The sequence below is a fragment of the Mobula birostris genome, chromosome 7 (genome assembly GCF_030028105.1).
Source record: "Mobula birostris isolate sMobBir1 chromosome 7, sMobBir1.hap1, whole genome shotgun sequence".
Taxonomy (NCBI): Eukaryota; Metazoa; Chordata; class Chondrichthyes; order Myliobatiformes; family Myliobatidae; genus Mobula; species Mobula birostris.
In genome coordinates this window covers 34214285-34286373 of record NC_092376.1, presented here as the reverse complement: position 1 = coordinate 34286373, position 72089 = coordinate 34214285, and the positions used below count along the sequence as shown (strand labels likewise).

General features: G+C 38.9%; 1 protein-coding gene across 1 annotated transcript; it reads right to left on the bottom strand.

The window, feature by feature from the left end:
* Positions 1–15284: 15284 nt before the first annotated feature.
* On the bottom strand, positions 15285–53599 carry trpc4b (transient receptor potential cation channel, subfamily C, member 4b). Its single transcript, XM_072264274.1, has 10 exons — positions 53222–53599; positions 33843–34361; positions 30915–31251; positions 24399–24538; positions 22191–22513; positions 20894–21089; positions 19321–19527; positions 19150–19191; positions 17576–17665; positions 15285–16037 (listed from the first exon to the last, which is right to left on the bottom strand). The coding sequence occupies exons 1-10, from the start codon at positions 53597–53599 to the stop codon at positions 15285–15287; spliced, it is 2985 nt and encodes a 994-aa protein (XP_072120375.1).
* Positions 53600–72089: the final 18490 nt, after the last annotated feature.

Here is a 72089-nt window from a genome sequence, read left to right as displayed (position 1 = left end):
TATTCAGGAAAAAAACAATGCATTGTTATTAACGATGGTTTCTTCATAGAATTTCATGACAGCATGTGCTTATTTTTGAGTTATTAGCTTAAATGTATGCCAGCCTAGACTTTTCTCTTTTAAACATTTCTCTGACTATCACGTTGATAAAAGACTAAACAGAAGAATGCCATCTTGATATTTATCATTCATTGAGTATATTAAACATAGCAAAGATCTAAGCCCTTAACATGATTTTATATCTCAGTATAGCTGCCATAATCCTTGTAACAGAACTGAATAGACTGTATTTCTTGTTAAATTTGCATTTATTAAAATATTTCATGGTATTTACTTTCCAGTGCAATGCTTCTTTACTGCCATCCAGTGCAGGTTTACACATCAGAATGTGAATCTAAGTGACTTTGACCATGGAATGATTGTTGGTGCCAGATGGGGTGGCTAGTTTATCTCAGAAACTGCTGATCTCCTGGGATTTTCATGCATAGCAGTCTCTAGCGTTTACAGAGAATGGTGCAAAAAGCTGAAGACACTCAGTGAGTGGCAGTTCTATGGGCAAAAAAGCCTAGTTAGTGAGAGAGGGCAGAGAATAACCAGACTGGTTCAAGATGACAGGAAGGCGACAGTAACTTAGATAACCACACGTTCCAACAGTGGTGTGCAGAAGAGCATCTCTGAATGCACAACATGTCGAATCTTGAAGTGGATATGCTACAGCAACAGAAGACCACAAATAAACACTCACTCGTCACTTTATTATTTACAGTAGGTACCTAATAAAGTGGAATCCACAGATGCTGCCTGACCCATTGAGTTCCTCCAGCATTTTGTATGTTGCTTTGCATTTTCAGCACTTGCAGACTTTCTCATGTTTATTAATATTTTGATGACTTTTATTTCAGGTAGTTCCAACTTAGTTGCTGTTAGTTTTTAAGCTTCCAAGATTATTGCTCAACATGGAAAGCCACTCAGTGATGGGAAACATTAAAGAATCATGACTATGGTGTACACTTTTCCTTTTTGGTGGTTTTCTAGAAAAGGAAAAATATGCAACACGTTAAGGGTTGAAAGTGAGCAGAAACACAATAAAAGATAGAATGTTAATTATAGGAACAAACGTAGCAGAAGAACTAACAAAAGATATTAGTTCATTTAAATTTCTTTCCTTTTGTCTTAATGAGAGCACTGATGTTATTTCATCAGCTAGGCTAGTCATTATTGCTCAGTTTGCAGGGTTGGTGAAATACGTGAAGAACTGTTTAACTTGGTAATGTTACCTGAATATATCACAGGGGTCGAAATGTGAAAGGCAATAGTAAAAGAATTGTCTGGTCGAGAAGTTAATCTTGTAATAGTTTCCATGACAACTGACCGTGCACCTAGTATGATTGGTAAAGGGGCAGGTTTTGTCAATTTGTTTGATAAATATGTTGGATATTTATTGATAGGCTTTCATTATATAGTGCATGAAGAGGATTTGTGTGCAAAAGCTGGCCTTAAGGAACTTGAGGAAATGATGAAAATTGTAACTAAGGTAAGTAATTTTATTTCTGGATTTACTTTGAAAAAAAAAACATTTCAGTATTTAATGATTGAGGTGTATTCAGTGTACCTATGTAAAATGATGTTCACTGTCTTAGTAGAGGCTCTATCTTTAAAAGATTTATTCTGTTGATTAATTCTGTTTAGATTAGTTTTTTTTGGGGGGGTATTATTTTTTTTCCTTTTTCATGATTTTTGTTTAGATATTTTTCTTTGTTCTATATTATTCATTGGTATCCTATATGATTGGGAGTTTTATCATTTAGGTATTATTTGGCTTTATAATCACTCATGTTAATTATAACAATGTATTCCCAATAACTTTGTACTACTACTATGTCATGTTTATATCTTTATGAAACTAATAAAAAGATTGAAAAAGAAAGAAAGAAAAAAGATTTATTGAATGGATAAAATTCATCTGTTTTGATGAATGAAAAAATTCTTGTCAAGAATTATATGATGTTGTGTGGATATGTAGATTGATGTTTTTTCCAGATGTCTCCTTACATTGAAATGATTTGAACACCAAATCACAGGGATCTGGCAAAATACTTGATACTATGTTTCATAATATAACTAAAACTTTGGAAACAAACTGGAGGTATTTAAATGTAATACCAAAACTGGCACTTATAACTACTTCCCAATCCTAAGAATAAACACATAGCAGATTTTGAAATTCCTGAAAGGATCACCATTAAGAGCCTTCCAATGCACTATTTGAACATCATTGGTTCAAATACTGAACAATTTTCTGTAAGATTCACTAAGTTCAGGTCATTTGAAGAAACTGCAAACTTCATAAAGTATGCAGATAGTGTAACATTGGACAAATTTAAAAAGGAATTATTACAGTGGATTGATTTGGATAATTTTGAAATACAATCGTTTTATTCACAAAATAGCTCAATTTTGAGGCAAAAAGTTGTTGACTTAAGATCTGAAATAGAAAATATTGAAAGATATCGAATTGTGTCTGGGTCAAAGCATAAAAATCTAGACATTGAGGTTCAGAAACTTTGGAATTTCTTTTCAGAAACTTTTAATTGTCTGAAAACACTTGCAATGGAAATCCTAACAGTATTTTTATCACATATTTATTTGAGTCACTGTTTTCGGTGATAAACTTTGTCAAGTTTAAGTAAAGGAGTAGACTTATTGATTAAACTAGTGCTATGTGCATAGTTCTCAAACCAGCAAAATACAAGTTGGATATAAGATATTTGTCATCATTAGTGCAGCAATAAAAGTCTTATTGAGAGCAAAGTGTGTTTATTTTCCTTTCCTTGATCTCTTATGAATATGCTCCAAAGCTTATCATTTCACATTCACATTTTATCTTAACTATGAAGTACAATATCAGTACTATTTAGAAATGTTATTTTTCAATTGGCTTTTTAAAAGATTAATATTACTAATTTTAACAGGTTTTCTAAAATGCTTAATTTATTTCAATTTGCCATTATTATACTTTTATTAATAATGAAACAATGAACATAAGCAACAAGACTCTTTTTTTGTGAACAAAGTCCATAATTATTGTTGCTTTTTCATTAATCAATAATAAATCTCTGCTCAAAACTATCACGGCACACAAGAGAATTTTTTAGATTACCACCGATTTAGGGCACATGCTCTCATATAGGTTCATTACCCCTGCCCTGTACACTCATGATTATATGACCAGATTCTGCTTTAACTCCATCTATAAGTTTCCAGATGATACCACACATCTCAAATAATAATGATCCAGAGTACACAGAGGTGATAAGAGAGTCAAACTTGATGGTATCATGACAACTTCTCCCCCATGTCAGGAAAAGAAAAAAAGCCGGTCATTGACCTTAGGATGGAGGGTGGTACACATGCTCCTGTTTACACCAATGATGCTGAGGTTGAGAGGGTGGAGAGTTTCAAAGTCCGAGGAGTGAACATCACCAACAGCTTGTCCTGATCCAACTACATTGATGCCACGACCAAGGAAGCTCACCAGTGCCTCTACTTCTGCAGGAGGCCAAAGAAATTTAACATGTCCTCTTTGACCCTCACCAGTTTTTATTGATGAACCACAGAAACCATCTTAAGTGGATGCATCACAACTTAGAATGGCAGTTGCTTTGTCCATGATCACAAAGTAACTGCTGAAAGTTGTGAACAACTTCGTGCTGGCTTGGTAAAGTAGCTAGCCTAATCAAAAATCTTACTTACCCTGGTCTTTGTCCTTCACCTTTCACCCCACCAAATCAGGCAGAAGATACAAAGTGCATACCTCAAGGCTCACTGACTGTTATATGACTATTGAATGGTTCCTTTGTACAATAAGGTGTATCCTTGACCTCACAATGTACAGTACCTCTGTAACGTAACACCTTATTGTCTTTCTCTGTACTGTACCACCTTATTCTACATTCTGTTATTGTTTTACAAAGGTCTACTTAAATGCACTTTAATGAATCGATCTGCTATTACATTATGCAAGACATGTTTTTCACTATACCTTGGTATATGTGACAAAAATGATAATAAACCAGTTTAATTTTTGATGTAATACATAGTAGTATTATAAACTAGTGAGTCTAAAGGGAGCAACATATGCATAAGTACTCTGGAACCTGGCTTTCACACAAACCTACCCAATTTCCTGACCTCTGGCCTTCTGGACCCCAAATCTCATTCTGTGTGGATGCCTGGCTAAGTCTGGGTCCTGGCTCCAACTGCACTCTGGCCCCTTTGGCTCTGGCCACGCACCTGGCTTCCACTTTGAGCCCTTGTCTCATTTTCTGGATTAATGAATGAACCAACTGCTGGACCATCAGGATTTTAGACCAATTGGATGTCTGATTATTGGAGTATTGTTGCATTCAGCTTGTTACAATGATGCATCATATCTGGATCATGTGAATGATGTGAAAATCTTGCTGAAAGCACATAGAAATTGTTTTGTTATCTGAAAATTTGTGAATGAAACAATACTAATAATTCCATCGTTAGTGAACACTTCTGTCTGTATAAAATCAAGTTTAATTATCATTCAAATCATACATAGATACAGCTGAACAAGAGCGTTATCATAGATGATTGAACTTTAAGATTACTGAGCTTAGGACACTGTCGAAAAGAACAAATGAAGTGATATTGTGGATTTGAGGTGATTGGTGTCTAACAACTGCAATCATTTTCTCCCATGGAGATACAACCTAGACATTAGGGAGTTTTCATCTTTTCCCATTAGTATCTATTCTATTTAGGAGTTTTGAAGTGACACTCAATGAAACAGTGCCTTGATCTCCATAACAGTTAGCCTCTCCTCCACCACCGGAATTTTACTTTAGCTTAAGTTTGGATGGTATAAAGTTGAGTGCCCTAGTAGACACAACTGAGAGTTATTAAGCAGAATATTGAATATTGTCATTTGACAGTAATGTCAATGATCTCAGTTACTGATGTTTGAGACCAGACTGATGAAGAATAATTGGGTGGATTGGATTTGTCATCTTAAAAATGTAATCACAGCGTGTTTTCAGATTGGTAGTATGCAGATGATCAAAACTTTTCATGGTCTGCTATTGTAAAATTATATAGTGCACGAAGCCCCAAGCCACTTAAAGTTTGACCAATGAATACTTTTATTTTTGAACACTGTATGATGAACTGACTTTGCTTCACCCTTGTGTGAGTTGGGGCATGAGGAATGGGGGAATGGTTGGGAATTAGTGGTGGCAGCTATGGGGTTATAACAACCCTGTGGGTATTGGAATTTGGACATTGGTTGCAATCAATAGCTTGTGGAGGTGGGGATTGGCACATGTGTAATCATTGGCAGACAAGGGCCTGGCTTACAATCAAGACGTGGAGAGGACCTACTTGTGCTAGTAGGTTTAGTTACCTGATGGACAGTTGATGGAAAGGGTTCTATTTCTCAAGACTAGGCCCTATAGTGACTCGTAGGTTACTTTTAACTAATTTTTTAAAAGTATGTTCATTTTGGCCATAATTCTTCTGCATAAGTGGTGTGCAGCATCAAAATTTGTTTAAGTGGCGAGTCAAAACCTATCATAGCCAATATCTGGGTGCTTTTAAGCATAGGTTTGTCATATTTCGGGAGGGCTTAAATCACCCTCAGTCTATGATTTTATCAGTGATTATTTCATAGCACCTGCTGAGTTAAGTATCTTGATATTATCAAAATTGGATAGCTATTTCCTCATGTGGGGTCTCTTACATATAATGTTCTAGTTATGCTGCCTTCATGACTCATTTTAGTTCATATTGGTGTACTGAATTATATTTGGTGATAAGACACCAAAGTGCTTCACTCAGAGTATGGTCTTGCTTCCTTTTGTTCCTTCCAAATGATGTTCAACATGGAGGAATACTGATTCATAAACTGAAAAAAAAAACCTCAGATGCCAAACTTAGATTTTAGATAATATCTTTAACCATCTTTGAGGTCACTTATGAATGAGATGTGTTATCAAAGAGAATCTTATAGAGTTGAAAGGTTGGTTGAATGTTTGTTATATCAAATTCTAAAGCAAGTCATTTATAAACAGAAGTGATTCTGGAAATCTTGAGTAACACGCACAAAATGCTGGAGGAACTCAGCATGTCAGGCACCATCTGCGGAGAGGAACAAACAGTCCATTCCTCTCCAATGAATCCATGAACACTACCTATTTTTCCTTCTCTTTTTGCACTACTATTTAATTTAGATATTGTAATTTATAGTTTTTAAAATTATGTATTGCAATGTACTGCTGCCATGAAACATAAACATTTCATAACACATGCCGGTGGTATTAAACCTGATTTTGATTCTGAGTCGACACTTCAGCCCAACACTGAAGCATCGACTATTTATTCCTCTCCATCCATGCTGCTTGACCTGCTGAGTTCCTCCAATACTTTGTGCAAGTCTTCTCATTGTGGCACGTTGGTACGAAAGAATCACTTAAATGTCCTCTGAAATGACCAATTAAATGTTATTTTTCTGGGACTTATGTCAATTGTAGGTCAAAGAAACTAATTTGCTTTCTCCAAAGGAACATGAAGTGCTTTTGGAATTGCACTGTTTTGTCAACACCATTATTAACAGCAGTTTCTGTAGTAATATTTTAACAAATATTTAGGGTCCTAGATTACTACACCAGCATAATTTATATGCTAACAAACCACTGAATTTATTAAGTTTGACCATAAAGAACTTAAAAATTGCATCAGTTGATCTTTCAGCTCTTTATGGTAACTCCACTATTCAGTAAGGTTATGCCTAATTTTTCATCTGAGTGCCACCTTCCTAAATGAAGCTCATGTGCTTGATGCCCTTTAAGTCTAATAATTTGAAAACAAAATGATGTTACATATTGACCAATTTTCATGGTTCACAAATTGGCATAACATAATGTGGGAAGATCTGTGTATATTCAGATATACACAGAATGAAGAGAATTATTTAAACACATTGAAACCACAAAATATTGAATGCAAATAGATTTTGGGTTCTTAGTGCCTGAAACATAGATAACTATTAAGTAGGTAGTAATTATGAAGGCTAATGAAATGTTGGCCTTGGTCTGGAGTATGGATTAAGATGCTAAGTTTGTAACAAACTTTACCACCTACTGATGACACCACACCTGAAATTCTACTTTTGGTCTTCAAATTTAAGGAAGGATAAACTTGTGTTGGGAGCAGTGCGGACAAAATTCACTGTTGTTACTTAGGAAGTTGACACTTGAAGAGGTTGAGCAGGATAGGCCAAAATCATTGGTATTTGAGAGGTGCTGTTATTGAATTATTCAAGATTCTGAGGTGGACTGACATAGTGGATGCTTAAAGAGTGTTTCCCTATACCTGTATCCGGTTAACTAAAGCCAGGACATACCTTCAGAACAATGGTCTGCTTACTTAGGAAGAAATGAGAACAAACTTCTTCTCACAGAAGTTAATGAATCTTTGGAATCCTCTTTTCCAGTGAGCTGTGGAGGCGGAGTTATTGAATACATTAAAGGTGGACCCTGAAAAATGATGAAGTAAAAGCAACAAGTGGTTAAGGCGTTCGTTTAGTGATTTGAAGGTCGCTAGTTCGAACCTTGGCTGAGGCAGTGTGTGTGCCCTTGAGTAAGGCACTTAACCACACATTGCTCTGCGACGACACTGGTGTCAAGTTGTATGGCTCCTAATGCCCTTCCCTTGGACAACATCAGTGGTGTGGAGAGGGGAGGCTTGCAGCATGGGCAACTGCTGGTCTTCCATACAACCTTGTCCAGGCCTGCACCCTGGAAACTTTCCAAGGCACAATTCCATGGTCTCATGAGACTAACGGATGCCTATAAAAAAAAGCAACACACACAAAATGCTGGAAGAACTCAGCAGGTCAGGCAGCATCTATGGTAATGAATGGGTGGTCAAGGTTTTGGGCCAAGAGGTAGGAAAAGGGAGTAGGAAATAGTAACATTCAGACTGGTTCAGCCATGAACTTATTGAATGCCATAAGAAACTCAAAGGAGTTACTGACCAAGTCCTCTTCATGTTACATATTCTTATATTCCTAATGCTATGATTCAGATTTTGATATGGAACTTTGGATAATAAAATGTAACGAAGAACATGAAGCAAAGGGAAAAGTCAGGATTCATAACTATTTTGGTGTTATGCATTAGCATTGAGCATTAATAATTTTCAAAACTTTTTCTTTGATTCAAGACAAAAGTTTCCAAGCCCGTATTAAATGGCAAGATAGAAAACACATTAAATTTGATTTTTTGTATTACTTGTTTAACACAATATTGTTTTCAAGCTATATACATTTGTTCACATAACAAGAGTCTCTGCACTTCAAAATAATTTATTATAAATGAAGCACAGAGGATATTTTTAAGGGAGTGCTATATAAATCCTTGTTTTTCTTTTATGATATACAAAATGTTCACAGCATGCCTGAATTCATTAAAACCTTCTGAATGGATAAAAGTCTTGATTTGGATAACATCTGAAAGAAAGTCTTGTATATCATTGATCTGATAAGTGAATACTCACAAACAATATGTTTAAACGGTAGCAAACAGCATTAGCAACTTGGGGATGTAAATCTAAACCCTGTAATCAATAACTAGCCAACATGATCATTACAAGTTACATTTAAAAAAACTTCATTGTTTACAGTAAATTTGAACTTAGAATCTCACAACAAGGTTAACAACAGAGCGTCGATTTAAGGCACTTGATAATATTGATTAAAGAAAGAATGCAGAATTTTGCAAGCAGTTCCAAAGGGTAAACAACCATTACCATTTACAGTATTTGCAAGATTTCTGAGTGCTGAATACATTTAAATTTCAGGAAGGCATGCTTTTATGTCTACTTCTGATGTAACTTAATAATCAAGCATTAAACATGTATATGAACTTTTTTCTCATGACTAACATGTGTTTTATTGTCTTTAACAAGAAGTAAAAAAGTAAAGTGACTTTTTATATCCAAAAAAATAAATAAATTAAAGTGTAAGAATTAAAGCAAATAAACCATGGTATACTTGTAGATGAACTCTTAACACAGAAACTCTTCTATATGTGTTAAACCATTTATTTTTAAGTGGTTAACATCCAGGAGACTGAGATATTGAAGATAAGTGCATCTGTTCATTGTATACCCAATATACCCAATAATGAAACTACAGACTCAAGATATTGCTGCAAATACTATTTTAACTCTAGGCAAGTACATTCCAGCATTCTTTAATTATTCAGATTTAAATGTAAAGTATGAAGTCAAAAAGTTATAAGATTGTCACTGTTAGTTATATTAGGGTGTATCAATATAGGACAATAAATTATAATATTCAAACTGAATAGAAAATGTGCTCCTGTTCAGCTGTAGTGCAATATTTATCTTAAAGCTCTGATTTCTCTTTAAATTACAGGTCTTTGTACTTTGACAATTTTTTTCCTAAATTGTGATTAAGACAAGGAATTACCATATACCTACAAATACGCTGAAATACCAGTGAGTATTATGTTTTAGGTATAATATAAATTGATAACGTGGAAAGCCTCTCTGTTCTGGAATATAACTCATATTATATTCCCTTAGTGGTTTTTGAGAACTAACACACACACATATATATATATATTAACCAAAGCAATCATTTTAAATAAAAACCAGTGGGAACTAAGTTTACAAACTTGGAACCTGCCAATTACTTTACCAATAGATAATATTTATATTTGGTGGATGTTTTGCAGTTATCCTTTAGACATTTAGAAAAGTTTAGACATTCTGAGAAAACTTCAACAGAAATTACAGGTGATAGTTCTTGATATGATTGATTTGCGTCAGTTGATGAAATGCTTTGAGATAATTGAGTTTTCTAGTTTCTTGACCACTATTCAAATTTTCAATTTCTACAATCTTTGGATCAGTTTAAACAATACACTAAAGCAGATGCATTTTGTAAAATTATTGTATACACCAATATCCAAAAGCAGAGATAATCAATTAAATTGTATTTCTACTTTACAGCACATGAACTTTTAAATAGTCATTGATGCTACTATTTCCTATGGAATAAACATTAGATAGTTCAACAACTGCAGCATAACTGTACTGGACTCAAACTGAGATGCCCAACTTTGCGCTGCACTCCATTTTGGATATTCCTTTCTATGTCTGGATTCTCATGATTCTTGGTTAATTTTCAAAATGAAGTTCTTCACGATGGCAGAACTTTCATTTCACTTTCAAAGTAAGACACAAAAAGGCCTACCTGTAGGGTAAAGGGAATCTTTGAATTGGGAAACAACTTTGATTGTGGTCCAAGTTATTTTGCTGATTGGGAAAGCTGAATGAAGGTTCAACTGATGAAAATGAAAGGGTAGCTGAGGAAATAAATGCTTTATTAAGGTCTTAAATTTGTTGACATAGTTTCAACCAATCAAACTATTTAGGCTGTGGTTATACTTCCTGATATTGCTGTAAGACTGCTTTCTACTAAGTGAGACTGCAGTTAATGCAAAATCAAAATACTGCATATAATTCCAGGATTATCCACATAGAATACAGAAAAGCATTTTCCTTTAGCTCTGAATCAGAAAATAGTCACACAGGTTTATATTTTTTGTTTACTCCGATATTTCAGACGGAATTGCAATAGGATAACAAAGAATGCTGTATGACTGTGACATTAACTGCTCCATTTACAAGAATATTTTAAAGTAATAAATGATACCAGTAGCAATACACCTGAAGCATCCACCCCAGAGATGCTACAAGATTTCACAGCAGTATCCTTTTGCATCTTTGGCTGAAATCAGTCAAGTTTGCACCCTTACAGATCTGCCTCTTAACATGCTTTGTTTACACAGACATTCTGGCTTGGTCTAGACTTGTAAGCTTTATTAATGCCACACTAAGGTTAGCTGAGAGAACACTTCATTGATAAATATCACTTGAAATCTACTTTAATGCTTTTAGTGATGCCTGTGGTCTTTTTGGCTCTGCATTATGTTGCTTAGCCCTTAAGTTAAATGCAGTGAAAATTGAACCTACAAGAGCCACCACAGGGTTCAATGCAGCAGTAATACATCACTGAGCTACATCATGAAAACTATATATGTGTATTTCATTCAACCCTTTTGAGCCTATCCACTATTAACTAAAATTGCAGCTGATCTTCTACGTCAATGCACATTCAACTCGCGTAATGTCCAGAAATCTATCAATTTCAGTTTCAAATGCAATCAGCGACAAAGACTTCACACTATTCCAGGGTAGAAAATTCCAAAGATCCATCATGCTTTAGTGTAGAAATTTCAATCCTAAAAATGTAGCCTTTATTTTGTGATTTCAAAACCCCTTAGCTAGAAAAAACATCCTCTCTGTATCAAATCTAAATTCTGAAGCATAAAGACCTAACTTACTCAATCTCTTCAACACACAAAAAATGCTGGAGGAACTCAACAGATCAAGCAGCATCTAAAGAAATGAATAAGCGATCAATATTCAGGCCAAGAGCCTTCATTAGTGTGGTAAACCATGTATATATGTTGTAACTCGGTTACCTGTCTGGACACACCCATAGAACCATAGAAACTACAGCACAGAAACAGGCTCTTTGGCCCTTCTTGGCTGTGCCAAACCATTTTCTGCCTCGTCCCACTGACCTGCACATGGACCATATCCCTCTATACACCTCCCATCCATGTATCTGTCCAATTTATTCTTAAATGTTAAAAAAGAACCCGCATTTACCACCTCGTCTGGCAGCTCATTCCATACTCCCACCACTCTCTGTGTGAAGAAGCCCCCACTAATGTTCCCTTTAAACTTTTCCCCCCTCACCCTTAACCCATGTCCTCTGGTTTTTTTCTCCCCTTGCCTCAGTGGAAAAAGCCTGTTTGCATTCACTCTATCTATACCCATCATAATTTTATATACCTCTATCAAATATCCCCTCATTCTTCTACGCTCCAGGGAATAAAGTCCTAACCTATTCAACCTTTCTCTGTAACTGAGTTTCTCAAGTCCCGGCAACATCCTTGTAAACCTTCTCTGCACTCTTTCAACCTTATTTATATCCTTCCTGTAATTTGGTGACCAAAACTGAACACAATACTCCAGATTCGGCCTCACCAATGCCTTATACAACCTCATCATAACATTCCAGCTCTTATACTCAATACTTCAATTAATAAAGGCCAATGTACCAAAAGCTCTCTTTACGACCCTATCTACCTGTGACGACACTCTTAGGGAATTTTGTATCTGTATTCCCAGATCCCTCTGTTCCACTGCACTCCTCAGTGCCTTACCATTAACCCTGTATGTTCTACATTGGTTTGTCCTTCCAACGTGTAATACCTCACACTTGTCAGTATTAAACTCCATCTGCCATTTTTCAGCCCATTTTTCCAGCTGGTCCAAGTCCCTCTGCAGGCTCTGAAAACCTTCCTCACTGTCTACTACACCTCCAATCTTTGTATCATCAGCAAACTTGCTGATCCAATTTACCACATTATCATCAAGATCATTGATATAGATGACAAATAACAATGGACCCAGCACTGATCCCTGTGGCACACCACTAGTCACAGGCCTCCACTCAGAGAAGCAATTTTCTACCACCACTCTCTGGCTTCTTCCATCGAGCCAATGTCCAATCCAATTTACCACCTCTCCATGTATACCTAGCGACTGAATTTTCCTAACTAACCTCCCATGCGGGACTTTGTCAAAGGCCTTACTGAAGTCCATGTAGACAATATCCACTGCCTTCCCTTCATCCACTTTCCTGGTAACCTCCTCGAAAAACTCCAACAGAGTGGTCAAACATGACCTACCATGCACAAAGCCATGTTGACTCTGCTGACTGCCCCTGTGGCTCCTCCCACAGAATTCTGTATAAAGGTGTTCGCCTTGCCCCTCCCCCTCAGTCCGGGGGCAGACACTCACTGTGGAGGTCGTATTGTACAGCGAATAAAAGCCTTTCAGTATTTTACCAAACCTCAGTCTTTTGGAGTAATTGAAGGTGCTTCAATTAGGACTGGAAAGGAAAGGGGGACACTTCTTCCTTTCTGGTCCTGATGAAGGGTCTCAGGTAGAAACGTCAACTGTTCATTCAATTCCATTGATGAGTTCCTCCAGCATTTTGTATGTGTTGCTCTGGATTTCCAGCATCTGCAGAATTTCTTGTGTTCAGTGTCTCTTCATATGTCAAACCATCATCATTGCAATATAGGCATTTTAAGTAAGACTAAAATAGTACGCAACTTCTCCAGATGTCGTTTTATCAAGGCCCTACATAATTGCAGTATGATATCTTTACTTAGTATTCAGTGCCCATATAATTAAGGCTAATATATCATTTTCCTTCCTAATTACCCATTGCACCAGGCACCTTTGAAGATCAACATCACTGATGATGATCATTAAAATATAGTTTCTGCTTTTTCTTTCAAAATGGATACATTTTCATTATTGTAGACTACCTGCCATGCTGTTGCCCTTTCACTCATCGTGTCTATATCCTGTTTAAGCTGTGTTGCATCTTCATCACTACACACAATCCCACTTGGTTGCATGAAAACTTAGAAGTAATACATTCAGTCCCCTCTGCCATTATGATATTTGCTGTGAATAGTCAGGCCCAAGCACCAGTTTCTGTGGCACCCCACTAGTCATAGTATCTCAACCTGAGAAAGACTAATTTATTTTTACCATTTGCTTTCTCTGTATTAACCAAACCACAATCCATATTGGTATATTACCTCCAACTGTATGTGCTCTATCTAACCTTATTCAGCAATCTCCTATGTGGGACCTGACTGCAAGTTTTTTGACAGCCCACATATTTCTAATCCACTGATTCCATCTCATCTATTTTACTAGAAACATAGACAAAGAACTCCAGTTGATTAGCTAAATATGGCTTTCATTTGAAAATCCCATGCTGTTTCTGCTCAAACATATTATTTTCTTACTTGATATGATATCCTTCATTGATTCCAAGCCTTTACCAACAACCAATGTCATGCTAACAGATTGTTAGTTTTGTTTTTCCTCCCTCCTCTCCTAAATAGTGGGGTCATATTTGTTACCTTGAACTTGTAGGAACTATTACAGAACTTATCAAACCCCACTTTGCAAAACTCTGGAATTCAGGTCATCAGATTCTTGAGACTCATCAGTTTTCTTGTTCATTAATTTTTCTCAGCATTACATTTTAAATAATAATGATTTATTTTAGTTCCTTATTTGCACATGATGTTTAGTTCTCTGGTATATCTGTTTTTTAATGTTATTCTTCATAAAGACAGTATCTGTTTAATCCCATATATTTCTCCCCACATTTGCCTCATCAATCTCCTTTTTATAGAAGCTCCTTTTTAAGAATATCATCAGCAGCTTGCACTATCAGGACACTGCAAAAACTTAGTTTGCACATACAAGGAGACTGAGGTACAGATAATGCAAAAAGGATTTAAAAATCTAATTCCCATTCTGCAATCTAGAAGAAGAAAGCATATTATTCATATGAGAGGGAGATATTTTAGAAGGGACATTAAGAGCTCGTTTATACACATAAAAGTCAATAAACATCTGAAACATACTCTGTCCATATTCCTTCTATTACAGGTGTGGTACTGCTGTGAAGTTCTGAAGTAAATGATTGTGCTTTATTATAACATAAATCCCCATTTTAAATTCTTAGATCATAATAATCTAACAAAATACATGTAGCAAATTCCTATGTACTCCTGATATGGTATCTTGGCCAAAACATATTCAGAAAATGACTTTTGTAAAAATATTGTTTCTGATATAGTCTTCCTTTACATTGTTGCAAATGATGTATATTCATCACTTCAAAGTTAATACACAAAAATTTATAACTCATCTGTATATTAAGCTTTGCCACAGAAAGTAGACTAAACAGGCTAATGCTACAGATGTTAGAGGTAACACGCGTTCTTCCACTTTCAATGGCTGCATTATTTCTCAGGAAATAAAGTGCTGTTCCGAATTTTTTTGCTTACGAAAATGAGGGATTGTTAATTAGATCTTTTCTCTGTTACAGAGGCTCATTCCAAATTGGGTCATTTCAGAATTCTACATATAAGAGCACTAGGAAGAAAAATGAACAACTTATAGAAACAAACACTGCTAATGTGAGAGTTTGTCATATCTTCTTAATATAATTATTTTATTCATATTTTTAAAAGCAATCTGAAAAATAAATACTGTTATAATCTAGTTGTCACGTAATCGTCCTGTGTCACAGTCCATTGATTCACGCGGTCTTCATTCCCTGATTCATTTGCCAGAGTATCCTCTGTTTCTAATGAATTAGCACTTGTAGTGCCATCTGTTGATTGTCTTTGCGAAAACACATTAACCTTTTCTCCTATTTCTGATTTCCATGTATTACTTGTATTTAAGTCTTTCTTGTCTGAGTCACTGTTACTGACCAAAGTTTGCTGCAAGTCTCTTCCACCACCTTTGTTGGAGCTTCCTCTGTTTTTCAGGAGGTTTACTTCTTGTGTAACTTCCTCAGAAACTGTGAAAATCTTACTAGAGTTCTGTTCTGCATTGCATGGTTTTGTTCGTTTTCGAAAAAATCCTAAAGTTTTAAAAGATTCTTTAACAATACTTTTGCTGTTTTGTTTTTCCTTGGATATGTCAGTTGCTTTTGGAGTTGATCCATTGCTTATGGTATTACAAGGTGCTGGAGAATCCGATACTTTAGACATTGGTTTTGAACAAACTAAAGATGTCAAGTCATAAAAGCTTAGTTTGTTCTTCTGTTCACTTGCATGTGTTATCTTTTTTGAAACAGTCGGGTGCTCAGTTGATTGATCTTCATTCTTAAATACTTCATTGGGATCTGATATTCTGGATGCTGTGCTAAAGCTGGCAGCCTGTACACCAGAGAGCTTGTTCCCTTTCAGAAGACCCAGAACTTCATAGCGGAAGCTGGAAATATCCTGTTTCAGTTCCTTTAACCACAATGAAATTTAAGTTTTTAAAATATCATTCAATGAACCCGTAGCAAAGCAAATGTATATTTTTTTTAATGATAAATCAATGGCCTTAGTCTCACAAAATCAAGCTGCTAGAGTCAGGAATATTCAGAGAAATATCATATTGCTCAGCCACTCTGCGTAAATGGCATGTAATATTAACTTCTGTATCTAAACCATAGAGAATATTGTATACCTCAGATAAATATTATGTGGAGACTTGTGACAAATATGACTATATGATATATATGTACAGTATCTGAAACACATCTTATGGAAAGTTTTGTTTGATGATGAACTTTGATAAAAAATAAATTACAAAAAAAAAATTACTAATGGAGTGGCCACACTAATTCACATGTTTTGGACATGTCCGAGCCTTGAAAAATTCTGGAAAGATGTATTTCAAACTTTTTCTGTACTTTTCAATGTCAGCTTTAAGCCCAATCCTTTGACTTCCTTGTTTGGTACTGTTGAGGATAGTACTACAAAATCGAAACCATCTAATTTGCGGGTATTGGCCTTTATGTCTCTTTTGGCCAGGAGGGCAATCTTGCTCAAGTGGAAGGAGGTTGCCCTGCCTACTCATGATCAATGACTATCTGACGTTATGTTGTGCCTTGATCTAGAGAAGATTCGTTGTTCGATTTCTGATTCTAAACATGACTTTCTAATGTTATGGGGACCCTTTCTTAATTATTTTCACGATCTTTGAACTGTTATTAAAGTATGGATCTGAGCCATTATTATTATACTATCATATAGTAAGGTATTTTTCTCTTTTCTTTTTTTTACCAACCAGCTCATTTTGGTAGTGGGGGTAGATTTTTTTTTAATAAAATACAATTATTTTATTCTATTCAATCTTTTTTTATACATGATTGTTTTGGAATATGGATACTGTGATCATATTACTGTGATTTAAATGTAATGTAATTCATATTATTTACTTGTATCCTTATGAATTTTGTATTTGTATTCATGTAATTTACATATCAATAAAAATATTGAAAAAGAAAGAAAAAAAGGTCCACTTTAGTAGTTAATAGAGTATAATTAAATGTGCATTAGTAAAAATAGCAATTTCAAAGAAAAATCTCATTTTATACAATATTTTGAGAATATCAATGCCTTTTTTTAAAGTCAAGCATGCAACAATAACATACCTGCTTCTAAAGTACTTTGTATGCAAACTTTCTGATATTCAAGATTATATACTGTTATAGATAAGGTGGAGAACAGGGTTGAAATGATATGCCAAATCACTAAGGATGTTTAGAAAGAATGGAGTCATGGTTTTACTACACCTGATATATTGAACTATAGTGACTGATGTTGTGTCTATAATGCCCCAGACAAATAGCATCTTTTAAAGAATTATCAGTCTTTATTGTGGTATTTTCCTTTTCACTTTTTGTTAAAAGTGGCAACTATTAAAATTATGCATACTGTATATTACTGATATTATTTTGCTAAGAACAATTTGTTAAACAATATTTGTAAAAAAAAAGCACCTTGAAATTCTCTTCAGTCAGCCCTTCTTCAGTTTTGGCATCTCTTATCATTGCAGCAACATATCTTTTCACCAAGTTTCTTATGACTTCCTGGAAGAATGAAAAGAAACATTACTTACATTATAGATTATAGAAAACTATGCTGTCATACAGGTAGAGCTTTGGAATGAAATAATATTTTGATGTGCCTTTGCTTTTTCAGAAAACATACATTTTAAACAGATTAATAAAATATTCATTAAAATAGGGATTTGTCATTTGGTTTGCATATAGAGCTAACATGCCAACTGGTATTAGAATAAAGGATAGGGAAGACATGGTTCTAGTGGAAACTCAATGAGCATTACAAAACCCCTACCACTTTAAAGTACGCTGAAGGTTGTGATGTGTCTGAAGAACACGTAATTTTCTACCCTCAGATGAATGTCATCATGTTCTCTGCACACTTTAAACTGAATGTTCTGAGAACAAAGAAGCATTCTTAATTGGTGGATGCAAGCTTAATGCTGAAAAGGCAGAAGTGTACTCAGAATAAAAGTGTTGAATGAGATGCGGTACCAGGCATACATAAAATAGAAACACTAGTGAATCCAATAACACATGAGTAAATACAAACGTTTGTACTTGCAAAGACTCTATTCTGATTATAGTATTTCCTATGCCAGTGTTTTTGAGAAATCTTCCTTTTTTCTTAATTGTGACTTCCTTACATTATTGTGGAAAACCCCTCAAGTGAGCTTATTTGATTTTTCTCATTTTAGTTCTCGTCCAAAGTGGAAAAGGACACGTTCCCCTGTCCTCACCTTCCACCCCAACTGCCTCCACATTCAAAGACCATTTCCTATCATTTCCACCAGCTTCAAAGGGATGCCACTACTAAATATAGCTTTCCCTCCCTTTCAGTATTCTGAAGGCACTGTGTCTCTGTAACTCCTTGGCTTACTCTTCAATCTCCAACAAAACACACACCCCAGTCACTTGCGGCTGAAGGGAATGCAACACCTGCCACTTTACTTTTTCACTTCCCACCATCCACACATTAAAATATTCCTTTCAGATGAAGTATCTGTATTTCATATTAAGTGCTGCACATTGTGCTCACCATATGATCTTCTCTAATTTGAAGAAACCAAAGGCAGATGGAACCACACTTTACAGAAAGATTTCTATCAACTTGCAGAAGTAATTATGCCCCCGTCATCACCATTTTGTTCCATCTAGTATAGACAGAGTGTCTATAAACAAGAAGCATCACTCCCTCTATTAGCTGGTACAAATGCTATTGCCAAAATAGTCTCTCTTGGCCCCCCTTTAGCCACAGACATCTTTCTGTTCTTTCTACTGTTCCCCTTCTCTCCAACTTGAAATGTGTTCAAATATTACCTAAATTGAACTTAGAAAACACAAAAATATGTATTAAGGATTGGTTAATGATTTTAGAAAAGTAAAAATGCACATAGATCCTACTGTAGAGTTGAAAAAAGTCTTCTTGTTGATTTTGTAAAACACTCAATAATGATTGTATTTACATGAATTTATGCTTCAGACACTGAGATGTTAAAAAATACATTTACCTGATACTGGTGATTTCGTCTTAGATTGTTAGCTGCACGCCTCTTTAAAAAATAGAAAAAATATATAAATGAAATAAACATATAAAGTATTTCAATTTGAGGAGGTAAATGAAGCTGTTTGCTAAAATATTGACAGCTATAAAATATGCAGGGAGAAATTTCATTTCTTACCCCAAGAGACCCAAGACTTTCAGGTTTCCTTCGCTTTTGCTTACAGAAAAGTTTGGCACATAAATGATTTCTTATCCATGTCAGTAAATACCAAACAGATTTTGGACTTGGAATGATGTTAAAGGGAGTTGGAAGAGTTCCACCTTCTTCAAAATAACTCATCCAAAGTTTTGTCCTTGCAAATTTCCATTCAATATCAGCATGATCCTGTAACACATCAAATGTACCTAGATTTTAGAACCATAAACAAAAGTGAATGGTAATTCCTTTTTGGATTAATCATTTTCTGAATCATTTCTGTCATTTACTGTATATTAGATCATACGACATAGGAGCAGAAGTAGGCCATTCAGCCCATCGAGTTGGCTCTGCCATTTCATCATGGCCGATCCTGGATCCTACTCAACCCCATACACTTGTCTTCTCGCCATAACCTTTGATGACCTGACCAATCAGGAAACTATCAATTTTCACTTTAAATATTTTCATGGTCTTGGCCTCCACCGCAGTCCGTGGTAGAGCATTCCACAGATTAACTACTCTCTGGCTAACAGGATTCCTCCTTACATCTGTTCTGAGGGTCACCCATCAATTTTGAGACTGTGTCCTCTAGTTGTGTACACTCCCACCATAGGAAACATCCTCTCCATGTCCACCTTATCTAGTTCTTTCAACATTCGGTAGGTTTCAATGAGATTCCTCCCACATTCTTCTAAATTCCAATGAGTACAGGCTCAAAGCTGCCAAACGCTTCTCATATGTTAACCCCTTTATCCCTGGGATCATCCTTGTGAACCTCCTCTGGACTCTCTCCAATGACAAAGCATCCTTTCTGAGATAGGGGGCCCAAAACTGCTGAGAATACTGCTGAGAAGACTAGTGTCTTACAAAGCCTCGGCACTATTTCCTTGTTTTTATATTCTATTCTCCTTGGAATGAATGCCACATTGCATTTGCCTTCTTTACCACAGACTCAACTTGTAAAATAACCTTCTGGAAGTCTTGCATGAGGACTCCTAAGTCCCTTTGCACCTCCCCATTTCAATAATAGTCTGCACTTTTGTTCCTTTTACCAAAATGAACTATCATACATTTTCCAAAACTTTATTCCATCCGCCACTTTCTTGCCCGTTCTTCCAATTTGTCTAAGTCCTTCTGCAATTGCATTGCTTCCTCAGCACTACCTACCCCTATACCTATCTTTGTATCATCTGCACACTTTGCCAGAAAGCCATCAATTCCGTTAGCTAAATCACTGACAAACAATGTGAAAAGTAGTAGTCCCAATAATGACTCTTGAAGAACACCACTAGCCACTGGCAGCCAACCAGAAAAGGCTCCCTTTATTCCCACTCGCTGTTAAGATTTCTATAATAAAGTTTGACAATCTATTTTAAACCTTTATAATAGCCAAATGTAAGTAATTCCACATCAATTTAAACAGATTGAATTTAAACTTAAAAATAATACAGAAATTGCAATATAAAATCAAATCAGGGCACAAACTGAAAAGGCAGATAAATATCCCGATAATTATAAATGGACCAAAGTGTTACATACAGAAAGAACTCACTGCAATAAGCTGGTAAGAATTGTTCATCATAGCAATCAACATGTTCAGGAGAACCACTAGAGAAATTATATTGTATGTTCCAAACATAGTGGCTCCAACAAACTCTGTGAATTCATGCCGAGCTTTAACATTGGTCACATATAGATTAATGAGACCAAAGATTGACCAAAACAGTGATTGAAGAGTCTCAAATAACCTGCAAAATTTAAAAAAAGTGACCATTGAGTTAATTGCTTAAAAAAAGACATTTGGCATATTGCAGCAATTTTAAAAATAGGCCAAAAAAATGAAGTAATTTCAGTTACCAAAACTACTTCAAAAGATCAGCCAGTAAGATAGTAGATGGCTGCATATCAAGTTTGGAATAATTTAGGCAATTAAAGCAACATAAAGTTTCAGTGCCAGGCAAATATTTTATCAGATGCATTCAAATCCACCTTGTTTGGTTAAAAACACATTCATAGATTACATTTCAAAATTAGGCATTTGTGCATTGTATCCCTGCCTGCTTTTGAAAATGAACTATCCAACTATTGACACTTTTGTGTTATTTCCCATACTTGGTGCTTCATTTGTATTCAAGTATTTACCCAATCCTCTATTAAAAATTCCTATTGGATTTCTATCCACCAGAAACATTGTGAAATAAAACAAATTTTGCTGTCTCCTGTGACCTTTAATACAAATCTCATGCTCCAAGATTTTTCTTTTCTGAAGAACAAGTATTGACTCACTTAACCTTGGTCTCCTGAAAGCAATAATTCAAAACAAAATATAAACTCAGCAACAATAACCCTCTGCACTTCACACTATTGTTCAAATAGAACAATGTTAACAAATCCAAAATTCTCAGCTAAGAAAGAAACAAAACTAAAAAGAGTGTATTTAAATTTATTGAACAATGATGCCACCTCCCCAACACAGCCAGGCAAAAGTGATCCATTTTATTAGACACTTCCATATTAACAATATATGATGTTAAAAGTAAAGAAACAAACCATTATTTTCCAAAGACCTCTGTACAATCTCCTCAATTCCAAGTTCAAAGGTGCACAGAGAAAACATCTGACTATTTTCTGGGAACTTACAAAGGCCTTCATATAGACTTTTGCAGTAATTTAGATGGGCTCAAGGTTGAAATCCAGGATTCCAATGGTCGTTCGAAGTGTAACATTTGATCATATTTCCTTACAGAGTATCTTAAATTTCCCCACGCATATCAGAAACATGGCCACAAACTTGGAAAATTACATCCATAAAGAACACTTTTGTAATTAAAATGAATAAAGGCGCTTACGTTGAAAAGGCATTGTTCTGTCTTTCACATCTTATCCCTTTGCAGCCATTCGGTTCATCTGATGCATTTGTCTCATAGTAAAAGTACAACTGATTCAGTCCATTTGCAAAAGCTAGCAATACCAGACAGTATATGAACAAGAATTTCAGAATATCCAAGAGCATACGCCCAAGAGAAATTTGCAGGGGCCCTAGATGAGAGTTGGCGGTGAAAAGTGAGATTAAGCGAAGAGAACTGAAGATATTTGCAATGGCAAATAATGCCTCAGCAACTAAGGTCGGATGCCATATTTCCCAGTCTTCACGTTGGCGTGAACCACTGTACTTTAAACAAAATAATAATGTCAGTAAAAAACATGTATTCACTTTGATTTTCTTATTTCAGGGATTTATTAAAGGTTGATTGCAAGGTTCCAAAAATAACATTTTCTATTTTATAAATCATAAAATATTCATACTAAAACACATTTAAAGAAAGAATAGTTTTGTCTTACTTAATGCATCTAAATATAAAGCCTACCATCCTTAACATGTATCTGATAACTATTTCAAGATACTTAGAACATAATTATTTTTTACTTAATTATTATTTATAAGGATATCAAATACAATGATGAATACAATAACTGACTTGTCTTGCTATTTTATTGAGATTTTGGAGCAGATGTTAAGTATAGTAACTGGGTGCTTACAAATACTATTTGTTGTATGGACAGCATTTTTAAATTCAAAGGATATCTTTATCTATTTGAAAACATAATTATTACTGCTGTGAAAACCACTGCCTTTACAATTGATCTGGAAATGATGCAGAGGATAATCTTTTTTTCAAACTCCTGGTTAATTATAGGATACTGTTCGATTAAAAATGGAAAACAGAATTTAAAACATTTCATAAATGAAGAATTGTAGTTCTGAGAAGTGCAATTCAATGCTTTCATAATAGCTTTTCACATGACCATTTATCTGAGGGCATGTCATTTCAAAATATTATCAACTTTCATCTAAGACAAACTTCTTGGGCTTTTCACAAAACAAATACAGTAGATTGTGAATTACCAATATGTTTGAAAATTATTAAATATAAAGTTACAAACACTGAAAGATATGCCTTTGAAACTGTTTTAATCAAAACATCAATTTGTAATTTTAAGTACTATATAAAATACCAACATTATATTAATTTCATTGAAATTAATATTTAGTTCCTTATAATTTTATTTAAACAATATTAGCTATCAAAGGCTAGATTTTCTAAGTATTTTCTCATGGTAAGATATCTGATTACACTCATATTCCAAGTAGGTAACGAAGAAGCAGTCCTAGTGTGAGAAACGGAGTTTAAAAAATGATATAAAGTCTATACTGATCTTGAATATTTAGTTGTAGAACACATTTGGTAAACTATATACTTTATCAATTCATTTTCTCTTTTCCTTTGTAGGAATCTCACTAAAATTCTATCCTGGTATATTGATCCTGGTTACTTATTGACCATGCTTTCAGAGGTTTTGGTAACAACATCTGGGTAAGTCTGCCTACAAATTAGTCTGTAGTACTAACCTTGCTTTTCAGAACTTGCCTCCAAATGTAATGCCATTGTGCAATGAATTTCTGCAGAGGAGTTGGATGTACTAACATTGCCACCTAGTGCTTTTGGAAATACATACTACTGGGATAAATTTCTTATATTATATCTAGTCATATTTTAGTTGTATTTCTATTTTCTTGTTTTTACATTTCTATCACTAGCTTCTCTCGAGAACACATTTTTCTGTTACTCCCTTTATCATTCTTTTAGTCTACTTTAACCCTCTTGTCATCTATTTAAATATTGTCAAATATTATTACCATCTCATCCTCCAACACGTTACTGGTTGCATTTGTTTTTTTTCACTTATAATAGTATTCCTTATGCCTCTCTCATTTGCCTCCACTATGGCTTTTCTCCTCATACTTTCTGAGATACTTTTCACTCATTTTTTTCTTCCCTTTTACTCTATTTTATTTCGCTTTCTCTTTTGTTTCTGCTTTTCATAAATGTAGAAAATCAAAAATGAGCAGGACGTTTGTTGTTTGAATATACAAAATATCTTTTTGCTGTTTCAAGCCATGCAAAATTTAATATTTTGACTGAGTTAGAGTTAAATATTTGTCAATAGGGTTTTTTCCTCAGTTGAAATGAGTAGAGGGTATGGAAAAGAAATACCTTAACAAAAGCAACTATTTTAAGAGAAATTGTTGCTAGGTATAAAGAATTCATCACAAAATCCATCAGATTCCACCAGTCGTGTATGTAATCTTGAAGTCCACCATCCCACATTTGCTTTATTTCACCCCAAATGAAACCTGTTATTAAAGAAAGAAGGTACTTCTGAAAATACAACTAGATCTTCTTAAGAATAAAGATATACACAATATAAAAATTCATAAATAAAAGCCGCTGTGAATTGCTCCTTCTAACTTAGTCAAACTATATTTTGAAATTTCACATAGTTTGTTGTCTGAAGTTTCTCAAGTTATAAATTACTGAATGCCTAATTGCAGCAATTCATTAAAAAACATTTTTCTCAGTATGAGGTAGATTTTGATCTTATATGTTTTGGATTCATCATGCAGAACAAACTGTCTGCCCAATATAAAACTAGTCTGAATTTCATTCCATAGTTTGATGAAATAGAATTCAGCTGGATTGCATAACAGGGCAAACATTCTGATTTGACAGCTACAGAAGCAAATAAAGTACTTTATATTTTTAAACATGATAATATATGCAATTTTGAAACAGTTTTATTCCACATTTCACAAGCCACGATGTTACTCAAAAATTAATTTTAAACTTGTTATAATAATCATGTTTCTATTTTAGGATGGAAACATTCTCCCACATCCTTGACATGATTTTCAGCAATTTAATCTACATATTAGAGAAAATATACATTTGTAAATTTAAATATGTCATCAATATTTCTGCATTTTATTTTTCCAAAAGAAATGTATTCATTATACATTTACTCTTATAAATAAAATGCTTAGAACCACTTTGGTATCATTTATAATTTAATGACAGTTCATTGAACATTTTGACTAAAAATACTTCTTAGAAAATGTAGTCACCATCAGTAACACAAAAATTTACAATAGTTAACTTGCACTTGAGCTTCCACATACATTAATCAGATAATGACTAGATTTCCTTTACTATTGTGGATTGAGAAATAAATGCTGGGCAAGATAATATGGAGCACCTCTCTACCCTTCCAACAATGTTCCAGGTGAGAACAAAGTACCCCAGTTTAAAATTTCATTCAGAAGATAATGGGGCAGCATTTCTGTGCTACAATTTTCTGCCTAAATCTCTGGAATAGCTCAGAGGCACAAGTGCTCACCTTTACAGCTAACAATAAACCCTAAGGCATCCATTAAATTGATGGATAAATGGCTTTATAGCTCACAGATACAGTAGAAATTTTGTACATTACTTTGTACCCAACCAAACAGAAGCAATAATGGGTGACTAGAATCTTTTACCTTTTGTTTAGATTCTGTATGATACTGTTGTAACCGCTAGTATTTATACAATGGGGGACGATGGCACAAAATAGTGAATATCCTTATAAGCACTGAAGTCAATGGATGCCAAGAATGATTTATATTGTCAAAGAAAAGGAACAAGTATAGAAATAACTTTGGATAGCAGCAGGCCTTCTTAAAACATTGATAGAACTGTGTGTGCATGTGTGTATGTGTAAGAGAAGGATGGCGGAGTGAAATACAAATAGTTGCTAAGATAGAGCAAAAATAGGGGTTGTGTTTGAAGATTTTAATGCTCTCAATAACTGCAGTAAGCAAAACTGCTCCAATGATAAAAGAAGCAAATTGTTATTATGTGCTTCACAATGTTTTGGATAAGTACATACTTAGTACTGAATAGTCAAGTGATTTAATACTGAGAATAAAGAATCAGATTACAGTTTCACAATAAGGACATCTTGTAAACGATGTCCGTAATGTTACTGAATTTGGTGAATGGATTGAGAAAGTGTTAAGGAAATTATGAACTAAAATCTTAAACTTAATAAAAAACTTCAGGCGATGAGAAATATACCCATTAGACTATGAAGTACTACATATAGGGAAATCTTTAGATCTTTCAAATGAAAATTTGTTGTGATAGAAAACCAGTGCATACCCCTAATGGGGGTGAAAGTTTCACTTTGTGTAATTGAGCAGCTATGAAAAACAAATTTAAAGCAAAAGAAAAAGCATATGCATATGCAAAGCAAATGGAAATTTGGAAATTTTGAAAATAATAAGTGATGCAAATAGGAAATGTAAAAATTAATTTATAAGGGATATCAAAGGTGACAGCAAAATGTTATCATTACTTTCATTGAAAGAGAGTTATAAATGGGAATGTGAGCCTATGAATGGCAATTAAAGGCAAGACTATGAAAAAAACATGGAAATGGCAAATTTCTTAAATAAATACCTTGCATCCATTTTCATTGTGAAGGAAGAGGACAAATTACCAGCAGTACAAGGGAACCTAAAAATAAGTCAAGGAGCAACTTAGTGGATTTTATATCAGTAAGTAAGCAGTACTGTAGAAGATAATGGGATCTGAGATAAATAACACTCCAGGCTGTGTTTTAAAATAGGTGTGATAATTTCAGATTATAATTTTCAATTATGAGTCCCAATGAAAGAAATTTGATCTGAAACATTACAGTAATTCTGTTTCCCCCTCTGCAAATGTGGTCAGCCTTGATTAGTATTTCCAGTGCTTTCATTTACACATTTTCCAAGGCAGTGTTGATTAAGGAACTCCACTTTGAAATGGGAAACTATGAATGTCAATCCATATTTAAGGGAGTGATGGAATTATGAGATAATGACAAACTCATCACTTTAAGAGCAGATGAGAGGAAATGTAAGGAACTATCAAAAACAATGTGACTGAATACCCAGACAACAAATTATCAAACAAAATCATCAGAAATTGTTGAAGTCTATTTGACTGATCCAGCAAAATGCCTTCAAGAGGATGAGGAAAGAGGAATATCAATGGATCTTTTTTGTATGGAATTTCAAAAAGGCATTAAAAAAAACTAGAGATTATTAGTAAAAACAAATGTGCATAGTAGTGGACATAATTTTGTGACATGGATTGGTAATTGGTTGGACAGCAGGAGTTACAGAGTAGAAGTTAGCAGGATATGATATGTGAAGCATCTAGGGATTTGCACTGGAGTACTGGCTTTTCAACATATTTATCATTGACTTAGATGAAGGATTAAATAATCATGCTCTCAGATGCAGTTGACACCATGTTTGCAAACATAAGTTGAGTGGACAGGAAGGAAAAACTACTAAAGAACATTACCATCTATGAAAAAGGATAACATAAAAAGACAGTTACTATTTATTAATTATAAAATCTAATGGTTAAAAATGACACAGTTGGTATTGTGTATGAACACTTTTATTTAAAGATAGTGTAGAATAGGCCCTTCTAGCCTTTTGAGCCATGTCACCAGGCAACCCACTGATTTAGCCCTAGCCTTATCATGAGACAATTTACAATGACCAATTAACCTACTAATCAGTACATCTTTGGACTGTGGGAGGAATCCGGAGCACCCAGAGGAAATTCATGTGCACATAGGAAGGAATGTACAAAATTGCTCATAGAGGACACTGGAATTGAACTCCAAACTGTGATGCCCGGAGCTGTAATAGCATCGCGCTAACCATGGTACTTAATAGAGCAAATACAAATGTTTTACAGTTATTTTAATGGTTATACTTATATATTTAAAACATATGGTTTATTGTCTATAAAAAGCATTAGGCTTTGTGAACTATTCCTAAAGTTATTTCTATGCTGCTACTAATTTGTGATTGTATCAAATAATTTGATGGATATTTCTTAGATGTTTATTATTTTCATAAGTATTCAACATAGCTGGCGCATGTAAGTCCACATCTTAGAAAAGGAAAAAATAAGAATTAACTCCCAATGAAATAGGACTTATCAGGAATGGATCCCTTGATGAAGCCCATGCCTGAAATGGCTGTAGTCGGTCATGTAAGACCTTGCACCTGTTTACTACTGACACAGTAGGCTTTTCACATATACTTACCTAAGACTGAAGCCAATAGAATTCACACTCTTCCCAAACTCAAGTTCAAAAATTGCTGACAATCCTGAATATCAACATCCATGATCTCACCTCCCAGTCTGCTAATCCAGCATGTCTTTCCAGAGTCAAATCCTTCCTCTCACGAAGCTGCCCTTTCTCACTTACTACTTTCATCTTTCTCCATTATCCTTCCCCTTTATCATGGCATACAGTACTTATAAACCATCCTTCTTTATAGGATTCTAAACTCCTGATTCAGTAATTTGACTGTCAGCTGTAATAATGAACAGTAATCTGATTTTTGCTTTCTCTTCATAATTGGGTATCCTCTACGCTGGCTCCACTTCAACAGGGCCAAAGATCCAAAAGTTGGATGCATCTTGATTCTTGCCACATAGAAGGCACTACCAAATGGAGATCACCAAATTTCTGGACTGGTCTTTTCAAAGAGCTCAGTTTATAATTTGTTTAGCAATTGTTGAATGACATAAATACTGCAAGTGTGCATATGGTGGAACAGATAGGTAAAATGTACAGTGTAACTCCAATCAATCACCAACATTTCAAGTAATTTACCTCATCAATAAAGAAATAAAACAATTTAACTTATTTAGGTCCACATATAAACCTAAACTCTCAGGCAGCCCACATTTCTATTATTTGACTATTTTGTAAAGTATACTGATAAATAATGTTCTGCTGGTCCAGTGAGGTTGAAACTTCCATTCTACTGTCATGGAATTAGCCTCCTCCTACTATGAAGAGTTATGTGGAATGATTAGAGATTCTGCTATTTGCAAAGAAGGGAAACCAATACTGCTGAACTATACTTCCATCTATTTTATTTACCGTTACAGCACAGAACAGGCTCTTCCCGCTTACTGAGCCGCACCACACAGCAACCCACCTATTTAACCCAAGTGTAATCACAGGACAATTTGCAATGACCAATTAATCTAATAACCGGTGTATCTTTGGACTGTAAAACTGGAGCACTCAGAGGAAACCCATGCAGACATGGGGAGAACGTACCAACTCCTTACAGAGGTCGCCGGAATTGAACTCTAAATTCTGATGCCCCGATATGTAATAGCATTGCACTAACTGCTCCGTTTCTGTGGCAACCTACACTATGAGGAATCATTCTTCTCACGTGGATATGGTTATTTTGGAAGGGTATCTCACAACCATGTGCATCAGACCACAACCAAATTCTGTAATTATGCAATTCATGTGTTGGAACTTTCCAACAAGAGCCGTAGGATAGTGATTAAGACAAAGAACCTTTTCTGGTATTCCCTCCACATGCTATTCTATGCCCCATCTATGACAATTCAGTATAGAGCTCTAACTGGACATGGGACATAGTGAATTTTATAATATAGCTTCTTTACATTTTCTCATTGAGATACTTGCATTGAGATCTGTTGTTCCATATTTCATGCAACAAACTATTTGCTGAAGGAACTCAGTAGGTCAAACTACAGTTGTGGGAGGAAAGGAACTTCTGACATTGCCGATGGAAACTTTGAATCAGGACTGAGAATAGAGATATAAGATAGTCAGTATAAAGAGGACAGCCAAAGGATGGAGAATTTGTGGAATTCACTGCCACAGGTAGCTGAGGAGGCCCAGCCACTGCATATATCTAAAGGGGAAGTTGATAGATTCTTGATTAGTAATGACATCAAAGGTTATAGGACGAAGGCAGTGGGTTGGGGTTGAGAGGGGAAGTTATCCAGCCATGATTGATTGACAGAACAAACTCAATGGCCTAATTCTTACGGAAAAGGGGAGTACTGAGGCAAAAGTCTGAGGTGACCGGTGGATTGAAGAAAGGTGGAGGATGTCAGTTAGGGGAGGTGAGGGGGAAGTGGTAGAATGGCATATGAATGAGAGAAATAGAGAGAAATAATTGAAAGGAATGTGAAGGTCGGAGACAACTGTTAGAAATAAACAGGAACACAAAGAACTATCAGTACTGGAATCTGAAATGTAAATGGATATTAACTAGAGAATAGGCGAATGACAGATGGAACTGGATAGATAGGAGATGAGGAGCCTGTGGGTGAGCAGTGTAGTAGGTTGATGAAACCAAAGGTGGAGGGGTGGGGGTTTAGGAAGAGGGACAAAAATGGGAAGAACCAGAAGAAGACCCACCCACCCCCAACTGGTTCCAGTTTCATCTGCTGCTTGACCTATTGAGTTCATCCACCAGACTGTTTGTTGCTCTAGATTCCAGCATCTGCAGTCTCTTTTGTCTCCTGTGATTTTTGATTAAGATACAAATTGGCTTTTTTGTTCAGTTAAACACTAGTTCAGGAAAAAATACAGTTTACATTTCTTTCAATGTACAGAAAGAAACATGGTGCAATTTTAAAGTTTACATATTCTAGCACTTGAAATGTTTTCAAATTGTTTTAGCAACTAATTTGTATATCCAGTAATGACTCTGAGTTTATTTCATTAAAACTATAATAAAAAATTCACTATTATATAAACAATAACAGTTAAGCTACTATTTCAACACATTTAAGATAATGTTTACACATATATATATATTCACACAAGTAAATTACCTAGTACCCAGGGCAGTATCATCCATTCAACAACAGTCGGTGGAGGACCTTGCATATTTAAATCTGTTCGATCAATGTGTTGAGAGGCCAATAACAGCAGAAAAAGAAAGGTCAAGTATGATGCTGTATGGCAGATAAACTTAATAAATGGTTTTCTAATAAAAAGGCCTAATGTGCTTTTTGGTGCTATTAAGTAGCACACAGAAAAAATTGGAAATAATAATCCAACGCTGATGCAGGTTATGAATTTGACAACCCAATGTCTCCGTCTCCAGCCAGGAAACTCATCATACCAGCGAGAAGCAAGAAGCTGCTGACAGTTTGGCTGAGCAACAAACTAGAAGACAAAAATTATAAATTTTAAAAAATGCAGAGTGATTTAATGCACAAGAAAAAGAACTGTGAGTGATAAAGTCAAGTTCAATGAAAATATTCACCATTTCCTTCACATCAATATCTATACTAAATGAATACAATTACAAATTTATCATGTAATTCAGAGTTTAAAATATAGATTTTAATGGCCATAGTATAACTGAACAATGAATTAGCTTTATGCCTTTGTCCAATATTTTCCAACTTTCTTAAAGGTAGTAACTCTTTGGCACCTGCATCCTTGCTATTTTTAAGGTGAGATACTAAACATTCTATTAGTATTTTATTCCACTAGTATTAGTATTAGGATTTCATTAGTACTTTATTTAATAATGGAGGTGCTCACAGTCCCACTTTTACCAAATATTCATTAGCAAGTAACTTACATTAATGCATTATATAAAGTGGTGCTTTCTTACACCACAGCTTCAAAGTGTAGAGCAAGGCGAATTTTGTCTTCCAAAACAATTTGCTGTCTTCTTCATTGAATAGTCAGCATCAGCCAATGGGATAACAATATAACAATGCCTGACCTATCTGGTATTTCAAGCATAGGCAGTTTTTCTTGATTTTCACATGCAAGTATGATTATTTTTTATCATTTGTAAGTAGTAACAAATATCAAAAAGAGGAAAAACTGCATTCCTGTCGAAGGGTTTCCGCCCCAGAAATGTCGACTATACTCTTTTCCTAGATGCTGCCTGGTCTTCTGAGTTCCTCCAGTATTTTGTGTGTGTTGCTCAGATTTCCAGCATCTGCAGATTTTCTCGTTTATAAAAAAAACTGCATTCGTTGGAATCTTAAACCCCACACAAAACATTAACACTCTTCCTCTTTCCACAGATGCTACCTGGTCTACTTTGTATTTTCAGCATTTTCTGTCATAATTTTATGTATAACACACTGTCCTGATTAGCATCTTCAGTAATTACACAGACTAAGAGATGACCAAGACAATGTCTGCTATATGTTGGCAATGAGGTGCGCTATACTGGAGTGCATGAAATACATGGCGCTAAATGCATTGTTGAGACCCAATTTAGGAACACTTCATCAAATCAATTGATAGTGATGTCTAGACTATGGAGGTTTCCATTATAAAAGACAATACAAAGCCCTCAGCATCAATACTTCTCAATTACTCTGGACTTCTAGGACTTTACTTTCTGTGTACTACCTTCTGAGAATCTTTATATTCCCTGGTTCTCTCTCGGACTAGTATACAATGGTTAAAATAGAATCACTTGATTAAGAACCCTTTCCAGCTCAGCAACTATTTTCTCCCAAGTATCTGTTTCTATATTGTTGCTCGTGCTATAACATGCCAAGATGGATAAGGTAACATCTTGGTTTCCTTAAACAAAGTTCAAATTCAGTCTAAATGAAAACTAATCTTATTGTAGACTGAGTAACCTTTCATTATTAGTGCATTCAATGAAATCTTAGGCCAATTGACTCTAATATTAGATTGGTAGAGTGAGTAAATTATTTAAAATAATTTCTGAGTACTGAAAATGCTTAATTAAAACTTAATAACTTCGAAATCCTTTAGTGTTTGTGGGAACGCAGATATATTAAAGCATCACATTGTCTTACAGCAATAGTGATGGTAGGGTGCGGAACGAAGCCATGAACCAATTTTGTGCATAGCTGCAAAGCACCAAAAATCAGTGATAGATAAGACCCACAGTGCCCTGCCTGATGAAACACTTCTCGTTCATTCACTCAAGCATAAGAGGCTTTTTTCTCTGATAATGTTACCAATGCTATAATTTCACTGTGCACATGTAATAACGCTTCAAAATAAATATAACATGGAAATCAGCAACAAACAAAAATGTAACCAAATTAACTAAATTAACCATTGGTTGAAACAAATTTATTGTTGCTTCCACTAAAATGCTTTTATAGATTTGGCTACAATCTATAGATTTTGCTCCAGATAGTCTGTTCCAATGATTTCAATGGGCACAACTTTACATTTGCAACAAATGGGATACATCGTATTTTCATTTCTAATTTGATGAGGTAATTCCAGAGCTCTAAGTTCTGATACAATTCAACAGAGGGTGACTTTTTTAATATGTAAAGTAATAAGTCAACATTAATGGTGATAACTGCAATTATGCTAGCTCATTTCCAAATCAACACTGACACAATAAACAATGGTCCATTCTCACTTCTATATTTAGTGACTGAACTGTAAAAATACTGTATAGATCTCTTCATGGAAAAACACACTTACAACTACCTATGGAAATTGTAATAAAAGTTATCATTTTGTGTTGTAATATCACTCTAATTACATTAATTACACCAAATAAAAGTAATATCTTGTTTACAATGAATTATCATTATCATTCATTTGTACTTTTTCCTAAACAATGCAAAAATGTTATTTGTGAAGCTGAAAAATATCTAGATTATTATTTCATATGGACTTACACATTATTAAATCTAGAATGGTGCTGACTCATTGGTTCAATTATGTACTGAGCACATTTTATTCATCACTCATACACAAAAGTAACACATTATAACTAAAAATCTTACCTCTTTCTGATGATACCTAATGGCCAACTTTAACCTCGAGAGATCATTTAGTGCCTGAACTTCCAGAATGCTATTATCATCTCTATAATTAAGTATAATTTCTAACTCCCTGGAGCTCCTTGTTTGGTCCAACAAATCTTTAGCAAATGATTCACATTGATGTGATAGTTCTTCATATTCTGATTTAAATTCATTTTCCACTTTACTTAGTTCCCGAAGCTCCCAGCTCAAATGAAATGCAGTTAGAAAGGGGTCTTCACTTGATAAAGCAACCAAAGATGGGCTTGCCAAAGCTTTGTATATGTTCAACCTTGATCGGGAATGGCGCAAACTGTCAACATCTGAGCTGGAAACACACTCAACGCAGTTACAACGAACTTCATGAGGCTGCGGTATAGAAACTCCTCTTTGGACAAGAAGCTTTATTATCTCATAATTGTTTGTGTGAGCTGCAAGAATAATTGGTGTGATATCTGGTGTAAATTCTGAAAATTGTTTATCCAGTAGTATTGGTGGAACCTGTCAAACAGAAAGAAATTATATTATTTGGAGCGGAAAATATCAAGTTTTTTCCTGATGAAGAGTCTCAGCCCAGAATGTTGACTGTTTATTCCTTTCATCAGATGCCTGACCTACTGAGTTCCTGCAGCATTTTGTGTGTGTTGCCATAGATATCAAACATCTGCAGAATCTCTTGTGTTTAAGTTTGGTTCTGTTGGTTTTATGCGCAATCAGAGAGGAACAAGTCAGACAGCACAGAACAAGCCCTTTGGCCCAAGGACAAAAATCAGGAATTTCAAATTGGGTTACATCAAAAAGCACTGATTCAGTTTTCTTTGTATTTTTATTTAATTCAGTCTATCTTGGATGACTAAAATTAGGAGGTAGGTGGGTAATGTTGTGGATAGTGTAAATGTTGGTATAGGTTACAATGGGATATAGATGGCATACAGGCCTGGGCTGAGAAGTGGCAGATAGAGTCGAATCCAGAAAATTGTGAAGTGATATAATTTGGAAAATCAAACTTAAAGGTCAGAGTACACAGTTAATTTGAAGTAACAAGTGAGAGACAGAGGGACATTGTTATAAGGTGGGAGCCATTTGAAAAGAGCAAGTTTCGTGGTAGTTTTATTTCAGCCAATAAAAAGAAGGTGGGGTAAGCGGAACAGCCAGTGTTAGAGTGGAAGGCTTTGGCTCAACAGGCTTGTTCAGCAAGAACAGACTTGGGCAAGCACAGGTGGAAGTTCCAAGTAAGACTCTAAGTTTTTAAAATCTTTTTCTATTAGAACGTAGCTAGTGCACTGAGATTTAGTCCAGAGTTAGTGGTATGTTCTTTGTGTGTGACATGGAAACTCTGGGTGACCTCCAGGCTCGCTGATAACTACGTCGTCGTGAAGTGCATCAAACAGCAGCTTCTTAGTGCTAAGGAAGTAGAACTGCAGCTCGATGACCTTCAGCTTATATGGAGAATGAGGTGATGGATAGGAAATACAGGGAGGTAGTCACCCCTAAGTTGCAGGAGGCAGGAACCTGGATGACTGTTATGAGAGGGAAAGGGAATTGGCAGCCAGTACAGTGTGTTCCTGTGGCCATTCCCCTCATAAGTATACAGCTTTGGATACTGTTGGAGGGTCGGGGGTGGGGGTGGGGGAACAACTTACCAGCAGGAAGCTACAGCAACAGGGTCCCTGGCATTGAGTATGGCTCCATGGCTCAGAAAGGAAGGTGGGAAAAGAGGAGTGCAGTGATGATAAGGGAAAGAAGATTCTGTGGACAAGAGAAAGAAACCTGGATGGAATTGTGTCTCCTGGACGCTGGGGTCAAAAAAGTATCGGATCCGGTCCATAGCATTCTAAAGGCAATCGGAAGTCTTAGTACCTATTCGTACCAACAGCATAGGTAGGAGAAGGGAGGAGGTCCAATAAAAAGAATACTGGGAGCTAGGTAGAAAGCTGAGAAGCAGGACCTCCAAGGTAGTGGGAACATGGAACATAGATCGGTACAGCACAGGAACAGGCCATTTGGCAACCAGGAGGCAACATACCATTCAGGAATCTCGTTCTCGCCCATTGAACTTTCTATCCATTCCCCTAACAAACAATTCCCCTATCACCACAACATGTCTTTTCTCCCCACTTCCCTTCTGAGTCACTGAGCCAGACTCAGTGCCAGAGACCAGACCACTGTGACTTTCCTGTTATGTCATCCCCCCGACAGTATCCAAAGTGACAAACTTGCAGTTGAGAGGGATGTTCACATGGATACTCTGCACTGGCTCCTTAACCTCTTTCCCCTTCCTGTTATCCAGTTTCCTGTGTCTTGCACCTTGGGTGCCCTATCTGTATGTCCTATCTATCACCCCTTCAGACTCGTGAATGATTTCAAGTTCATCCAGTTCCAACTCCAACTCCTTAATGTGGATGTTAGAAGCTGAAGCTGGATACACTTCTTGCAGTTGCAGTCTCAGGGACACTGGAGGTCTCCTCATCTTTCCACATCCTGCAAGAAGAGCATTTCAAAATCTTGCCTGGCATCTCTACTGTCCTAACTGAGCAGACATAAAGAAGGAAAAAAAAAACTTAACCTTGAGTTTTTCTTTTTTTTTTTTTGCTTTCTCTGACTGAAGCCTTTCTTCGCTGAAGCTTCGAAAAGCTAAGGCCTCAAGATCACCACTCAGGCTCTGCCCACTCAGACGATGGCTGCTACGCTTACTCCTGCCTCTCTTTAATTTGCTTTTGTTAATCAATTACAAATGTGGATTGGTCACTGGTCAAAGCTCTACTGTGATGCAGCAGCTACCCACCGCTCCCTTTTCAATTCCGCCAGTGGACCTGAGTGAAATCAACTTCTCCCAAAACTTTAGACATCCAGATGGTCACTGGTCAAAGCTCTATTGCATTGCAGCAGCGAACCGCTGCTCCCTTTTCTACTCGGGCAGTGGATCTGAGTGAAATCCCCTCCTCTCTAAACTTCTGATGTTCGGAATGGTCACTGGTCAAAGCTCTATTGCCCTTGTTCCTTTCTTAAATAGGTGTACAACATTAGCCACTCGCTGGTCCTCTGGGACCTTACCTGTGGCTAGAGAGGACACAAAGATACTGGTCAAAGGCCCAGCAATCTTGTCTCTTGCCTCCTTTAATAACCTAGAGTAAATCCCATCCGACCCTGGGGACTTATCCACCTTAATACTCATTGGAAAGCCTAATACCTCCTCCTCCTTGAACTCTAAACACCCTAACGTATTTATACATTCAGCATTGACACCCTGGTCCTCCATATCCTTCTCCTTTGCAAATATTGAAGCAGAGCAGTCATTATGTACCTCACTCACATTCTTTGCATCCAGCAAATGTTCCTCTTTTTATGCTGGAGTCATTTCACTCTCTCCCTAGTTATCCTCTCGCTCTTGATGTATGTATAGAATGCCTCGGAATTCACCTTAATTCTACTTGCCAAGGACTTTTCATGGCCTCTCTTGGCTTTCCTAGTTCCCTTCTTTATTCCTTTTCTCGCTTCTTTGTACTCCTCACGTGCTTCCTTTCATCCTAACTTCTTAAGCTTTACCTACTTTTCCTTTTTGATTAAATTCATCACCTCTCTGGACATCCAAGGTTTTCTTGTGCTTCCATCCTTCTAAGAGGAACATACCTTTTCTGCAGTCTGTATTCTCTGAATTACTGCTTATGCCATGTGCCAGTGAGGGTATGGATAGGATGATTGGCAGATAAATGCGTTGCTGAAGAATTGAATCAGAATCAGGTTTATTATCACCAGCATGTGACGTGAACTTTGTTAACTCAGCAGCAGCAGTTCAATGCAATACATAATCAAGCAGAGAGAAGAAAAACAATAATAAACAAGTAAATCAATTATGTATATTGAATAGATTATTAAAAATGTGCAAAAACAAAAATGTTAAAAAAGTGAGGTATTGGCCAAAGCTTCAATGTCCATTTAGGAATCGGATGGCAGAGGGGAAGAAGCTGTTCCTGAATCGCTGAGTGTGTGCCTTCAGACTTCTGTACCTCCTCCCTGATAGTAACAGTGAGAAAAGGGCATGCCCTGGGTGCTGGAGGTCCTTAATAATGGAAGCTGCCTTTCTGAGACACTGTTCTCTAAAGATGTCCTGGGTACTTTGTAGGCTAGTGCCCAAGATAGAGCTGACTAGGTTTACAACCTTCTGCAGCTTCTTTTGGTCCTGTGCAGTAGCCCCTCCATACCAGACAGTGATGCAGCCTGTCAGAACGCTTTCCATGGTACAACTATAGAAGTTTTTGAGTGTATTTGTTGACATGCCAAATCTCTTCAAATTCCTAATAAAGTATAGCTGCTGGCTTGCCTTCTTTATGACTACATCAATATGTTGGGACCAGGTTAGATCCTCAGAGATCCTGACACCCGGGAACTTGAAGCTGCTCACTCTCTTCACTTCTGATTCCTCTATGAGGATTGGTACGTGCTCCTTTGTCTTGCCCTTCCTGAAGTCCACAATCAGCTCTTTCGTCTTACTGACATTGAGTGTCTGGTTGTTGCTGCAGCACCATTCCACTAGTTGGCATATCTCACTCCTGTATGTCCTCTCGTCACCACTTGAGATTCTACCAACAATGGTTGTATCGTCAGCAAATTTGTAGATGGTACCTGAGCTATACCTAGCCACACAGTCATGTGTATACAGAGAGTAGAGCAGTGGGCTAAGCACACACCTCCGAGGTGCGCCAGTGTTGATCATCAGCGAAGAGGATATGTTATCATCAACCCACACAGATTGTGGTCTTCTGGTCAGGAAGTCGAGGATCCAATTACAGAGGGATCTACAGAGGGTCAGGTTCTGCAACTTCTCAATCAGGATTGTGGGAATGATGGTATTAAATGCTGAGCTATAGTCGATGAACAGCATCCTGACATAGGTGTTTGCGTTGTCTAGGTGGTCTAAAGCCGTGAGAAGAGCCATGGAAATTGCATCTGCCATTGACCTATTATGATGATAGGCAAATTGCAATGGGTCGAGGTCCTTGCTGAGGCACGAGTTCAGTCTAGTCATAACCAACCTCTCAAAGCAGTTCATCACTGTCGATGTGAGTGCTACCTGGCGATAGTCGTTAAGGCAGCCCACATTATTCTTCTTTGGCACTGGTATAATTGTTGCCTCTTTGAAGCAAGTGGGAACTTCTGCCCGTAGCAGTGAGAGGTTGAAAATGTCCTTGAATACTCCCGCTAATTGGTTGGCACAGGTTTTCAGAGCCTTACTAGGTACTCCACCAGGACTTTCTGCCTTGCCAGGGTTCACTCTCTTTAAAGACAGTCTAACATTGGCCTCTGAGACAGAGGTCACAGGGTCATCAAGTGCAGGAGGGAACTTCACAGCTGTAGTTGTGTTCTTCCTTTCGAAAAGGGCAGTGAGTTCATCTGGTAGTGAAGGATCAATGCCATTCATACTATTGGGTTTCGCTTCGTAGGAAGTAATGTCTTGCAGTCCCTGCCAGAGTTGCCGTGCATCTGATATTGCTTCCAACCTCGCTTGAAATTGATGCAGGGGGCATGGTTTCAAATTTCCTGATCATACAGATCTCTTCTGGGGAAGGTATGATCAGTACAAAAAGGATGGGTTGTATTTGAGCCTCAGGGGGGACCAATATCCTTGCAGGCAGGTTTGCTAGAGTGTCAGGGAGGATTTAAACTAATATAGCAGGGGGTTGGGAAATGGAAATGATAGGGCTGAGAATGGGGCAGTTAGTATACAAATAAATGCAGTGTGGAATGCTACTGTGAGGATAGGGCAAAATTGCAGTCAGAGAGATTGAAAAATGTAAAGAATACAGGACTGAAAGTGTTACATTTGAATGCACGCAGCATATGGAACAAAGTAGATGATCTTGCACCACATTTAGAGATTGGCAGGTACAACATTGTGGGCACCACTAGGTCATTGCTGAAAGAAGACATTAGCCGGGAGATTAACATCTAAGGGTATATGTTGTTTCAAAAGAATAGGCAGGTAGGTGGAGTTAGGGTGGCTCTGTTGGCAAAAGAAATCAAATCCTTAGAAAGAGGTGATATAGGATCGGAAGATGTAGAATTCTTGTGGGTAGAGTTAGGAAACGACAAGGATAAAAAGACCCTGAAGGGAGTTATATGCTGGCCTCCAAACAGTAGCCAGGATGTGGGCTACAAATTGCAACAGATAGAAAATGTATGTCAAAAGGGGAATAATACAATAGTGATTGGGGATTTCAATATGCAGGTAGCATGGGAAAATTAAGTTGCTGCTGAATCCCAAGAGAAGGAATTTGTAGAATAACTACAACATGGCTTTTTAGAGCAGCTGATGGTTGAGCCCGCTAGGGGAAAGGTAGTTTTGGATTGGGTACTGTGTAATAAAACAGATTGGATTAGGGAGCTTAAAGTAAAGGAACCCTTAGGAGGCAGTGATCATAATATGATTAAGTTCACCTTCCAGTTTGAGAGGGAGAAGGTACAGTCAGATGTATCAGTATTACAGTGGAGTAAAGTGAATTACAGAGGCATGAGAGAGGAGCTGGCCAAAGTTGATTGGAAGGTAACGCTATCAGGGATGAAAGCAGAGCAGCAATAGCTAGAGTTTCCGGAGCAATTTAGAAATGCAGGACAGATGTCTGTCTGTCTGTCTAGGTACCATATCCGATGCGGACATGAAGAAGTCTTCTAAAGGGAGGATGAAGCAACTGTGGCTGACAAGGGAAGTCAAAGTCAGCATAAAAGGAAAAGAGAGCTCATTTAATATAGGGAAAATTAGTGGGAAAGCAGAGGATTGGGAAGTTTAAAAAGAAACAGTAATTAACTAAAAAAAAACTTAAGGAAAATAAAGATGAGACATGAAGGTAGGTAAGCTAGTGAATAATATAAAAGAGGATACAAAAAGATTCTTCAGATATATAAAGAATAAAAGAGAGGCAAAAGTGGATATCAGACCGCTGGAAGATGATGCTGGAGAGGTAATAAAGGCATCCGTTAGTCTTGCGAGACCATGGATCTGTGCCTGGAAAGCCTTCATTCTCCAGGGCGCAGGCCGGAGCAAGGTTATATGGAAGACCAGCAGTTGCCCATGCTACAAGTCTCCCCTCTCCATGACACCAATGTTGTCCAAGGGAAGGGCATTAGGACCCATACAGCTTGGCACCAGTGTCGTCGCAGAGCAATGTGTGATTAAGTGCCTTGCTCAGGGACACAACACTTTCCCTCGGCTGGGGTTCGAACTCACGACCTTCAGGTCGCTAGTCCAATGCCTTAACCACTTGGCCAGGTAGTATTGGGGAGGATAAAGAAATAGTGGATGAACTTAATAAGGATCTTGTGTCAATCTTCACTATGAAAGACACTAGCAGTATGCCAGAAATTCGAGTGTCAAGGGGCAGAATTAAGCGTAGCTGCTAATACTAAGGAGAAGATGCTTTGGAAGTGATAGGTCTGAAGGTAGATAAGTTACCTGGACCAAATGGGCCACCCCAGGGCTCTAAAAGAGGTAGCTGAAGAGATTGTGGAGGTATTAGTAATGGATATAAGAAAAATGGAGGGTTATCGGTCATGTAGGAGAGAAGGGTTAGATTGATCATGGAGTTGTTCGTACTGTTGGGTGCTGTAATTCATTGATTCTATTATGGCTCCTGGATTTACTGAATATGCAAACAAGAAAACAAATCTTAGGGTTGTATTGTGGCACAGATGCACTTGGGTAATAAATTTACTTTGAACTTTGTTTTTGATTCTAACTACATGATAATCGCACAGTCCACTACTGCTCATTCTTGAAAGATTTTAAATGCACGACTTAAAACTTAGTTTTATTGTAAATTTTAAATAATTCCTAATCAAAATAATTTACCAACTGCAGGCTTATTTCAATATTAACTCAATCCATGGCTGGCCTATATCTTAAATACAATTACATGCATTTGATCCCTATTTCTTGATGAATTTATGCAATAAAAATCTGTTAATTTCAAATCTTGAAAATTTCAAATGATACAGCATTTAGTGGATGCTTTATGTGAAAAGATACTTCATGTTTTCAATCTCAGACAGTTTATTATTTAAAGTCTAGGAATGCAGTATGTCTTTCTCACTTGCTAAAGAACAAGCCTTCAATATTTCCTTTTCATATTGACCAATTCTATTCTTACTTATTCTCTCAAATACTGTTAATCACATCACAGCCAAAGAGGTACAGAGCTGGAAGTCCTCTTACCCATAAAACTGAACACACATTACTTTGTTGCCTTAGAGCTTGCTCTGCATAGCTTTAGCTTATGAGACAAATATAACTGAACCATGATTTGTACTGATTTTTCAGTCATAATGCATTGAATACTTTAAAATCAAACAAGCACTGACTATGACAAACAAGGGAATCCATGGGATATTTAAAAACTATTTCTCTTTATTCATTCACTTTCCTGTGTGCTGACAGCAGTCAGTATTTGGCTACTGCTATTTTCCTTTTAGGGTGGAAGACAAAACTTGTAGATCCATTGCAATCCATGCATTGAAAGAAGTTATGCATTTGTCATAATGGAATGTTTCTAAATGATGATAATGGACAATTCTGATTTGATTGGGACAGACGTGAAAGCACAGAGGAACATCTGGAGAAATTTCTGAAATGCCAGTTTGCTACTGTTGTACTGCGCGATTGGGAATCTTCCGGAGGGAAGGCCTCAAAATCCCCGGATTTGCCTGCTGTTGGCGACCGAGATTGAGGTCGAATCGTTCGGATAGAGATGGCGCTCAGTACTCGGTGTCGGAGAGCTGATCGGAGGCTCGAAGTTTTCGGACGACTCAGAGTCGGACTGTGGTCGGGCGTGGCAGGGAGAGTCTTTCTTCCTTCTCCCGACTGCGTGAGATGTGGGACATTTGAGAGACTTTGAACTTTTTACTGTGCTCATGGATTTCTTCATCAAGTTATAGTATTGTTGCACTGTTGTAACTATACGTTATGATTATGTGGTTTTGTTAGTTTTTTCGGTCTTGGTCTGTCCTGTGTTTTGTGATATCACACCGGAGAAAATATTGTATCATTTCTTAATGCATGCATTACTAAATGACAATAAAAGAGGACTGCGTGTCTTCATAATCTGATATATAACACAGAACAGTACAATACACGAACAGGCCCTTCAGCCCAAGGTGATGTGCTGAACTAATTATGCTAATGACACCTGATTAAACTAATCTCTTCTGCCAGCACAAAGTCCCTATCCAAATTCACATGCCGATCTAATAGCCTCCTAAACTCATCTATCCTAAATGCCTCCACAATTACACCTGGCAGCATATTCTAGGCATCTACCACACTGTGTATTAAAAAAAGTTGCCCCGCACATCTCTTTTAAACTTCCCCTTCACCTTAAGTGCATACTACAATATTAGACATTTCAAACCTGGGGTGGGGGAGGGGAACACAATTGCTCTATACTTAAACCTCAGTGATAAATAAACAAAAGCTTTTATGAAGTCAAATCAAATGCAATTTGTATAGCCACTCCTTATAGTGCACACCTTCTAATCCAGGCGGTATCCTGGTAAATTTCTTCTGCATCACTCCAAAGCCTCCACATCCTTCCTAAAATCTGGCGACCAGAACTGAGCACAATACTCCAATGTCGCATAACTGAGCACAATGTCGCATAACCAGAGTTTTGTAAAGCTGCAACAAAAATTCTTGACTTGTTGCCTCAACTAAAAAAGGGAAGCATGCTATAAGCCTTCTTTACACTCTTTTTGTGTAGCCACTTTCAAGGAGCTGTGGACTTGGACCCAAGATGCCTCTGTATGTTAAATATGTGCACTTAAGGTCTAATTTGTAACTGAGCCTGCTGGCAGTCAATGTAGCCAAAAATGAAAGTTCAGTGTTCTTCAAAGATTTGGCAGAGCAGAAGCCATCTCTATGAATTAGTAGAGCATTTTCATGTCTTTGAAGATTAGCTTGACGTTCTCAAAGAATATTTAAGCTATGAGGTGTGTTCTGACAGCATCTCTTGGCTATCACCTGATACAGTTAATTCTTGTTAATTGGGATACATTGGGACCAGTACATTTTGGTTCAATTAAGCGGCTGCCTAAGTTAGCTGAAGTTTCATGGAAATAGTTAAAAAGGTATAAAAAGAACAAACTACTATTTAACATAGTAACAAATTATGTATTTAAAGGAATTACAGAACAAGTTAGAACACTAAAGTCAATCTTTTGATTGACTGTCAATGAACAAGTTCATATAATGCTTTCAACCATTACATCCACCAAGTCTTCATTTTTATTGTAACATTCGAAGTGATTGTTGATACCTCTGAGTTCCTAACTTGCTGAAGTAGTGAAATCATTTCATTTTCACTCCCAGCCTTTTCTGGCATCTCCAATCCTGGATGCTTGAAACCACAGTGAGCAAAGTAGTTATTTTTCCCCAACTATCAGTGACAAAAATCACTGCTTTCTGAATACAAACACACACAACTTATGTTATTTAAAAATGGTTTGCTCAAAGCATGGTGAAGTGTCTAATGGCCATGCAAGTGCACATGACTGATGCTAGTTAGAAACTGTTTGCCATCGCGCTCCTGTCTCAATCAAGTAGCATATTATCCCAAATAAATTAAGGGAATCCCATCTATTTTCTTGATTACTTTTTGTTCTTTAAGAATTGTCCCAAATAAGCAGCTGCCCTGATTAACCAATGGTCCAATTAACTGGAATCCACTGTACTTTCCTCATGCAACAGATGACAATATGGGATTCCTTTTCTGGGAAATATAATATTGTGATCCTATATTGTACCACATACTGGAATCTCATCTCAAGGATCTCCATGGCATCCTCTGCTAAGTTTCAATCATCATTACTTATTGAAGTGCATTTTAAAAGTGAGAATATAGACTGAGAAAGGGATTACTAATGGTACAAGGGGCTTTCTTTCTAGACTAGGGCAAAAAAACCAAGAAAAAAAAGTCCCTTCTGCCAAAAAATCCCTTTCTCGGCCTGTATTATCACTTTTAATCAAACCTTCTCATTTTTTTTTTGTTGTAGCTTTTATATTCTTCATCCAAACATTTCAAAGGGTCCAGAGCATCATGACCTCTCTGTGCTTGGTAGCAGATATATCTTTGGCCATGTAGGTTATCCTTCCTCCCTAGAACACAAGCTGGTCTATAAAAGGTCTAGATGGTTTCCTGTCCCAGTACTGGCAGAGCATAACTGCAGGTGATTCTAGGTCATGGATTTTCAAGATATCTTTCCATTTTATGATTGAATGTGAAGGAAGACACAATTAATATGGCTATTTGAACCAGTTGGGATGAATTTGGGTGCTAATCGAGATAAGTGTCCAGTAGTCCATTTTCAACCTATTACACCTTTCATTGATATCAGTGGAGAAGAAAGTTTTGGCATGCTGATCTTTTTGCTTCCAAGATTAATATGCTCATTACTATTCTGTGCTGTCCCAAGTTGTGTCCATTGAAAGGTAGCACAAATTCCGTTATTACAGATAGTCTAATGCTTTTATCTGATTAAACTTGCACAAATAACTCGAAGGAATATAATCAGAAAGAGTTGTTTGAAGAATTTGGCCTGCATTTTCTACCTGCTCCCAATTCTCCTTGTGAAAATGTGGTCAATCAGCTCATTGGATTGCTGTAGTACATTCAATGATGATAATATCAGTGATATAGGTGGAGACTTCCGGTAGTTAGACCTGGTGACAGTGAATAATAAAAATAGTAACTTATTTATAGATCACTTTTCATACAAACAATGTCATTCAAAATGCTTTACAATGGATCCATTACCAAGACAACTTGCAGGATGTACTCTACCCAGACACCTGTCAAGTTACTGTAATGGATTTTGTAAATGGTACTCAATCTCACTGCAATCATGTTGTAGCAAATGGATTTAGTGCTCATCAAGAAAACGTCTCTGACTTGAGTGGCATTGATTTTTGACTTTTGCTGGAACTGTGCTCCTCCAGAGAAATGCTGATTATTCTATCATTTTTCTGATTTGTAGGAATAATGGGTAATAACACAATATTGCAGGCGCATATAGAGCCTTCCCATGTCCTAACCTGGGAATATCTGATCATCTATCTTTACATCTGATCCCAGTGTATAGACCATTAGTAAGGAAGGCGAAACCAACCTCCAAGGCAGTGACAGTATGGCCTAAGAGAGCCACCTCCAGTCTTCAAGATTGCTTCGAGAGTACTGACTGGAGCCTGTTTGCACACCAGGCTATACATGACTCAGGCACTGATTTAGAGGAGTACACAATGACAGTTATGCACTGCATCAAATTCTGTTTAGACAATGTCATCACCACCAAAAAACATCCGGATATTCCTGAAACGGAAGCCTTAGATGAATGAGCTATGGAACCTGCTCAAAGCTCGTGACACTGCCCACAGATCCAGTGACACCAAAGCATACTGCAAGACTGAATCTTAAAAGAGGAATCAAGACCGCCAAGTATAGACATAAAGTACAGACTGAGACACATTTCTATAACACCATCAATCCCCAACACATTTTGGAACACAGAGCAACTGGACAAGATGGCATAACTGGATGGGTATTCAGGGACTGCGCTGACCAGCTGGCAGAAGTTCTGATGAGTACTTACAACCTTTCCTTATCCCAGGCTATGGTTCTGGCATGTTTCAATGCAGCAACCCATCATACCAATCCCTAGGACATCAGTGGCAACATGTCTTAATGACTACCTTCTGGTGGTACTCACTCCCATAGTTGCCAAATCCTTGGAAAGACTGGTCATGTTTCATCAAGGACATAATCTTGGCTACCTTGGACCAGCACTAAATTGCCTACAAGGCAAATAATTCAACTGAAGCTGCATTTCTATCACTCTTCACACTGTCCTAGAACACCTGAAGCACAAAGAAACCTACCTAAGGATGCTTTTCATTGATTATAGCTCAGCCTTTAACACCATACTACCAAACAAGCAAACCGTAAAGCTCGAGAATCTCGGTCTTGGCACATCAACCCTTAACTGGATCTTGAACTTAATTGTTTATTTATCGGAATGGAGTATGGAACATGCTCTTCGAGCTACGCTGTCCAACAATCCTGATTTAATTTGAGCCTAATAATGGGATCATTTACAATGACCAATTAACCTATTAACAGGGTACATCTTTGGACTGTGGGAGGAAACCAGAGCCCTTGGAAGACATCCATGCGGTCACAGGGAGAATATACAAACTCCTTTCCCGAGTCGCCTGTACAGTAAAGCATTGTGCTGACCACAATGCTACCATGACTTCCTCACTAATCGTACCCAGACGTTGAAACTAGGCAAGTGTTCATCAATCCCTCTAATCCTGAGTACTGGTGCTCCGCAAGGGTGTGTACTGAATCCACTTCTCTACTCTCCCTTCACCAATGACTACACTCTTGCTCATGCTATAAACTCAATCATCAAATTTGCAGATTACACAACTGTGATTGGCCTAATCACAAACAATAATGAACATGCATATAGAGAGGATGTACTGACCCTGTCTGATTGGTGCATGAATCACAACCTATCACTCAACACCACAGGAGCATAAAGAAGGCCTGGAAGATCATTGAGGATACCAGTCACCCCAACCATAAACTACTTCAGCTGCTTCCGCCTGGCAAACGGTACGACAGCATTAAAGCCAGGACCAGCAGGCTATGGGGTAGCTTCCTTCTACAAGCCATTAAACTTATAAATTCACATGTCTATACATTGCGACATCACAATGCAACGATTTTTACTCCCTCACATTGTGAGACAGATGTAAGATTTAAATAAATTCAATCAAGCATCAAGAAGACAAAAGAAATGGTAATTGACTTCAGGATGACAGGTCCTGAACAAGCTCCAATATTCATAAGTGGTGAGGTAGTGGAAAAGATGTCCAGTTTCAAGTTTTTGGGGATGAACATCACTATGGAGCTCTCTTAGTCTATCAACACAATCTTGATAGCAGGGAAGGCAGAGCAGCGACTATACTACCTGAGGTGCTTAAGGAGAGCAAATCTACTCCAAAAAATCCTGGCCAACTTTTATCAATGTGTGATAGAGAGCATACTGGCATACCAATGACAACGTGGTATTCTAGCTGCAGCAAGACAGAGCACAAAACACTGCATCGGGTGATTAGGACAGCTTAGCACATCACTGAGACTCAACTACTGGACCTGGAGACAATTTACAACTTTTGATGTCCACCTGACCCATCCAAGGGCTGTTGTGCAGCTGTATAATGCTACACCCTGGCTTGCCAATGGCCTTTGAGTATTATGATCTATCCGGTTTAAGATGGCACTACCGAAGAGATGTGCGACAGCTTACTGGTGGTTCAAAAGCAAAAGAATTTGATTAAAAACATTATTAGTAACACTTTTTCAAAAAAGTAAATTGTGGTGAACTATCACTGCAAACAATGAAGAAACGAGCAAAGGCAAAGAGAAATTGTGAGAGGTGTCCTGCAAAATCAACACACTTAGGAGTTGGAGTCAAGCTGGTTGAGTGTACGGTTGGGATGGGAGAAGATGGGATAGAGGAGATCTGATGCCTGTCCAGCTGACCTGGGTACCAGGGTGGATTGTTCTAAGCACCAAGCTAACTTAGAGAGGTCAAGAACGACTTCTTTGGCAGCAAAATCCAGGTCCGAAACGAACTGCTGGGCGGCATGTTCACAGCCCAGAGCAATTCACCAAGGCCCAGGTCCCACTGTGAGGTACAATCTGCAGTCTGGACAATCTAAGTGCCAGCCCAGGTAGACTGGAGAGGCAGCGTGTCGAGAGTCAGGTGAGGTTGAATTGCTCTGGGTGCCAAGCTGATTTGGAGAGGTCGAGAACAACTGCTCTGGCAGCAAAATCTAGGGCCCAGAGCGATTTGTCGGAAGTGGGACCCAGTCCTAGTGCGAGGTTCAGACAATTTAAACACTGACCCAGATAGTCTGGGGGCTCTTCTCTCCGTGATGCTAAGGCTGTGGATGGCCCCAAGCTGATGATTTTCGTGTCTGCGAACTTTGCAGCAATCTGCTCCGCTAATATAACCAAGGCTTTGGGCCTGCTCTAGGGATTTAGATCTAAGGACTCAATTTGGCACGAAATGCTGTTGTGTTGCTTGCTTCTATTGCTTAGGTGACTTGTTATGTGATTCTTTTCCCCTCTTTCTCTGTGGGCACTGAGGGTTGGTCTTAGATTTTTTAATTGGTTTCTTTTTGGTTCCTTGCTTTGCGATTGTCTGTAAGCAAACAAATCTCAAGGTTGTATAAACTTATACATTCTTTGATAATGAATGCACATCGAAACTATTGAAGTTACTTGTTTCATGTAAATTTGGGGATTTTTTTTCAATTAAGCCATTCCACATGCATTGCAAATACCTGTTTTGCAGAGTCTGGAGTAGCACCACCATATTGCTTTCCTGAGCAATGACAATAAGGTTCTATTCTATTTTAGACTATTCTAGGAAGTGAAAAGGTTTTGGGCAATTAGGAAGTCAGTGACATGATGGAAAACACTCAGGCTCAGACTTCTTCCTAAAGCCACTGTGCTTGACTGCTTTAGTTTTCTGGACAACAAGTGATCATTTTGTTGACTGTTTGTTAAAAGGCAATGGAATAAAACTAAATGCCAATGAATGTCAATATAAGATATTGGTACAGTATATCCTTGTTGAAGATGGACACTATTTCCCATTTAAAACATAAGTTATGCCACTTATCAGCCCACAACTAAATTTGCTCAAGTTTTGCTGCATATATGCATGCACGTATTGTTTCACAGCAGCTAGAAGTAGCCACTGGGGTTAAATGTTCAAATGTTGGCAAATATCCCTCTTCTACTCTTTTGATAAAAAGGTCTCAAGGCACTCTCCATTTGCACTGAGGAAGGTCATAGATGAGACAGTGGTGATTACTAGATCTAGAACAATTCTCAAAAGGATTTCCCGCAATGACACCTGGGGCTGAAATAATTAAATTCCAAAATCCACAGCTAACCTTCTGCTAGATATAACTGCAGCCATTGAAAGTGTTTTCCTTTTATTCAAAATGAGTTTAATAATACCAAATTTATAGGTGCCATTCTCAGTTAAACAGTCTCAATATTTGGGGCACTCACTCTCAGTGCACCTCTAGACTTCAGCCCTTTTGAAATACTGCCAAGTCCCAAACTGCATTAGTGCTATGATCTGGCTGGTGCTTGCAACAGGGTTCCTAGCCTCTGACCTTCTTATCCCTATCAGAAACACATTCCACACTTTATTGATGATTAACAATAGACAGACTGCATCTGTCCCAATATGTGTGGGCGAAACATACCAAGGCAATTTTCAACATGGTCAAATAAATGTCACTGCTCTAACTTGTTTGAAAGATTGAAGATATACTGACTTTGAAATCATAGATTGTGACTACAATTGTGCTTCAATTATGTTTAGAATCTCCTGATATACAGATTCAAGTTGGCAGATCTGTTTTGCATACCATTTAGCACAATGTTGAAGTCATATAATGCAAAGTAGATGATGATAGACATTCTCAGTGTGAAGAATTCCTTGTCACAAGGACTGCAGCAATTGCTCATGGTGTTGGCATCATGGACAAATGCGTATGTAGCAGTTGGATTGTTAATAATGTGTTCAAAGCAGGTTTATTCATTATGCTGATTCTTTTACCACTCGTTGCATAATCTAAAACATTGCTACATTCTAAACAGTAGTCACTGATGCCAGCCATTTTAATATTGAACAATGCAGTTCCCAGCAAAAAATATATTCTGTGCTCTTGCTAGTACCTGTGCTTATTCCAGATGGTGCTCAATGTGGAGGAGTGCTGATACATTGGTTAAGGGAAGACTGAAGGTTGTAACCCTTGCCCTTGCCTGACTAATTCAAGTTATTGATGCTTTTGTCACCTCAGAGTAAAAGATCTTGAGAGATGTGGGGAAAATACATCAACTCAGAGATCTCTATGAGCTTGGCTTCAGGCGATGCTGGGCCATTATTTCAGTGTGCACTAATTAAAAAGAACACACTATCAAGCGATGATGGAAACAAGTTACACTGGTTCATTTAAATGCAGTTTGAACACATTTAGTCCAGAAAAGCATTTGAGCTATTTGAAACAACGTATTAAGTGAAGTGTGCTTGGGGTGGAGGACAGGAGACAACAGTTGACTATGGACTTAGTCAAAGTTTCTCAAAGGGGTGGGGGTGGTTGTGGTGGTTTCCTCGTCTTTGTATTTATAGTAGGCTAAATGCCTGTGTTTGATTATTAGAATTAGTTGGTAATTCCATTATTATTGTATGACTATGAGGATGGTAGAAGGTAAATCCAAAAGTATTTTTTTTAAGCTTTGATGAGGAAATTCTATGAGGCCAAGTTCCTAAATGTGCAAAGTATGTTTGAATACACTTAACGGTTTAGTAAGTGGATAAAGAAGAGAAATCACTGCATCCAAAATACTTAATGCTACGTCTGTTACTGTCGAATAATACCACTCAATTTTTCTGTGCCTGCCTTTTACATTTTTATATCCTCTTACTTCGGCCTAATAATGGAATATATATACTTCAAGTTCAAACTTATTTTCATAGGCATAGTACATACCAGTTTATAAATGCAATTTTAGCTTTTCGCAGCAGCATTACAGTACATTACAAACATGACAAGCATACATCAACATAAACTCAAAATAACAATGTATACAGTACATGACAAAATGTAGTATTAACAGCTTACATAACAAAATAAGCAAAAAATAAACAATGGCATTAGTGCACGTTGAGGGAGATACAGTATAGTATTAGTAAGGATTTTGAAGTCGGTTCCAGAACATGATGGCAGTGGGGAAATAGCTGTTGTTGCACACTAAGGTGTGGGGTTTCAGGCTCCTGAATGTCCTGCTAGAAGCAATAAAAGGAAATGGTGAAGAAAGAGGGGGTTCATTCCTTCCAGAGCAATATCTTTCCTTCAGTTTTCTTTTAAAGAACCTTCTTCACAGATGACCAGTAACTTGCATGTTGATATACTAAAATGTGTTATCCCTAATGCCATTTGGTGCTTGCTAATAGCCAGAAATGGAGAAAGGGTAAAGATAGAAATTCAGCACTATTATTACTGAAAGTACCTATTCTTAAATTCCTCTGTATTCCCAACAAATGAATACAAAAAAAAGACAGGCACATGAATATGCAGCAAATGGAGGGATATGGACCTTGTGCAGGCAGAAAGGATTAGCTTAATTAGATGTTATTTTCTTAATTAGTTTGGTATAAAATCATGGGCCAAAGGGCTTGTTCCTGTGTACAAAGCAATTGTGCAGTAGACTGAAAATATGGATATTGCTGATGATTTAATCCATTAAATAATTTCAAATAAACTAATAATTTATTAAAACTAATATCTGAAATCTAGAGCCAAAGAGCACAGAAATGGGTTTTTTAACCCAAGTTGTTCAAGCTGACAATCAAGTACTTTATCTATACTAATCCCATTTATCTTGAATGTAATTAGTAGCTATTTGTTTTCCTTTCCTCATTATTATTTTTCCATTGCCTACATGTTGCATCAGAGCTCAATCTGCTTTCTATGTATATATGCAATTTTTTCAACATGTCAAATGATGACAACTAGACTATGTACACTCAGTGGCCACTTTATTAGGTACACCTGGATACCTGCTCATTAATGCCAACATCTAATCAGCCAATCATGTGGCAGCAACTCAATGCATAAAAGCATGCAGACATGGTCAAGAGGTTCAGTTGTAGTTCAAACTAAATATCAGAATTGGCAAGAAATGTGATCTAAGTGACTTCTTGACTATGGAATAATTAGTGGTGCCAGGCAGGGTAACTTGAGTATCTCAGAAACTGCTGATCTGATTTTTATGTACAACAGTCTCTAGAGTTTACAGAGAATAGTGCAAAAAAAAAACTAGTGAGCAACAGTCTCATGGGCAAAAACAGCTTGTAAATGAAATAAGACAGGAGAGAATGGCTAGACCGGTTCAGCTGAAAGAAAGGCAACTCAAATAACCACACAGTACAACAGTGATGTGCAGAAGAACATCTCTGAATGCACAACACATAAAACCTTGAAGCAGATGGGCTAAAGCAGCATGACCATATACTCAGCAGCCACTTCATTAGATATAGGAGGAACTTTATTAATAAAGTGGCCCCTGAGTGCAACTTCTAATATAAATTCAAAATTCTCAATATTTGAATTGCACCTGTATAATGAAGAAACTGTAGACTGAAAATAATGCTGTGTGATAATTGATAGACTGAGAAGATTTCAGATGTCACTTACAGAACACTTTATATTTCAAGTAACTTACTTGCTTTTCTCCACTAGGTTTCTTATGATTTAGTAGTAATTCAACAGCTCCAACAACCTCCTTCCTGATGGCATGTAGAAGAGCATCCCCTACGTACACATTGAATCTCAGAAGTAGTTCAATGATTTCCAAGTTCTCATTTTCAATGCCTATGAGGAGTGCAGTCCGTCCCAGAGGATCAATGCAATTAATGTTGATTTTAAAATAAATTTCAGCTTCTTCAAGTGCTTGCTTGACACTTGCATAATCACCTTTTTCAACAGCACTTAGGTAACTCTTCTCTGCAGGAGAGAGTTCAGATTCTGCTCTCACAATGCGAAGAGAAATTCGGTCTCTATATGGTGCATTGTCACTTTTTTTGTAGTACAGTTGAGCCATCTTTCATGCATGTCAAAGTGTTCCTTAAAGAGAGAAAAAAACAAATTAGGTTTTTATTATAATGGCAAAATATACAAATTCAGGACATCTGAAATAAGAATGGAAAGTGATGAAAATACCCGTCAAATCAAGCAGCATTTGTGATGAAGCAGAATTAATGCTAATTGATGACCATTTTGACAAAATCAATGACCTGAAATGATTTTGTTTTTGTCATCAAAGATGCTGTCACTCTTATAATGCTGATTTTTTAAAAAATTCTTATTTAAAATAATTAATAGATTGTGCTACTGGCTATTGTGATGGTTATACTTCATTTCACAAACTAGACAACAAACAATTCCCCTACTTCTGACATTGTTAAATTATCTCAATTTTAAATAGTACAGAAAACAGCAAAGCTAAGAAAACTAACATGCTTGCAATAAACACATTAAAAGCCTAGAATTTTCTTATTTTCTATTCAGATACTTGCCACCTCAAGATAAAAGCAAAGGCTCTGAGTTGCTGGTATTTTGTTAACAAATCTTTTTTTCAAAGATTGAAGTAATTAACCTTACAAAAGGAATCATGAGGCACTGCATCTCTTTCTGGCAAAGGAAAGGAAAGGCTGCCTCTCACGCTCTCAGCACATTCAATTCCACTAGTCTTTCTTAGGAGGTTAAGGAGGTTTGGCTTATCACCAAACACACTAAAAAAAAACTTCTACAGATGTAATGTTGAAAGCATCTAGACTAGTTGCATCATGATCTGGTATCACAATCAGATGTGCAGGAATGTAAAAAGCTGCAGAGAGTATTAGATTGAGCCCAATACATCATGGCACATCCCTCCCTACTACTGGTAATACATACAGGAAGTGCTGCCCCATGAAGATAACATCCATCAAAATATATTCCCAGGCCACGCCATCTTCTAGCAGGAGGGACAGAAGTCTGAAGTCCAACTCCACCAAGTTCACCGACAGCTACTTCTCTTCAATCATTTGGTTCTTGAACCAACTGGCACAAGCCTAATCACTAAAGCTTTACATTACTATGACCACTTTGACCACTTTGCACAACAATCTATGTGTTCTTTGTTGTAAAAAGTGAGCACAAGTTATGTTTATGTTTTTCTGGGAATGAGATGCTATGTATCTGTGATGTTGCTTCAACCATATTTTTCATTGTACCTGTACAATCTGAACCATCAAGTTTGCTGATGACACAACAGTGGCTGGCCACATTAACAATGGTGACGAGATGGTGTCGAGAGGAGGTCGAGTGGCTGGTACTTGAATCTTAATGTAAACAAGACTAAAGAGATGATTGTGGACTTTAGGAAGGTGCAGCATAAGTGGCTCCTCTGTGGAAAGAGTTAGGAACACCAAGTTTCTAGTCATGCACATAACAAATGATCTCACCTGGTCTCTCAACACCACTTTAGTCAAGAAAGCAGAACAGCATCCTCCTGAGGAGACTGAGGCAGGGGAAGCTCCCCTCTCCCCCATTCTAACCAATTTTTACAGGAGAACCATTCTGAGTGTCCTGACCAGCTATGTCACCATCTGATATGGGAATTGCAAGGCATCTGACCACAAGCCCCTAATATGAATTGCAAGGGCTGCCGAGGGGATCAGCAGGGTCTCTCTTCCACCCGTCAACAATTCCCCCTCCTCACCTGTCCAACAATCTCTTTGACCCTCTGCCATCAGGCAGGAGGAACCGTGGCACTACGACAAGGACTGTTAGGATAGGAAAGAGCGTCTTTCCCCAGGCTGTGAGATTACTGAACTCTCTGCCGTCACTGAGGGCTCACCAGCTATGAAGCGCTGGTAGTGTTACTGTTTATTTATTAATTTGTGCCATTAATGCACCTCATCATTTGTGTATTTGTGATATTACTTCGTGTTGTGTATGAGTTAAATGTACTTTGTTGTGAACCTCGATTTAGGAACTTTGTTTTTTTTTGCAGTATGGATGTATACAGTTAAAAGACAAAAAACTTGAACATGATGCATGTAGTAATGCAGATGACATTAAACAGTACATTACTGTTTAGTGTCATATGCACATGAACATACGCAGTTACAGCAGTAGAATCAGTGTTGGGAGAAGCGAATGAAGCAATGCAATGGATAATTTCGATACAAGCTCAGTCCCAGCTGAAAGAATAGGTGTCAGCCTTCAGAGTGACAGTTCAGCAGACAACTAGAATCAGGCGGCAACAATTTCTGCTCTCACACCTGTATTTCAGGACCTTACAGCCGACAACCAGCATTAGGTGACAGCCATTACTGCTCTCGCAAATGCAATTCAACAGCTTTGATCATACCAGTCTCACTCGCAGCTTCTCTTTTTCTCCTGCCCCATCAACCTCAGCTACTAATATCCCGACTCTTACATTCGGACCAGACCCAAGGATTCCTCCGCCAGGCAGACACTCCGATGATCCTGGCGGCTATAGGAATTTTATTAACCAATGTCAGCTGAGTTTCTAAGCCCAGCCTGGTTGGTTCGGTGAGGATGCACATAGTCTGGGATATGTGGTTAACCTCTTAGATTGACCCTCTTTCAACTTGTTCAATGCTGTACGGGAGCAAGGTTCCACCACAGCCCGTCATTTCGGCAATTTGTTGCCAAGGTAGGGAGAGTTTGATCTACCAAGATGGGGTCAGGAGGCTGCCCACTGACTCCTGGACCTGTACCAAGGTAGAGGGACAGTGAGGGGTAACATAATAAAGTTCTGCACGCTGGGGGTGAGACAGGGTAGAACGAGAGATAGCTCATCACTGCCTTCCAGTGCGGACTGAGTGCAGGAGTCTGGCACGAGATTGCTGTCTGAGGTGAGAAGGACGGTCTGGATGATCTGATTAACCTAGCCATTCGTGTTGACAACTGCACCACTGAGTGGCACAGGGAAAGAATACCCTGAGCTTCGTGATTTCGTGATCACCGTCTGTCATCATTTGGTACCCAGTCCATGAAGGTGAGGCACATGGGCCTGTCTGAGGAATGAGATCGGTGCAGAACAGTGATCCAGGACAATTCCAGGCTTCATGTCCCAAGCCTCCAGTAAAAGAGGATACCCATCAGCAGGAAGGGGAGATCTGCTGGGCTGGTTCTCCCTGCCGTCAGCTTCCGTAATTGTGCAATACTCCCAGCTTCCTTGTTGTGTGGGTCTCAGACCCAGGAACGTCAGGCACTTATCGACTCCAGGGCAACCAGGAATATCATTGATACCTCTGGCTCAAAAATAAAGCGTTCCTTCTCAAAAATTGAGAGAAAGTATCAACAAAAAGGCCTTAGATAGTTGACCTCTGGGCACCAGTAAGATCCATCTTTCCACAGAACCCTCCAACTTGTTCTTGAACACAACAATAGGGAACAATTCTCCGAATGTCTGGTTGATCCACTTGAACTGCCGCTAGTGCTTGGCCTTCTCCATGGTCGTTTCAGGACAAGAGGAGGAAAAGAGTTGGCCCCGGGAGGACTAGTGCCAGGTAAGAGGTCTATGGCACAGTTGTAGGGCCAGTGTGGGCTAGAGAGGTGGCATTCCCTTTTCTGAAGACCTCAAGAAGATTGGCATATTCAGTTGGAATCCCAGACAGGTCAACATCCTTAGCTGACACAGGAGGGAATTCATGGAACGGAGCTTGAGCTGGACCCAGACAGGTAGACAGGCATGCTGATTGGGAGTGCTTTAAGAAACCAATTGGTTCAGTGGGTTATGTCAGGATAACCAAGGGAGACCAAGCACAAGTGGCAGATAGAAGGAGAGTTCTCCACAATGATTGCCTTCAAGCACAAGTTGGAGGGGTTGGGTAGAAAGGTGGATCTGGCCAGTGCCCAGAAGTCAGCTGTCCAGGGCCTTAACATTGATCATTCTTCTTAATTCCAGAGTCAGAATGCCTCACCTTTGATCTAGAGAAATGTCCATTAGATTCCCAGCTACAGTCGATAAACACATTAAGTTCATGGGTCCAAGACCCCCACGGTAAAGAAGCTGCAAACATTATCCAATTAAGGGAAGCAGAGCTGCAGAGAGAACTGACCCATCAGACTCCCTTCCCTGTTGACGGGTATAGTATCCTCTTTTACTGAACGCCTGGGACACGCCAAGTGGAAATGTCCTGGATCACAAGCGGCAGGAAGCTGTTCTCCTGTGCTGCTCTTGCTCCTCCTGAAACAGGCGCATACACTCTACTTCCATTGGCTCCTTTGTGGATTGGTGAGGAAGAGAGCAAGAAAAGACAGTGATCAGTCAGTGCATAGGAAGCTTGAGACATTCTTTCCCTACGCCACTCAGTTACTCAAATAGCCTGATTCATCAGGTCATCCAGACTATCCTGCTCGTCATGGATAGCGATCTCGTGCTGGGCTCCTGCGTTCAGTCCACTCTGGAAGGCAGCACTGAGAGATCTCTCATTCCACCCAGTCTCTACTGTAAGCTTGCGGAATTTAACTGCATAGGTCACGCAGGTCCAAGAGACAGTGGGCAGTCTCCTGACCCTGTACTGGAAGATCAAAAGCCCTACTTAGCTCTGCAACAAAATGTCAGTATCTGCCTGGTCGTGGAATATTTAGTCCTTCTATGAATGCGTGAGTCTGTGGTGGCCCGAAAGTTGGAGTCAGTTCTGGACCAGGGAGTGGGAGAATTAGTGGCAGAGATTTCCAGGGCAGCAGAAAAAGAGGGCCTACGAGATGCAGGGAGTGGGACTGACATGGCCAGAGATTGCTGAATTGCATTGGTGAGAACGCTAATGGCTGTCAGCTGATGTTGGCTGTCACAGGGAATTTATAGATGGCGGTCGAGAGAGTAGAAATCACAGACACCTGACTCTAATTGTCTGTGGTGAGCTGTTGAACAGCTGCGGTAAGGGATGATACCTGTTCCTCCAGATGAGACTAGGTTTGTCGGCATGAGATTTTCTGCTTATTTGCTTCAATAATTTCACCTGGAACAGATTCAACTGCCTGTAGCTTGTCCCCTGCCTGACCAATGAATCTCAGGGCCAAGGTTAGCTGCTCTCTCTCTTCTGGTCCATCTTTGTGTGTTCGAGACTTGCTGTCAGGGAGAGAAACTGAAGTGGGTCAATAGGTCACAGACCCTAATGTGAATAGGATTTTAAGGGAAAGGAAAACAATAAATGCTAGGCCAAACAGGGTTGTTTACTAAAACTCTCAAATGGAAAACTAGATGCAATATCTAAATATAAAACGAATACTGCTAGTTTTCAGCATCAGTCGATGCAATAGTCCACTTGATTAGGTAAGGCTGAATGCAAGCAGGCAATGTAATATTGCTGTGCTTTGCTCAAGTCTTGATAGGCACTACAATGAAAAGGGTGGTAAATACTGCCATAATAATATAATAATTAGCTGAAATGTGCATATTCATGAGCGCAATTGCCGAGTCGATGGTTGTGGCAGTTGTTCATCTTTAGTCCTTAATTCAGTATAGGCAGGATGGAATTAGGGCAGTGGAAGGTTCCTACCGCAAGATGTGAGGAGTGAGGGAATCTCATGATCAATGAACTGAAGCTGGAGTCTTACGTACTCAGGATCATCCAGGAAACTGAGGGCTTTTACTTAACTGGTCACACCCAAGGTACAGGCTTCAGAAAAATGAATGATCAAGGAAAGATTATGCCAGTAGGCAGACAGTGCAGGACTTTCCTATAGCCATTACCCTCAGGAACAGGTATACCCTTTTGGACACTGCTGGGAGTGGATGACCTATTAGAGCACAGCAGCAGCCAGGTTAATGGTACCTTGGCCAACTCTGAAACTTGGCAAGGAAAGGTACGGTCAGACAGAGCAAGAGGGAGAGATCTGATGGGGGACAGATCGGAAATGTTGTGCCTGTGAAAGAGATGCTAGGATTGTGTGTTGCCTCCAGGATGTTAGGGTCTGGATTCTCAGAGCAGTTGCTGAACATTCTCAAGGGGAGGATGAACAGCCAGAGGTTATGGTGCACACTGGCACCAATGACATTGGTAGAAAGGGGGAAGAGGTTCTGTGCAGTGAATATAAGGAGTTAGTGAAAAGACTGAAAAGCAAGAGCTCTAAGGCAGTAATCTGGATTTCTCTTGGTGCTATGTGCTATGTGCTAGTCAGGGCAGGAATAAAAGACAGAACACATGAGTGTGTGCCTCAGGAATTGGTACAAGGGGCAAGGTTCAGGTTCTTGATCGTTGGAACGTCTTCCAGAGCAAGGGTGATCTGTACCCGAGGTACAGGTTGTATCTTAACTGGACGGAAACCAATATTTGGGCTCTTGAACCAAAGGGGATAACTTCATTCATCTTCACTGCCCTATCATTGAAACGTTCCCACAACCTCTGCACTCACTTTCACTGACTCTTCATCTCCTGTTCTCAATATTTATTTCTATTTGTTTATTATTTCCTTCTTTTGTATTTGCACAGTTTGTTGTCATTTGCACACTGGTTGAACAATAGAAATGCTCTTTCATTGATTATATTATGGTTATTATTCTATTATGGATTTGAGTATGCCTGCAGGAAAATGAATCTCAGGGTTGTATATGGTGATATACATTTTCCTTGATAATAAATGTACTTTGAAAGACCTGATCAATAAAGGCCATGCATCAGTATATGAATCTATGATGTTGTGGCCATGAGACTTGGTTCAGAAAAGAATGGATGCCTAATGTTCCAGGGTTTTGATGTTTTAGAAATGATTGGGGAGGTGGTAAAAGGATTAGATTAGATCACTAGATTATGAGGACACTCAGTCCTCATTTACTGTCATTTAGAAATGCATGCATTAAGAAGTGATACAATGTTCCTCCGGATATCACAAAAAAACAGGACAAACCAAAGACTAACACTGACAAGACCACATAATTATAACATATAGTTACAGCAGTGCAAAGCAATACCATAATTTGATAAAGAGCAGACCATGGGCACGGTAAAAAGAAAGTCTCAAAGTTCCGATCGACTCCCCGATAGCAGGCAGCAAAACGGAGAAACTCTCCCTGCCATAAATCTCCAGGCACCGACAAATGCCGATGCATTGGAAGCACCTGACCACAGCCGACTCTGAGTCCGTCCGAAAACTTCGAGCTTCCAAGCAGCCCTCCGACACTGAGCACCATCTCGCCCGAGCGCTTTGACCCCGCCCCGGCCACCAAGTAACAAGCAAAGCCGAGGACTCGGGGCCTTCCCCTCCTGAAATTCTGGATCACACAGTAGCAGCGGCAGTGAAGGCGGCATTTCAGAAGTTTCTCCAGATGTTCCTCCGTTCTCTCACATCTGTCTCCATCAAATCAGCATTGTGCACAGCACCCTACTTGACAGATAACAGATATCATTCACCGGAGTGGCCACTGCGCACTGCGTCGTGCCGCCATCTTCTCCTCCTCCTGGAGATAGTTGCACTATTATTCAGGGACAATATCACAGCTGCAGTTAGGGGGAACATAATGCAGTTGCAGTTAGAGGGACAAACGCATCCACTGAATCTATCTGGGTAGAACTCAAAAATGAGAAAAGTACAAACACCCTGAAGGGATTATACTACAGAACCCCCCCCCCAATAGCCACCAAAACACTAAAGAATAGATATGCAGGCATATTAGGGAAAGGTACAAGTACAACAGGGTTGTTGTGATGAGTGTCTTCAATTTCCCTGATGGACTGGGACCCCTTAGATTTGGCAAAATTTGTTTGGTGCACCAAGGAGGGGTTCTTAAATCAATATGTGGATAACCTAACAAGAGGAGTCCATACTGAACCTCATTATTGGATAATGAGCCTGGCCAGGTGACAGTCCTTCCAGTGGGAAAACAGCGAACAATGACCAGAACCTCTTTAGTTTTAAGACAGCTATTGATAAGTACCAACTTTATGGGAGAGTGTGAAGTTTCAGCAGAGTGAATTCCAAAAGCATTAGGCAGGAACGAGGGAGAGTTAATTGCGAAAAATCTGTTTCTGCATAAGCCCTTATCTGACACGTGGGGTGTGTTTAAACATTATCTCCACAGGTACAGGACGGATATAATCTAGTAAGAAGGACAAAGATAGGAAGATAAGGGAACTTTGAATGTTGAGAGAAATGGTGAATTTAGTCAAGTAAAAAAAAAACATAGGTTGAGGAAGACTTGAGGATTATAAAGAAGCCAGAAAAGGACTCAAAAAAGGAAAGCAGGAAAGCCAGACGGGGCCATGAAAAGTCCTTTAGAAGTAGGATTTAAGATAATCCAAGGGTATTCTATAAATACATCAAGAGCAAGGGCATAACTAGGGAGCAGGTAGAACCACTTATGGATAAAGGAGGAAACATGCAGCTAACTAGCAAAAGCCTCCTTTATTTTCATTCTTTGCCTCCTGCCAGTCAGTCAATCTTCTATCCATGCTAGTATATTTCACGTAATACCATGGATTCTTATCTTGTTAAACAGCCTCATGTATGGCAGCTTGTCAAATGTCTTCTGAAAATTCAAGTAGCAACATCCACCAACTCTCCTCTTCCTATCCTGCCTGTTATTTCCTCAAATTCCAAAGATCTGTTATGCAAGATTTCCTTTAAGGAAACATGCTGACTTTGGCCTGTTTTATCATGTGCCTCCAAGTACCCTGAAATCTCAAACTTTAATAATAAAGTCCAACATCTTCCCAACTGAAGTCAGCCTGTAATTTCCTTTCTCCTGCCACCCTCTCTTACTGAGTGGAGTGGCATTTCCAATTTTCCAGTCCTCTGGAACCATTTCAGAATCTAGTGATTCTTCAAAGAATTGCCCTAGAAACTCCAGTCATTGCTGTTCTGCCGTCATCCCTGATAGTGTTCCCTTCCAATCAACTTTGGCCAGCACCTCTCTCATGCCTCTGTAATTCCCTTTACTCTACTGTAATATTGATACCTCTAACTTCATTATCTCCTTCTCAATGGCAGGGTGAACTCTATCATATCATGATCACTGCCTCCTAAGTGTTCCTTTATAATAAGCTGCTTAATCAAAACTGGCTCTTTACATAACACACGATCCAGACATTTCTCTTTCCTAGTGGCTTAACCACTCTAAGAAGCCACCTCATAGGCATTTTACAAACTCCCTCGCTGATCTTTCAGCTACAACTCAGTGATGCCCACAACATCATACCTACCAATTTCCAACTGCACCACAAGGTCATCTATCTTATTCCATATACTGCATGCATTCAAATATAACACTTTCAGTCCTGTGCTCATCACCTTTATCCTCCTAATTTAGTTTAAACCCTACCCAACAGGTCTAGCAAACATGCCTGCAAGGAAACTGTCCCTCTCAAGTTCAGGTGTAACCTGTCCTCTTTGTACAGGTCATACCTTCCCTAAAAGAGAACCCAGTGATTCAGAAATCTGAAATGCTGACCCCTGCACCAATTCCTCATCCACTAAATCATCCTTTTCTTACCCTCATTGGTGCATGGCACAGGCCGCAATCCAGAGGTTACTATCCTGGTGGTCTTGATTTTTAGCTTTCTACCTAAATCCCTGTGTTCTTTCTTCAGTATTTCTTCCCTTTTCCTGATCTTTGGTATCAATTTGTACCAGGACTTCTGGCTATTTACCTTATTCCTTTAGATGCTGTGGACACGACCTGAGTTATCCCTGACGCTGGCATCTCTGGGAAAAATACCAGACAGGCTTTTCTCCCCAACATCCACAGAATCTTCTGTTGCAATTAGCGGCTGGAGCAGACCCAAGTGCAGGACACAGACACGGAGGTAACATTAGCAGAAGTGTGTTTATTAATAATCGCTAGGAAAGCCAGGGAGTGAGGATTAGATGCTTATGCGATGTGGATGTGGGACAACAAACAGGAGAAACTCGGACATGGAGCCTGGACTTGGACTGGGACTCAGATGTGGAGCGTGGACTAGGACTGGGACTCGGACGCGAAGCCTGGACTCGGACTTGACTAGGACTGGGACTCGGACGTGGAGCCTGGACTCAGACTTGACTTGGACTTGGACTTGGACTTGGACTTGACTTGGACTTGGTCTGGACTCGGACTTGACTTGGACACAGAGCCTGGACTCAGACTTGGACACGAAGAGACAGAATACCCAACTTGGAGTAGCGGCAAACGGCTGGACCCACTCAGCTGGAAAGGAAACGAGTAAACCAAACAAAAGACAGTTCGAATCTTGACACGGAGTAGCTCAAGAAGTGGCAAACGGCCGGCAATCACTTAGCTGGACACGAAGAGACAGAATTCCCAACTAGGAGCAGCGGCAAACGGCTGGACACACTCAGCTGGAAATAAGACGACTAAACCAAACAACAACAGACAACCAGTATCTTGACTCGAAGCAGCGGCAACTGGCCAGAAACACTCAGCCGGTGAGGAAAATGACAGAATTCGCATCTTGACTCGGAGTAGCGGCAAACGGCCAGCATTCTCAGCAGGACACGAAAACGACAGAATTCCCAAAGCAGCCCCAGGCACCAAGGCAACTTAGAGTCCAGGATTCTTGGTGGCTCCGGGACAAGCAAAGCCGCACTGGCTACGGTGACGAACCAGCAGCGAGTAGATGTAAGCCAGAGTTTTTATGCTGCCGGCTCGAATGAGGATCAGGTGCCCTAATCAAGGAGTCCGGTAGAACATGGTGAAAAGGAAATTAACTGAAATGAGGAGTCAACAGATGGGACTGTGACATCTTCTGTCTGCTATCTCTCACCACTACTGCACTCCTCTTCTCCCCATTGCATTCTGAGCCACAGAGACAGACTCAGTGCTAGGGATGTAAACACGAGAAAATCTGCAGACGCTGGAAATTCAAGCCACACACACAAAATGCTGATGGAACACAGCAGGCCAGGAAGCATCTATAGGAAGAAGTACAGTCGACGTTTCGGTTGAGAACCTTCGTCAGGACTAATGGGAAAAAAGAGATAGTAAGAGATTTGAAAGTGGGAAGCGGAGGGGGAGACCCAAAATGATAGAAGACAGGAGGGGCACTTCTATATATTGGTGATATCCGACGCAGACTGGGAGACCATTTTACTGAAAACCTACGCTCTGTCCGCTAGAGGAATCAGGATCTTCCAGTGGCCACACATTTTAATTTCACGTCCTATTCCCATTCTGATCCTCTACTGTCGAAATGAAGCCACACTCAGGTTGGATGAACACCTTATATTCTGTCTGGGTAGCCTCCAACCTGATGGCATGAACATTGATTTCTCTAACTTCCGTTAATGCCCCACCTCCCCTTCTTACCCTATCCCTAATTTTTTTCTTTCTTTTCTTCTTTCTTTTTTTCTCTTTTTCCCTCTCACAATAACTCCTTGCCTGTTTTCCATCTTCTTCTGATGCTCCCTGTTACAGTGAGTTTTGGGTAGATGATTCATTTACACTTAAATGACTTTGGCCACCAGTCTTCTATTTGACAAAGTACTGTGGATTGAGTTCATAACAATGCATTTCCTAAAAGCTCTGAACTTTGGGATACTAGCCAGATGCTGCAGATGGAAGTGTGAAGTTTACAGGTAGTTTCGAAGACAGTATTATCTATACTTTACAATATTAATCGTCCTCTATGTTAGCACGTAAAATGCCAAATAAATGTATTGTGGATTTAACTTGCATTCCTAAAGGCTGTGGATACCAACCCAGACATGTTAGGGTCGGAAGGAAAGGATGAAGTCAGAAGGTGTGATGTTTTGTATGTAGCTTCAAAAGGAAGCATTGTCTATAACTTTTTAAGTAGCGATTGCCTTTGTGTTTAGCATATAAATAGAGCCCATATTGGGCTAGGAGTCCTTTCTACCGCAAGTGTCTCTGTCCGTATAATGCCTGCTGTACCTTGTTGTGTCGAATAAAGAAGCTGCTTTGTATCTACCAGTGACTCTGTCTCTCCGGTGATTTCATCCATGCTACAACACTCCCCTCCCCCTTTCTTTCTTTCAAAGCCTTCCGTCCTATGATACTCCCCCTTTTCCAGCCTTGTATCCCCTTTGCCAATCAACTTCCCAGCTCTTAGCTTCATCCCTCCCCCTCCTGGCTTCTCCTATAACTTCGGGTCTCCCCCTCCCCCACTAAAATCTCTTACTATCTCTTCTTTTCTGTTAGTCCTGATGAAGGGTCTTGACCGAAACGTTGACTGTACTTCTTCCTATAGATGCTGCCTGGCCTGCTGCATTCCACCAGCATTTTGTGTGTGTTGCTCAGTGCTAGGGACCTGGTTACAGCAGCCTCCCCAGTAGGCAGTCCCTACCCCCCCAAAAATATTATTGAGGGAAATGGCCACAGTAGTACTGTGCATTGGCTGCCAATTCCCATTCCCTCTCTTGACAGTCAGTCAGGTACTTGCTTCCTGCAACTTAGAGGTGACTACTTCCCTGTAGCTCCTATCTATCACCTCCTCATTCTCCCATATGAGCTGAAGCTCCAGTTCCTTAACATGGTCTCCAAGGAGCTACAACTTGATGCACTGTATGCAGATTAGTTATCAGGGGGACTAGAGATCTTACAGAGTTCCCACATCTCACACAAAGAATGTACCTCTAACCCTGGAGTCATTGCCAGCTAACAAACAAAGAAAGAGGGAAAAAAGCTTACTAGAAACTTTCTTAGAACCTTGGTCTGCGCTTACCCAAGCCTATTCTCACCTAAGCCTTTTATGCCAAAGTCTCACGCTCCAACTCTGGTCCACTCCAACAATGGCTGCTCCACTTACACCTTCCTTTTTATTGGCTCAAATAGAACGTGCTCTCACTGTGACTTGTTCCTGTGAAATGGGTCTTGCCTTGCAATGTCTCTCTCCCTCGCTACTTCAAATTATGACTCACTCCTAAAGACTAACTGCACTACATGATCATCAACCTTGTTCCCTATACTGCAGGCATTCAAATATAACACCTTCAATCCTATATTCACCACTTTTTTCAATTTTGCCCCCATGTTACACTTCAACCCATCCTACTGACTGCAATTTTTCCCTATCATCTGCTCGTCCTTCCTTAGTCTGACTACACACTGCATCTACTTATATACCAACTGCCCATCCTTAAGCTCTATCACTCCTGATCACACCTCCCTGCTAAGTTAGTTTACACTATCCTCAACAGAGCTAGCAAAACTGCCTGCAAGGATATTGATCCCCGTGAGGGTCAACTGTAACCCGTCCTTTTTGTATATGTCATACCTTCCCCAGACAGATTCTAATGATTCAGAAATCTGAAACCCTTTCTGTGTACCAATTCCTCAGCCACACATTCATCTGCTAAATCATCCTATTTTGACCCCCACTGGCACATGACACAGATTACTACCCTGAAAGTCCTGCTTTTCAGATTTCTACCCAACTCCCTACATGCTCTCTTTAGAACCTCCTCCTTTTCCTACCTATGTCAATGGTAAAATTTATGAATACCTGGGAAACCATGGCCCAATTAGTGACAGACAAATTAGCTTTGCGTGGAACAAGTTGAGTCTTACTAATTTGATTGAGCTCTTCAAGGACGTGACAAAGATGAATGGTGAAGATAGAGCTGTGGATATTGTCTACATGGATTTTGGTAAGGCATCTGACAAGGTCCCTCATAGGAGGCTCATCCAGAGGATTAGGTTGCATGGGATCTACAGTGAATTGGCCCCTTGAATTCAAATTTGACTTGCTTATAGATAGCAGAGAGTAGTAGTCAATGGGACTTACTCTTGCTGGAATTTTGTGACTAGTAGTATTCCATACAGATCTGTACTGGGACCTCTGCTGTTTGTGATATATACAAATGATCTGGATGAAAATGTGGATGCTGGGTTAATAAATTTGCAGATAATATGAAGGCTGGTGGCTTTGTAGACAACATAGAAGACTGGCAAAGGGCACAGGAATATACATCAGTTATAGATATGGGTGGAGAAAAAAAGCAGACCAGTTTTAACCTGGCCAAATGTGAAGTGTTGCACTTTGGATGTAAAAAGATAGTAACACTGTTAATGGCAAGATCGTAACAATACTGATGTACAGAAGGATTTTAGCGTTAAACACAGCTCCCTGAACATGGCTATATAGGTAACGATGACATACGACGTCACTGTTGGTGGGGGGGGGGGGGTTATGTTGCGGTATAATACTCTGGTTATACCGCATCTGGGGTATTGCACTCATTTCTGATCAAACCATTACAGGATGTTGAGACTTTAGAGAGGGTGCAGAAAAGGCATACCAGGATGCTGCCTAGATTAGAGGGAATGCGCCTTGAGAGCTGGGACAAATTTGTGTTATTTTCTCTGGAGCAGCAGAAACTGAGGGGAGATCTGATAGAGGTTTATGAGAGGCATAGATACAGTAGACAGCTGATATTTTTTCTTAGGGATAAAACATCTAAAGCTCAAAGGCAAACATTTAAACTGAGGTGTGGTGGGTGGGGGGCAGAGAAGGTAATTTCAAAGGTGGTGTGCGGGGCAAGTACCGCCCCCCCCACCACACAACCACACACACACACACACACACACACACACACACACACACAGTGGTGGGTACTTAGTTTACATTGTCTGGAGAGGCAGTGCAGGTTAAAATTATAGAGGCATTCAAGATACTCTTAGATGGACATTGTGTAGATGAGGGGGTTAGTTTAATTGGGAATTCAAAGACTAATTTAATTACTTTGGCACAAATTGTGGGCTAAGCAGCCTGTTCATGTGCTGTAAAAACAATCCGAAACAGGTCTATAGTAGTGCAAGAGGTGGTTCTTTATGCTCAGTTGATGAAATGTGATTAGGGTTGTAGGAAAGCAGCTGTTCCTGGGCCTCTATACCTTCTATTGCAAGTGGAAATAGGTCAGCTGGAAATGTGGCAGAGTGTTCAATCCAGACTAATTTCAGATTTGCACTTAGGTCAGATGTAAAAGGAAACTGTACTGTGAATGGAAGGACCCTGAAGAGAACTGACGTACAGAGGAATCTTGTGATTCAAGTCCACAGCTGCCTGAAAGTACCAATGTAGATAGGTCTTTAAGAGTAAAATGTTCTATTAAATTTCACCTCACTGGAACATATGTGTTGGTTTTCCTGCAGAGATATGCTTGGTTATGTCTGGTATTAAATTGCTACTTAGAGCTTTAGAAGACAATAGCTCTTAACTTTGTTTCTCTAATTCCAGTAGGAAGGATTTGAACTATGCGAATTTGTCCTTTTCTTGATGCCTTGGGCAGCTGTTGACTGATTAAAATAACAAAGGTCAAACAGTGTTACTGTGGACAGGTTTAACTAAATACAAATAATTCCAATGTACAATGCAGTTCATCTTCCAGAAGTGGGAGGTAGAAGGCATTCAGCATAAGGTATTCAGCATTTGTCAGTGGTCTCCACTGGACATAATATCAAGCCATTATCATTTAGAAAATCAAAGCATGGCCTTCCAGAGTTTGGAAAGTATCTACTGTTAAGGCTTGCGCAGTGTCTTATTACTTACTCTTCCTCCTTTACATTATTTAGTAAGCTCCAGTGTGCATTGGATTTCATCTGGCAGTGGAGAAGGCAAATGATGGACAAGTTAGTATAGAAATGGGAGGAAGCGTTGAAATGGTCTGCAGCTCTCGGGGAAAAGAGGCTACACTGGGGAGGCGCGTGACATAGAGCGCCAAAGGTTTAAAAGGGAGAGGAATTTTCAACGGTCTTTTTAAAATTGGATCAAGAGGCCAAGAGTGAAGGAGTAAGGAATCTCGGAGAGAAGACATTTTTTTTTACACTGCTCAGGGAAAAGAGGCAAGACTACGCAGGCACGTGACGTAGAGCGCCAAAGGTTTAAAAAGGGGACCACCATATACAGCGGGCAGCAGAGTGAGAGGGAGCAGAGTGTGACAGCTTCGGCTCAACAGGCTTCGGCGTGAACAGGCAGAGGTGAGGTTAGGTTCCAGTAAGTTTTGTTTTGTTTGTTTAGAATAGGGAGAATGCCAGGCAGCATGTTGGAATGCTCCTCTTGCAGGATGTGGGAAGTCAGGGAGACCTCCAGTGTCCCTTACAACGACACCTGCAAGAAGTGCATCCAGCTGCAGCTCCTAACAAACCATGTTAGGGAACTGGAGTAGGAGCTGGATGACCTCCGGATCATTTGGGAGAATGAGGTGTTTATAGATAATAGCTTCAGGGAGGTAGTTACGCCAAAGGAGAAGCGCACAGGTAATTGGGTTACCGTCAGGCAAGAGAAGAGGAAAGGGCAGGCAGAGCAGGGTTCCCCTGTGGCCATTCCCCTCAACAACAAGTATACCGCATTGGATACTGTTGGGGGGGGGATGACTTACCTGGGACGAGCTGCAGCAGCCAGATCTCTAGCATTGAGTCTGGTTCTGCAGTGCAGAAGGGAGGGTGGAAGAAGAGGAGAGCAGTACTGATAGGGGACTCAATAGTTAGAGGTACAGAAAGGAGGTTCTGTGGTCGTGACAGAGACTCCCGGATGGTTTGTTGCTTCCCGGGTGCCAGGGTCAGGGATGTCTCTAATTCTACGCATAGCATTCTGAAGTGGGAGGGTGATCAGCCAGATGTCATGGTACACATCGGTACCAATGATGTAGGAAGAAAGAGTGAGGAGGTCCTGAAGAGTGAGTATAGAGAGCTTGGTAGGAAGTTAAAAAGCAGGACCTTGAGGGTGGTAATCTCAGGATTGCTACCTGTGCCACGTGCCAGTGAGGGTAAGAATAGGATGCTCTGACAGATGAACACATGGCTGAGGAACTGGTGTAGGGGGCAGGGTTTCAGATGTCAGGATCACTGGGACCTCTTCTGGGGCAGGTGGGACCTGTACAAGAGAGACGAATTACACCTGAACTACAAGGGGACCAATATCCTTGCAGGGAGGTTTGTTAGTGTTTTTGGGGAGGGTTTAAACTAGATTTGCGGGGTGATGGGAACCAGAGTGCCAGAGCAGATAGTGGAGCGGGGGTGAAAATAAATGATGTTAAAAGTTCATGCAAAGTCACAAATAGAAGGGTTGTGTGTGGTGGTAACAATCTTCTGAGGTGTGTCTATTTCAATGCAAGGAGTATTGTGGGGAAGGCTGACGAGCTGACGGTGTGGATTGACATATGGAATTACGGCATTATAGCCATTACTGAAACTTGGCTGCAGGAGGGGCAGGACTGGCAGCTTAATGTTCCAGGGTTCTGATGTTTCAGACGTGATAGAGGCAGAGGAATGAAGGGTGGGGGGGGGGGGGGAGTTGGCATTGCTAGTCAGGGAAAATTTTACAGCAGTGCTCAGGCAGGACAGATTAGAGGGCTTGTCTACAGAGGCCATATGGGTGGAGCTCAGAAACAGGAAAGGTAAGACCACATTAATGGGGTTGTATTATAGACCACCCAATAGTCAGCGAGAATTGGAGGAGCAAATCTGCAGAGAGATAGCAGACAATTGCAGGAAACAAAGTTGTGATAGAAGGGGATTTTAATTTTCCACATATTGATTGGGATTCCCATACTGTTAAAGGTCTAGATGGGTTAGAGTTTGTAAAATGTATTCAGGGAAGTTTTCTAAATCAATACATAGAGGTACCAAATAGAGAGGATGCAATATTAGATCTCCTATTAGGAAACGAGTAAGGACAGGTGACGGACGTGTGTGTAGGGGAACACTTTGGTTCCAGTGATCATAACACCATTAGTTTCAACTTGATCATGGACAAAGATAGATCTGGTCCTCAGGTTGAGGTTCTAAACTGGAAAAAGGCCAAATTTGAAGAAATGAAAGGATCTAAAAAGCGTGGATTGGGATAGGTTGTTCTCTGACAAGGATGTGATTGGTAAGTGGGAAGCCTTCAAAGGAGAAATTTTGAGAGTGCAAAGTTTGTATGTTCCTGTCAGGATTAAAGGCAAAGTGAATAAGAGTAAGGAACCTTGGTTCTCAAGAGATATTGGAGCTCTGAAAAAGAAGAAGAGAGAGATGTATGACGTGTATAGGAAACGGAGCAAATAAGGTCCTTGAGTATAAAAAGTGCAAAATAAAACTTAAGAAATCAGGAGGGCTAAAAGAAGACATGAGGTTGCTTTGGCAGTCAAGGTGAAGGATAATCCAAAGAGCTTCTACAGGTATACTAAGAGCAAAAGGATAGATAGTAAGGGATAAAATTGGTCCTCTTGAACACTGGTCTCCAACCACCGGGCCGTGGACCAGTACCGGGCCACAAAGCATGTGCTACCAGGCCGTGAGGAAACGATATGATTTGGCGATATGAGTCAGCTGCACCTTTTCTCATTCCTTGTCACGCCCACTGTTGGGCCATTACACATGCGAGGTCATTACCCGCGCATCATCCATGTCAGTGCAGGAAGGAGATCAACTCCTCGAGCTTGCAAATGACGACGGGCTGAAAAGTATGTTTGACAAAACATCTCTGCTGGCATTCGGTATCAAAGTCAAGGCTAAATATCCTGAGATAGCCAGGAAAGCACTGAAAACGTTGCTACCATTTCCAACATATCCCCACAATGAATGCAACGAAAACTAAATTGTGGAATAGACTGGACATAAGGAACCCCCATCGAGTATC

Coding starts and splice junctions, on each gene's coding strand:
- trpc4b (XM_072264274.1), bottom strand. CDS start 53,599: ATGGCTCAACTGTACTACAAAAAAAGTGACAATGCACCATATAGAGAC. Junction 24,539..30,914: donor GATACTGCCCTGGGTACTAG/GTAATTTACTTG, acceptor CTTTAATAACAG/GTTTCATTTGGGGTGAAATA. Junction 21,090..22,190: donor CAGAACAATGCCTTTTCAAC/GTAAGCGCCTTT, acceptor TAAATTTTGCAG/GTTATTTGAGACTCTTCAAT.